Raw genomic sequence first — 72089 nt, 5'->3', positions numbered from 1 at the left:
GTGTCACGATAAACAAATGTTGTTTTAAGCTGCTAAGTTTGTGGTAGTTTTTCGTGGCAGCAATGGAAAACCAATACACCAGATATTAATTGTGTTAAAAGCAGTAGAACATTTTTTTCAAGTGAAATATTTGGATCACTGGAGATCTCCACTGCACATTCCTCCCAGGCAGACCCTAAAAGCACTTGCACAGATTCAGATATAGACGTCCCACCAGCGAAGCTTGCTGCCCATCACAACACTTACTACAATGCACGTGTGTGCTCTGCTTTATGCCTCCAGTGCTCCCACTGGGTTCAATGAGGGCAGAAACTATTTCTTCTTCATTTTTGCCCCCCCACCCAGAGCGAAACCTGGTGTTGGCACACTGTAGGCACTTGATAAATACTTTTTTTTTTTTTTGCGGTATGCGGGCCTCTCACTGTTGTGGCCTCTCCCGTTGCGGAGCACAGCCTCCGGACGCGCAGGCTCAGCGGCCATGGCTCACGGGCCCAGCCGCTCCGCGGCATGTGGAATCTTCCTGGACCGGGGCACGAACCCATGTCCCCTGCATCAGCAGGTGGACTCTCAACCACTGTGCCACCAGGGAGGCCCGATAAATACTTTTTTGATTGAACGCTAAGTGTGTTTGACAACTAATGTCTCTGGAGAACAATATTGGATATGGATAGAGGCAGAGTAAGGGGCCAGAGACACCATAGAAGACAAATTGGGGAAAGAAACAATTTGCAAGGACAAAGGAATGTAGCATTTAATACTTGTATAATTACCATTGGTTTAGAAAAATTTCCTTGATATATCTCTCCTACCCGCACAGCCAGCAGGATAAGTTTCGGGAAGTAGGCTGACCATTGCATAAGTGGCTTGTGAAATATCACTTAGTAGCTCACATTCCCAACAAGTTGAATAAATATGTTTGTGTGTAGTTTACCCCCCAAGGATGCTTCTCCTGGCTCCCCCGCAGCTGGACCAGAATTGCTGTTTAGTAATCAAGTGGCGACGGGCTCCTCTGGGAATGGAATGCCCCATCCCTGATGCTCTCCCCGAGGAGAGGGGCTGGAAAACAGACTGGGTGCAGCCTGACAGAGTGTGGTCACTTTAGACAGTGCAAGGACCCCGGTGCAAACTCCAAGAACCTTGAGGTGGCTTGTGAGGACCTGGCAGAAGGCCTATAGCTAATTGCACCCCAAAAGCAAGCCACAGGCATGGGATTTGAAGATGTCATCTAGGAAAGCAAGTCCCAGGGAGCATAAAGCAACTGGAAGAAATCATTAAAAAGAAAAATATTTTTTAAAATGAAGACTGACACTGTCTTGAAAACGAGTTAAATAAATGCCAGCCCATTCTCTATTCCCAGCACAGTAGTTGCTATTTTGGTGAGTGTAATTGAAAATAAAAATAATCTCTGCCATGTTTGAAAAACAGCCACCAGCTACTCTATTTTAAATGATGTAAAAAAACATGAAGTGAATGTGAAAACTGGCCTTCTAGGGATGGCAACGGGCTCTGTCCCGTTTCGTTGGTGGTTCTGCACCATTTGTGATTTCTTATTCATAAAGTAGATCACCACATGTTTTCAGGGTTTTTGGTGCCCCTATTACTGGGGCAGAGAACAGTACCCAATTATCAGGAGTGTATTTTATAACTTCAATTCAGGTTGTAAATTTGCGTCAGCCATTGCACTGTTCAAGGTCTCACCCTCTTGCTCTAAAAAAGCAGAACAAGCTGAATGGGAGATGAGAAGTGTGGGAAGTTGGAAGTTGTTACTTTTTTTTGCGGTACGCGGGCCTCTCACCGCTGCAGCCTCTCCCGCTGTGGAGCACAGGCTCCGGACGTGCAGGCCCAGCTCACGAGCCCAGCCGCTCTGCGACACGTGGGATCTTCCCGGACCGGGGCACGAACCCATGTCCCCTGCATCGGCAGGCGGACTCTCAACCACTGCACCACCAGGGAAGCCCTGGAAGTGGTTGCTTTTTAAACGAGCTTCTGGACTTTTCTTGATCACTTGATGATTTTGTCTACTTTTCATGAACTCTGAATTTTATTAGTGGGTTTGTCAAGAAATACATCCTCTGTACAACACAAATCGAGATTTTGTGAATTTTGGGTTTAAACGATCTTGAGGATCCTCTTTAAGGAAAGGAATATAAAAATATCAACTTTGGCAAATTTTACCAAAAGATGTGATCATGTGAACACAGCCTCTCATCCCAAGACCCAAGAAGGGCCCTGTGCAGGTAAGTGGCCCTGAATCTAAAGCTTCATTACTTCCTGGGAAATCCACCTTTGCATCTAAGGGTCGGTGGAAGTCACGTTGCTTCTCTGAGGAGAAAGGAACATGGCAGAAACCACAAAATGGGGGAGTCCAAAAGATCCTTAAAATCAATCCAGTTATTTTACAGATGAAGAGCTGGGGAAACTAAGGCTCAGAGAGGTTAAGTGATGCCAAGTGTTGCACATAAAACCAGCATTTGAATCTGCTTTTCTTACTTCATTTTTCAGACTGGTGTTTCTGTGCTATTTCTCAAGATATCTTGTGAACCCAGAGAAAACAATAGAGATAAGCATGCCGCAGTCTATATCTTACCCTTGCAGAGGCATGGAGAATGCCAACTAGGGCCATGTAACCAGGTGACTGCATGACCCAATAGGGTCTCTGAGAGGGGAGAATGGGGGATTCTACATGATCCCACCCCCTCACTTGGTCCTATTTGCGGAGGATTACAAGATGTGACTGCACACCTTTCTAAAAAAATTCAAATACAAAAGGACATTCATATCCAAATAAATATTGTCCTCTTGTCCCCTTCCAAGTTGGTTCTTATCCCAAATTGCTGCCACTGCTGAAGCCGTTTTTAGAAAGTCCTTCCTGGACTAATATTTTATCAGTTGAGTTGCCCAAGAAAGTCAGGTGCTCAGGGCATTTTTTTTGTCTCCCTCTTTCCTTCCCTTCCCCCCAACCCTCACTTCCTTCCTGTTTTCCTTCAATCTGTTTTTTTTTTTTTTTTTTTTTTTGTGGTACGCCGGCCTCTCACTGTTGTGGCCTCTCCCGTTGCGGAGCACGGGCTCCGGACACGCAGGCTCAGCGGCCATGGCTCACGGGCCCAGCCGCTCCGCGGCATGTGGGATCTTCCCGGACCGGGGCACGAACCCGTGTCCCCTGCATCAGCAGGCGGACTCTCAACCACTGCGCCACCAGGGAAGCCCTGTATTTTTAAACAAAAAAAAAATTATCATTTATCTACCAGGTTTTGTGTCGAATGATTTTGGGATGTTTCTCCAAATCAAAACCATGATTAAAAGTTTAAGATTTGGAATCATGAAAATATGAAAAATAATTTGATATGGATTCTGAAGAGGACTCTAGTTTTTGCCTAAACCCTATGGGAGGTGGTTAAATAATTAGTCATAATTTAAAGCCAAGGTAGGGAGAATTGATATCTTCTTATGAAAATGCCCTACACAAGATGAAGGAGCATAAATGTCCCGCATGCCAGGTGTTGTATGAGATGGTTTCATGTACATTTCCACATTTACTTCTCCAACTTTAGGAAGCTGGCACAATATGCCCATGTTACAATTAGGGAAACCAAGGAACTGCTGAGTTCAATTTTCAGTGTTAGAGCTGAGATTGGAACTAGGTCTACTGGTCCCCAGACCAATGCTCTTTCCCCTGGCCATCACCTTTCCCCCAACATGGTCATTCCCATAAACGTCTGTGCTGAATTCATGGAGGCTCTGCTGGTACCTACGTGCTCCCAGCCTAGGTTACAGAGGCGGAGGGGGATCAGGCAAATGAGGTCATGAATTCAACCCCAGGAAGTACAGGCCAAGGTCACCAGCCACCCTCAGAGAGAACAGAGAATCAGCAGCTCCCCAGTGAAACCTCTGGAGAAAGAGATAAACCCAATCCCACTACTGGGCATATAACCAGAGAAAACCATAATTCAAAAAGACACATGCACCCCAATGTTCATTGCAGCACTGTTTACAATAGCCAGGTCATGGAAGCAACCTAAGCGTCCATCAACAGACAAATGGATAAAGAAGATGTGGTACATATATATACAATGGAATATTACTCAGCCATAAAAAGGAAAGAAATTGGGTCATTTGTAGAGACATGGATGGACCTAGAGACTGTTATACAGAGTGAAGTAAGTCAGAAAGAGAAAAACAAATACCGTATGTTAACGCATATATGTGGAATCTAGAAAAATGGTACAGATGAATCGGTTTGCAAGGCAGAGAGAGAGACAGAGATGTAGAGAACAAACGTATGGACACCAAGGGGGGAAAGTGGCAGGGAGGGTGGTGTGATGAATTGGGAGATGGGATTGGCATATATACACTAATATGTATAAAATAGATAACTAATAAGAACCTGCTGTATAGCACAGGGAACTCTACTTCACTTGGCTGTACAGTAGAAACTAACACAACATTGTAAAACAACTATACCCCAATAAAAAATAAAGAAAAAAATAAAGATATTAAAGAAAAAGAGATAAACCCTTGCTGGTGTTTCCTCCTGTGACGGAGTTGTTGGAAGCCTGTTTCTGTCTCTGATCTGTTTCTCCGTCTCTTCTCCAACTCCCCCTCAAGTTTATTCTTTCCTCAATTGTCCACCTCCTCCCGACCCTCGCCAACCTCATCCTCTAGAAAAATGTTGTACTGACGCCCCTAGACGTGGCTTTTCATTCATTTCAACATTTGCTTGTCTCTCATTTCTACCTTCCTCACTCCTACTGTTCTTTATTTCATCAGAATAAACAACATGAGCAATTACCTGTAGCAAATATACTCAGAGCTCTCCTTCAACACCTGAGTCTTTCCTCATCCTACCCTGAAGTGTGGTGACAGTGAAATTGAGAGAAAGACATTCAGGGATCATCATACTATATTATTCACAGAAATGAGACCCCAGACATTTAGATCAGTTTTTATTTTAAGGACGGGTCATTGTGCTTTCTGTACATATTTTTTGATTTTTCACCCACATTATTTATATTGGAGTTACCCATGTATTTACACAAAGGTCTTTGGGAGGATAGTATCTCTTCAGTTCCCACCAAGGGTCAGCAGGAAGGAGCACATGGGCTTTATGTTCCGGTAGACCTGGGTTTGAAGAAGCTGGGTGCATCTCTGACTGGCTGTGAGACACAGAGCAAATTACTTAATTTCTCTGATCTCAGTTTCCTTATCTGAAAAATGGGACCATACAGTTATCTTAAAGGGCTATGTTAAGAGCACAGAATTTGGAGTTAGATCAAAGTCTGACTCCTACTCTGCCACTGACTAGCTGCGTGGTACTAAGTTGACTCCCCAACTCTTGCTTTCCGGCTGGAAAAAGGAGAGAGAATAATACTTACATAGTATTTTAGGAAACTATAGGATTATTTATATGCTTATTAGGAGGATTCAACTAAGTAATATATTTCAAACTCTTACTCCAGGATATGATACAAAGCAAGCACTTACTAAACAGTAGCTATTCCTAGGATGAATGAGATGGTGCATATGAAGATCTTAGTACGATGGCTAGCCCGTGGTTGAGTTTCAGTAAATGTTCGTCCTCTTTCTTTCCTCCAAGGCAAAAGCAGTAAATTAGATACTGATTATCTCTCCCTTCAGCTTAATGTGCATAAGATTAACTCTCCCCAGTTTCCCCCACTTTGCATCTAGTGACACTTCCTACAATGACATATCTTCTTTGTAAGGACTGGCCTGCCCTAAGGAAGAAGAAAGAACTGCTTACCTCCTATAATTTCAGAGGTGCTGAGAGCTTTATTTGCCTCAAACACCTACCCTCCAGCAGTCTTCTTAGAGTTAGAAAATCGCTTCTTTTTAGAGGTTTTCCTTTGGGTTCCAACATTAGCTCCAGAAGGCTTTTGTTAAGATGCAGCTCTCTTTACTGAGTAGGATAATAGGTCCCTTTTCATTCCCACATTAGCATGAATTGGTCAGGTCAAGGCTGCAGGGTGAGACTATGGGAACACTAAATTCTAAGAAGGGAGAACAGTAAAATCTTGTGCTGTCCAGAGGCGCACTGATGGATTTAAGCAGTCAGGAGTCACCCTAGTGGACCCAGGATCGACTTTGTCTATTTTCCCAGTTTGCTCTGGGACCTCTTTCGTGTGAAGGAGCAGTGCCAGAGCAGGCCCAGCCAGCATCTCCCTGGGGGCCTCTAAGAACCCAGTGGGCAGTGGTTTCCCGCAGTGTGGAGGCCACTCACTCACCCCAAGGCGGGAGCAGATGATATGGCTCCGCCATGTTGTCTAATCAGATGCGAGGTGGAGATTTGTATGACGTCTGTCCCAGAAAGAATAGAGAGCATGATAGAAACAGGAGGAGAACTTAGGTAGGACCAAGTGCTTAAGTAACTAATAACCCACAGAGTTTGGAGTCCAAATGGGCTGACTGCCAAATGGGGTGACGGAAGAAACACAGATAGCCATGTCTGAGGATTGGTTGGTAGCAAATAAACAATAAATGGAAATAGGAATAGTTGTTTAAAAAAAAAAACTTAAACACAGGGTTTGAGAAATAGCAAACTATGCAAACAGAGCCCTTTTTAAATTTAAATACTACAGTAGCAAAACCAGCATTATGTTAATAAGCGAGGTGCCTACACTACAGTACTTCTTCTGAAGGCTTTTTACTCACTAGAGCTTAATTACTGTTATCTCAATCTTTCCAAAGTTGTTGTATAAACAGGGATATTGCAAATGATTTGTAATGCCCAGGTCACAAATCGGATAATGAAGGCACAGCTAGAACATAACTTGTGTAATCGATGTACACATTTCTTGTATGTCTGTAAGTCTGAAACCCAGTTTACTGTTCAGATGGCGAATACAACGTGCATATCCTTAAGATTAACCTTCCACAGAAGGAGCCTGGTGAGGCTGCAAAATGTTTTCTTTAATTATAACTGTTGGGGAGGGATATTGCGATACATGACAAATACATATAGAGTAACTGATGTCTACAAAGCAGAGAAGTTGGAGGTCTTTTAGGAACTGCACAGCCCAGAAATGGATCCTTTCCTGCCAAAAGCTAGGAGAAGATTTAACACTCTTTCTCCTACCACAGTGAGACCTTTTAGAGCTGTCATTCTGTGGATTCTGTGTTTGCAGCATTTGTATAGAGAATACCAACCAATAACACTTACAGCGTAATTACCGTGTGCCATGCTGACTGCTCTACATAGCTTATCTCACTATACAATTGGAATCTATAAGGTGGCGAATAAAAACAGACACAGTTAGAGCCAAGGAAATAGGGTGGTTAAAACCAAGGAAGTAACAAATAAAAATAGACGTGGTTAGAACCAAGGAAATAAAGATTCTGTGCTTAAAAAAAAAAATCAACCTTTGAGTAATTGCAGAGAGGCTAGGAATTCTCTGAAATTTATAGGTAAATCCTGATACCATCTAATGATGTTCATTGTGGTTTGTAGGCACAGATGGAGTACAACAGGGACCAACAGATGACCTCAGAAGTAGGTCAACAAAAAATCAGAACCAGGGCAGAGAACCGGCTCTTGGCTTTATCTCTTAACTGGGGAGATCTTGCTAGTTAAGAAGACAGTTACCTCTTTATTAAATGAGTATTCCGGTTGTGGGCTGTTTAATATAAATTCATACTTAAGTTCATCTGATAGTAAACTGTACTTAATTCATGATGTAATTCTACATCCTTTCATGGTTTTTACAGAGTCCCAACTTAAAAGAACTTTGAGGACTGCTAGCTAGCAGACGCAGCTATTGACGAGGGTTCAGATTTGGGCTCAGTGTTGTAGCTCATGTTCACAGACTTGGAGAAGTATTTACAAAGTACTGTGAGTGACTTAAGCAGTATGTAAAATACCATGTGTGACAGGATTCTATTTTGTAAAACAAAACAGAGGGACAAAACCCTAAACCGTTGTTTATTAGTATTGAAAAATAGGAAACAGGGGCTTCCCTGGTGGTGCAGGGGTTGAGAGTCCGCCTGCTGATGCAGGGGACACGGGTTCGTGCCCCGGTCCGGGAGGATCCCACACGCCGCGGAGCGGCTGGGCCCGTGAGCCATGGCCACTGAGCCTGCGCATCCGGAGCCCGTGCTCCGCAATGGGAGAGGCCACAACAGTGAGAGGCCTGCGTACCGCAAAAAAAAAAAAAAAAAAAAAAAAAGGGAAACAGTTAAATGTCTAACCGAGAGACACTAGTTAAATAAATTCGGGCCTAAGGACCTACATGTGCAGCCACTAAAATTATGGCTGTAGAAAAATACTTCTTGACACTGACAATGTTCATAATTTATTGTTAAGAACAGTAAAACATAATCCAAAATAGTTTCATCCCATTTTTTATAAAAGGAAATTTATGCATAGGCGAAACATTTGTAAATATAGATGTTACTATATTAACATGTTTACTCTGGGTGGTGAAATTACAATGGATTTTTTTGTACAAAATTTAAAGACTTTAGTTTTAGACCAGTTTCAGAGCTGCAGAAACTTGAGAAGATAGTACAGAGTTGCCATATACCTCACATTCACTTCCCTCCATTATTACCATCTTACACGAGTATACGTGAGCTATTATTACCGCTTACATTTGTTACAGTTAATGAACAAATATTGAAGCATTATTATTAACTATAGTCCATATTTTGTTCATATGTCTTTAGTTTTTATCTAATGTTATTCTTCTGTTCCAGGATCCTATTCAGGAGACCGCATTACATGTAGTCATGATGTCTTCCTAGGTTCCTCTTGGCTGCAACAGTTTCTCAGACATTTATGGTTTTCATTGACTTTGTCAGTTTGGAGGAGTCCTGGCAGATATTTTGTAGGACACCCTATTGTTGGAATTTCTCATAATTAGACTGGAATTACGGTTTTGGGGAGGAACAGTTGATTTTTATCTTCTTTTAATTTATTTATATCTTTCAAATTTTCTAAAATGAACATGTATTATTTTTGTACCAAAACAGTTATTATAATAAACATGATATATACATATGAGTGTATGTATCCATTGTTACCAGCCATCAGATTCAAAGATGGCTGCCCTAGTCAGTGAACTTGTGGTTGGCAGTTTTTCTTCAGTGTGTTTCAACCTCTCTTTTCATCACCCTCTCACTCTCTCCTATCACTCCATTTCAAAGCCTCAAACAGTTGGTAAAGGTTTAAGGTACAGCTTCTCTATAAGGGCACTTGCATTTTAATAGAAGAGTCTTAAAATCTGAAACATTTTCAAGACCCAAAGGAATGAGACTCTAATGGTGGAACTGCAGGGACCTGGTGGGGATGTTTGCCATGGGTAGAGGAGGGACCGTGCTCCCTATTTCTATGCCTAATTCTGCAGAGTGGTTATTCTCTGTATGAGATGCCCAGAGACTTATCAGAGACATGTCACTTAAAACATGTCAAAGGAATAAACTCAGTTATCTGCCAGAAACTGAATTCTTACCTCAGAATGATTTTCTTCCTGACCCTAGAATCTGTTGTTTCTGCTTTCAAAATATGGTTTCTTCCTTCCTTAGATAACAGTAGCCTGATTTTCCTTTCCTTCTCCCAGTGTCCCCCTGTATTCCAGCAGTGGCTCTCTGACGAGGTTCAGAGTCAGACAAGTCCCTCCTGTCCTACAGTGTTCGTGGATCTGGGATAGACATGTGACTCTGTCTAGGTGAGCCAAGGGGAGCCTGTCCTGAGATCTTTGCAGAAGTCTTCAGAAGAACTTTACTTCTGTTATGGTTACTAAACTGATGGGATGGAATGGCTAAGGATCACGTGGACTGCTACAGAGAAACAACCTGGCTGAGAAGGAAGTCAATACGAAGGAAAGCAGACCTGGGAAGTGAAGGGAAACAGATTCCTGAGGATAATGTGTGAACCTTCTCATTCTGACGAGCCAGACTTACCTCCTCAACTTTTCAGTTACGTGAGCTGGTAAAGCCGTTTTTTAAGTGAAGTCAGCTCAGTTTGTATTTCTATTACTGCAACTGGAAGACTCTTGATTAAAATGCTCTCTCAAGATCTTATTTCCCTAAATAAATTAGCTATCTTTGGACCCAAGTGAACTTCAGCATCCTTTTCCTGTATCTCAATGTTATTTAATTTACCTTTGGATTCTTCTATCTTGTTTCTGACCCAAAAAGTAAAGCCCATCAGTTAAAAATTTAGTCACACTGATTATTTAGTTTCACGTAACCTATATATTTATCTCCACCAGTGATTTAATCAAATTCAAAATACATTAAAACATCAAACATGTTGAAAATAGTCTCTGTGATTAGGATGCAGCTTCAACTTTGTGACTTTAAAATATCTTGCTTCAGTTAAGCAAGCCTGCCCACGTTTGGGAACCTCTTTCTCACCCCAGCAGCTTCTTAACTACCAGCAAATTCTCCTGGTCAGTTGCCATGGCAGCAGCACTAACTCAACTTTCCAAATTTAAAAGTGTCGTTTGTCGAATGAGCAACTGGCCTCTTTTCTACCACATCCCAATCTCTGGGCCAAAGTGAGACAAATTAAAGAGAGTTACATAGTATTTTTTGTACCAGAAGACATGCGAGGGTGGTTAAAGTGCTACCAAGAGGTCACATAGGGTAGGGATGCAATGTTTGGACATCTCACAGCCACTTCAAATTGGGTCTCAATCCCCAAATCTGCCATATACTTACTGTCAGGCTGCAGAATGCTTATTAAAATCTCTGTGACTCCATCATCTGGGAAACGAGACTAATAATCAAATCATAACTGAATGTAACATATAATACAATAATATACAAAATATTTGGGCTGGAATGAGATTAAAAGATCTGGTCTGTAAAGCGCTGAGTGTAATGGCTGACACAGAGGAAGCCCTCAGCCAACACCAGGTGGCTATTGAGATATACAGCTGTGATGACATCTGGAGATCACTATATGCTTAAAATTAAAATACCTTATAGGAAGCCTGTGGATTAGAGGCATCTCAAAGTGGGAAGAATGTAGTATCAAGCTGATCGGTCTTTCGAGAATAATAGATGTGTGGAGAAAATGCAATAAAGAACTAATTTGGGTAAATTATTTACTGTCTTACTTGTTATGGAATTAGGCCTAGAAATGTTAATAAAAGAATTAAACTATAAATGACCCTCCACCACCACCTCTGTTGAAATGACTCACTGAACACTTTTGTGTGTTGCATGGTGCATGGCCATTCATTTTTCTATTGTACTTGAGTTAAAATGTAAAACAGGTATTAGCAAAATCATTTTCCTTTTGAATCTATATCAGAAAATCATTTTCCAAACAAATGCTACCACATGTGGCTTTTCTGAACATAGGGGCTAGAAGTCTAATCAGCATTAGAACTACAGTAGCAGTTCTCGTATTTTATTCTGAAAAGACAACAAATGATTTCAGGATGGTGTCAACCTCCTATTCCAAATGTTCTCTGTAGTTTCAAGATCAGAAAGCGTGTGAGACTTCAAATGTTATGTTGTATGGACCCTTTAAGGATTACTTCCATCTGGGCGATGGGGTGGTTACATGAGGGGAACTGGGCCTTTAAACCTTGAAGCTGTTGCTTTGATTCACTTCTTTTAAGTAGGAATGTGAGACTAATGACACTTTAGGATAAATGCTGACTGTGGTTTGTTAGCAGCAAAAGTGGTAAGGTAAAGCCACGTGCAAGTTGTGACCGTAGTTACTTTACAGACTGTTGAACTGCCTAAATTGCTGAGTAACTTTCTTCAGGTTCAAATACTATACCAGGGAAGAGACTATTTACAAATAGTGTTTCTTGTACAGCTGGGTAGCATTTAGGGTCATTCATTTATGTTCAGCATTTCCAAAGGTTAACAATGTGAATCATTGCAACTGAGACTGGCATCACATGGCTTCAGAATGTCACCACATCAAACACTGAGCTGGCGTCAGGGAAGGAGGCCTGATGTCATTGTATGTTTGGCCTATATGTTTTTTTAACCCAACAGCTAGCTTCCTGTGAAACTCACTAGCTCGGAATGGAATGTCTCCGTCAACCACATGCAGATTTTTCAGGATACTTCTACCATCTTAGTGATGCTACTGAGATTTATACAGCTGCATGCCCATTAGGAAAATGAATTCTAAAGTATACAGATGAAAGAACAAGGGGAAAAGATGTGCTGAATGGCATAATATAGAGATCATGCCAATGATACTGAACTGGGAATGATTAAAATAAAAGTTACACTGACCAAGCTAAATCCCATTTTAGGCTTCCATCACAATGACACAGTCCAGTGTGAGGGTTTCACTTGCAGCAACCAACCTTACAGGTTACAACCAGCCTCGGGCTTACGATCCAGATTTGGCTCCTTAAGTCAGAGGTGCTGTTTGCAAATGGTACTCTTCCTTTGAGGAGCTTTACAATGGTTAATTACCCAATGAGTAAAACCCTGCTGTTGTATTGTGATGGCTAACCCTTTTTTTTTTTTTTTTGCGCTACGCGGGCCTCTCACTGTTGTGGCCTCTCCCGTTGCGGAGCACAGGCTCCGGACGCGCAGGCTCAGCGGCCATGGCTCACGGGCCCAGCCGCTCCGCGGCATGTGGGATCCTCCCGGACCGGGGCACGAACCCGTGTCCCCTGCATCGGCAGGCGGACTCTCAACCACTGCGCCACCAGGGAAGCCCTAACCCTTTTAATCTCCAAGAATTTCTAGCCAGACTTAGGGTGAGTGATTAAACGTAGAAAACCAGCTAAAGATATGTGTTAGTTACCACAATGTTCTCACTGAGTTCTCTAAGGCGAGGGCTGGGTTTTCTCGAAGGCCCGAGTGGTCGTGGGGTCTGCCCTACCACCTCTACATGTCACCACACTAGAGCTTCTAGACCTCCCCTACCTGCAGAGCTCATCAATTTGATGGATGAAGATCTCCAGCTAGACTGTTTTCTGAGAGGAAGTGTTGGCTTTTATTCAGCATGATCGCCCTGGTACCCCGCATGGTGCCTGCTTATGCACTGATGTTTGTGTTTTCCCCAGATTCATATGTTGAAACCTAATCCCCAATGAGACGGTATTCAGAGGCGGGGCTTTTGGGAGGTGCTGAGGTCGTGAGGGTGGAGCCCTCATGGACGGGATTAGTGCTCTTATAAAAGAGACCACAGAGCACTTCCTTGCCCCTTCTGCTATTTGAGAACACAGCCAAAGGAGACACAGCCAGAAGACGGCCGTCTATGAACCAGGAAGTGGGTTCCCACCAGACATCGAATCTGCTGGTGCCTTGATCTTGGACTTCTCAACCTCCAGAACTGTGAGAAATGAATTTTTGTAGTTCATAAACCACCCAGTCTGTGGTATTCTGTTATAGCAGTGCAAACAGACTAAGACAATGCCTCATATATTTTGGAAACAAGTTGGTCATATTGCTTTTATCCTCCAAATGATCACGTTATTCCCACAGATCATAATTGAGGCATGGGTATCATGAGAAATAGGAATAAATTCTGATTAAGAAAAATAAAACAGTGCACCAAATGGCAAAGTAGCTTGGGTGGTCACTAGTGAGGAATATGATTCTGATCTTTAGGTTCCTGCCAGGAAGGTGAGCTAATTAGTCTTAGCTGATACCTACCCCATCTGACTTTGTTATAACAGAGGAGTTTCTAACTCAGCAGAAAGACCAAGGCCATTCCGTGCATGCATCAGGGGGCTGGTGGAGATGACCTTTATGGACTCTTGTGTCCCTGAAGTGTTCTAAGTCCATAAAAACCAACAAAAGAAAACAAAATAGGAAATTTTGCACTCAGAACCAGTATTTTCTATGGAAAAAATTCATCAAGCTGTTACTTGGTGTCTTGTTGAAAAGACAACATTAAAAGAAATTATGATGGACTTTTTGTTTACTTTTCCACCAGTTGCTTGGCTGTCATTTAGAAGTGATTCAAACCTGGCGTTTTCCATCTTAGCCTGAGTCAGGAGGGGATATGCCTCTGCCCCCAACCCTTGTCTGCCTGCAGATGCTGACAGGGAGGCTTTTGCATCTGTTGTCATGTTGGCTGACCTTTGGGCTTGGGTTCTGGAGCTTGCAGTGCCCCTCACAGGGACAGGACACATCCTGGAAACGTCCTGGCAGTTGGCTCCCTGGCTTTCTCTGTGGGTGAACTCAGGCAACCAACAACTCGGTGACTCCGACAGATGTTTTTGTCTCTAACCCTCGGGCACCTTGCCTTGTTGTCTCACATACAGAGGGTGATGCCTGGCGTCCTGCCCGATGCCACCAGGAATAAGCATGGCCTGAGGGAGTACTGCCAACTCATGTCGGCCAGCTGCTTTCTGGGAGCCAAGTGGCCGCCAGATAAACGCGCTGGTCTGCTTGCTCAGAGTGCTGTCAGGGGGACACACTTGCCTAGTATCTCACTGCTTTCTGTGGCTGTCAGTGCTACAGCTCCGTTCTGTGTTTTGAGCCATTTTGTTTACACATTACTTTTGCTTCATTGTGCAACCACGGTGACTGGAGGGGCTCATTGGACAGAAGCCATAGATTTTATGGCTGTGTCTGTGGCGAAATATTAGTGGGAAAAAATGCTGCTCCCAGTGTACTATAGTTCAACCCTTAAGATTGAAGTCACCTAAACAATAAATAAGAAATAAATTCTCTGCCAGTCAACACAGATGACATATTCCCACTTTTGGTAAGAGTCTGGGGCAGTGGAAAAGCACTGAGCTTATATTCAGAAAGCCTGGCTGCAGGTCCTGGCTCATCACTTATAAGTTGAATCCTTTACATGTTTTCAATTTGTTTTTAATTCTCTCTTATTCGTATTTTAGCAGATTTCATTTGTATGCAAGTATTTCTCATATTAAAAGGAAAATGAGTCAATGTGTGTGCAGCTTAATTAAGTTAGCTAATCTCTTTGAGCCTTGATTTCCTCACCTGCATAATAGAGTTCATTTATTCACTCAACAAACATGAATTGCATATTCTCCTTCTGCTGGACAAGGGCCTGGATCCTGGGGGTGCAATGGGGAAGAAGAAGGAGTCCTGCCCTAGGAGAACTCCTGGTCCATTTGGACAGAGTCGTTGCTCAGGGATAAATCCCAAAGCGAAGAGCTAAGTGCCCTTACAGAGGTAACAATCCAGAACTGTGGGAATATGGAAGCCAGAGAAATTTATTCTGCTGGGACAGTCATGTTCCATCTGGAGATGAATTTTTTTTTTTTTTTTTTTTTTTTTTTGCGGTACGCGGGCCTCTCACTGTTGTGGCCTCTCCCATTGCAGAGCACAGGCTCCAGACGTGCAGGCTCAGTGGCCATGGCTCACGGGCCCAGCCGCTCTGCAGAATGTGGGATCTTCCCAGACCGGGGCACGAACCTGTGTCCCCTGCATCGGCAGGCGGACTCTCAACCACTGCGCCACCAGGGAAGCCCTGGAGATGATGTTTTTGAGCTGAGTGTGGAAAGATGGGCTGGGATTGTGTCAGGCAATGATGAGACTCGAGCAGGAGCAGCGGGAGTGCATTCTGAACAAAAGGGGAAACAAGGTTTGTGGCACCAAAGGGCAATGAAAGGACATCTGGAAACAGGAGACACTGTTTCTGGAGGAAAGTAGTGCATTTGTAAAATTCTGTAGTATCTGCTAAATTTTTCTACCCATAGGTTAAAACAATTTACACTCCTTCCAGCAAAGGGAGGAGGGAACTGCCCCTCTCTGTTCTCATTAATGCTGTGTTATCAGACATGGGATTCTGTAAGTGAAAACTGGTATCTCTGTGTAGTTTTAATTTCCTTTTTTTCATGGAGGGAGGAAACACATGCTTCTAGGTTTATAAGTCATTCATATTTCCATCTTTGTATACTCTAATTCGTATACTTTGTCTAGTTTTATACCATGTTGAATATATTAATCAGTTAAAGCTAAACCCTTTCCTGGGTCTATAAGGTCCTATGATCTGGTACCCAGGCACAGGAGAATTTAATGTGGATTAGAAAATACAGGGGAGGGACTTTCCCGGTGGCACAGTGGTTAAGAATCCGCCTGCCAATGCAGGGGACATGGGTTCGAGCCCTGGTCCGGGAAGATCCCACATGCCTCGTAGCAACTAAGCCCGTGCGCCACAACTACTGAGCCTATGCTCTACAGCCTGCGCGCCACAACTACTGAGCCTGTGCGCCACAACTACTGAAGCCCGTGCACCCTAGAACCCGTGCTCTGCAGCAAAGGGAAGCCACCACAATGAGAAGTCCATTCACTGCAAGGAAGAGTAGCTCCCACTCACTGCAACTAGAGAAAGCCTGCGTGCAGGAACGAAGACCAAACGCAGCCAAAAATAAACAAATAAAAAGAAATTTAAAATAAATAAATAAAAAGAAATCACATATCCATTTATTAAAAAAGAAAATACAGGGGAAAATTTATGAAAGAGATGATAAAAATGGTAAAATGATGCCAAAGCATTCAAGAAGCTACGGTCAGGCAATACCTTTTCGTTTGAAGGCTTCCAGATATCGGGAGTATCTCCTTGGGAAATTATTTTGATTGGGAAATTAGGAAGAAATATTTACATTATGAAAACCTGTATGTTATCTTCCACTTTGATAGAAATAAACTGCCCCCCCCCCCGCCCCCTACAAAGTAATACAAATTGTGTTATGGACTCATATCAGCAAAGGCAAAAGGAGCATTGAAGCAATTTTCTGGATTTCTCTGGCTGCCAACTAACTACCTCATCTGATACATGCATATGATCGAGTTAATTTTTTTATAGTTTAAAATGACTTTAGCAGTCACAGCACCTTAGCCTGTATCCCAAGTGCAATGTAATAAGCTTTCCCCAAACATATGGCTTAAAACAATAATCATTCTTTAGCTTATATTACTATGGTTTTGTCAATTTGGGCTGCGCTCAGCTGGGAAGTCCTTTAACAAGTTTGCCTGGGTTCACTCACATGACCACAATGAGCTGGTGGGTTCTCTAGGGGATAATTGACTCTGGATGGCCTTACTCATGTGACTGGTGGTTGGCTGGGACAATGGGTGCAGCTGGGCCACGGGATTCTAGCAGTTAGCCGGAAGGCTAGGCTTCTTTGCATGGTTCTTGGGATTCCAAATGCAGCAAGAGATAGCAAGCCCCAGTGAGCACTCACTTTTCATACCTCTTGTGTCATAGTGGGTAATATCATGTTGGATAAAGCAAATCACATGGTCAAACCCAAATTAAGTGAGGGAGGGGACTGATCAAGACAGTACGTTTTCAGCAGAATTTGTGGACAGTGCTAATGGCATTTGGTCCTGGATAATTCTTTGTGGTGGAGGCTGCCCTATGCATTGTAGGATGTTCACCAGCACCCTTGGCTCCTACCTACCAGATGCCAGTAAAAACCGCCTCCACACCCCCAAGTCATGACAACCAAACGTGTCTATGGACATTGCCAATGACCTCGAGGTGGCGAAATTGCCTTTGGTTGAGGATCACTGGTTTACAGGGATATATGAACCCGGTGTAAATCATTGAGTGTTATTAATGCAACAGTTTCCACATACAACAACTCACATAGTGCTTCAGTGTATATTCTTTGCTACTTTGGTAACCTTATATTCTGAGGCTGTGCTGATTATCTCTACTCACATACATGTTTTTGAAAAGCTGTTCTTTGGCTCAGGGATTCAGCCCTTGTTTTCAGAGGTTGGTATTATTTGTGATTCTGACTTTTAGACTTTGACTTTGCTAGCATAAAATGGACCTATTTATTAGAAAGTATTAAGTATTGTGATAGATTGGATTATTGGACCCAAAGCTTTGTTCGCTCTCTGTAATAATACATGTTTTCCCATTATCATAAGACTGACCATGCCTCACAGAGGCAGATATACATCCTTGCCCCATTGTCTTTGGGCTTTGCTCTGTGACTTGTTTTGGCCAATAGAAGGTGGGCATAGAGGATAGTGTGAATCCTGAGGGGAGGTTTTATTTATTTATTTATTTATTTATTTTTTATTATTTTGCGGTACGCAGGCCTCTCACTGCTGTGGCCTCTCCTGTTGCGAAGCACAGGCTCCAGACGCACAGGCTCCGGACGCGCAGGCTCAGCGGCCATGGCTCACGGGCCCAGCCGCTCTGCGGCATGTGGGATCTTCCCGGACCAGGGCACGAACCCGTGTCCCCTGCATCGGCAGGCAGACTCTTAACCACTGCGCCGCCAGGGAAGCTCCTGAGCGGAGGTTTTAAAAGGTGTCACGTGTTTCTGTTCGTCCCTCTTGTGCTTCTTCCTTTTGCCATGAGAACATTATGTCCAAGTAGGAACTAATTCTTCTACCTGTTTTCCTGTAGGAGAAGACTAATGGACAAGACCTGAACTTGACCTGGAGTCTGGGAGAGAGCTACCACAGCTGACCTGCAGACACTGAGCAAGAAATGAAGACATATTGTTGTAACACTTGATATTTTGGAACTGATTGAAGCATTATCACAGCAAAAGCCAACTAAAACAATTTCCAGTTTTAAAATTCTATCAAGTCATTTTTATTAATAAAGTACATAACCCTTGTAGAGAAATTAGAATATTAAGAATGGAAAAATCACCTGTAATCCCACTGTGCACAGAGAAACCATTGTTAACATTTATATATATATATATATCCAGATTTTCTTCTGTGCATATTAATTAGTCACTCACTAATACTTTCATTCAACAAATAGATTTTGAACTACGTACCAAAACCTAGATTAAGTTAGATATAGCAGTGTATAAGATGGGCATGCCCCTGCTCTCCAGCAGATTATATTCAGGTGGAAAGACAAAATCAACAACTAGGCAATGAAACGTTCATTTACAATTCTGATAAGTGCTATTAAAGGAAAATACAGGATGTTAGGAGAGTGTTTGATAGGAGAGCATGATGTAATCTGAGGTCCAGAAAAGCATTACCAAAGAAATAATATGTACATGTAATGTATAATAACACATTATAAAATATAATGTCTCCTACATTATAATACATACATAATTTTATATATTATAACCATAATATTATTTCTCCTATATGTCATAATATAAATTATTAATTAATATGTTCTCTTCAGTAGACAATATGAAATGAATATCTTTCCACATTAATAAATATATTTTATAGCATCATTTTAATGGCTGCATCATATCCACTGATATGCGTACATCATGTCGTATTCAACCAATCCCCTGGTGTTGGACACTCAGGTTGCTTTTCATGTTTAGTTACTCTAAGCCATCTTGTAGGGAACATTCTGGCAAGGACTCTAATATGTTTTGAAGAGAAATAATCGTGGTGAAAATTAGCAGATTATATGCCATGAAGCAAAATTGTATAACATATCCTGTATGTATAACATATCATGTATCCCCTAAGGAAGTATAATGGAAATATTTACTTTTGAAATAAAATTTCTCATGTATTGTCAACTACACTCAGTCATTCCTGAAGATCCTTGGGGAAAACTTTGAACCATCTTTCTTGGATGAAGATTTATTGGTGGTAGATAGGAGCAGAATGTCCAGGGAAATGACATTGTATATACAAAGTCAGAAAAGCCAGAATACCACCTCTGCTTTTTCAAATCAAGATGTGATCTGTTGTCATAATACCGTATTGCTGGTTTAGCTTTTTTATTTTGTCAGTGCCGTTATTGTTACTTCATCTGCGGCCTGTTTCCAAAAACAACTGAGTGAGCCTCTGCAAGATAATCACTGTAGTATCTGATCCTTTCATGAGTAAGAGGCCAGGAGAACGTACTCAAAAACAGTTTAGCTTGAATGGGTCGCAGGAGACTGAAACTGAATGAAAACAAAATCTGATAAAATAATAGAATTCACACGATTTTTCTCACACAGGACAAATGAGTCTGACATTCTTATTTTGCTTAAGAAGTAGTAATTTAGGATCGTACATTCAGGAAAGATATGAAACGTAATTTGGGCAAGTTTAATGGTGTAAAGTGATGGTATGGCATTGGGTTTTTTTTCATATGGACAAATCCATTTACCTTGTGGTTGACTATGAGGTAACCATGTAAATATGTGTTCATATTAAACTCATCGGCTGTGAGCAAATACTTTTGGATTGTGAACCCAAAGGAAGAAAGTGGTGAAAAGGCCTCACAAATATCAGTTTACTTGGGTGACATAAACGTGGTAGAGGCACATTTGTAATTTGGGCAGCGGTAACATAAGTGGCTACATTTAATCAAATGACCATTGAAAAATGGGAGGATTTGGGAAGCAGTCCCTCTTCCTTTTGGTTAAACCTGGATTAACTCACATTTTAAAGCATTTTTATCCAGAAGAGTAATGGAATCTAACAACTCTCTACATTAAGTCAATGACTTTGAATCAGTCAGCCATATCCATAAGTAGAAAAAGTACAAGCTAGCTATTGAGAGGAAATAATTTCTTTCACTTTCTAACATACCAGAGCAAGTAGGATTCTTGCTCTCAGGTGACACAAGAAGGTACATTTCCTTTTTTTTTAAATCGAAGTATAGTTGATTTACAATGTTGTGTTAATTTCTGCTGTACAGCAAAGTGATTCACTTATTCATATACATATATTCTTTTTTATAATCTTTTCCATTGTGGTTTATCACAGGAATATTGAATATAGTTCCCTGTGCTATACAGTAGAACCTTGTTGTTTATTCATTCTGTATATACTAGTTTGCATCTGCTAATCCAAAACTCCCACTCCATGCCTCCCCCACTCCCTTCCCCCTTGGTAACCACAAGTCTGTTCTCTATGTCTGTGAGTCTGTTTCTGTTTCATAGATAAGTTCATTTATGTCATATTTTAGATTCCACATATAAATGATATCATATGGTATTTGTCTTTCTCCTTCTGAGCTACTTCACTTAGTATGATAACCTCTAGGTCCATCTATGTTGCTGCAAATGTCATTATTTCATTCTTTTTTATGGGTGAGTAGTATTCCATTGCATATATGTACCACATCTTCTTTATCTATTCGTCTGTCAATGGACATTTCAGTTGTTTCCATGTCTTGGCTACTGTGAATAGTGTTGCTATGAATATAGGGGTGCATATATCTTTTTGAATTAAGTTTTGTCTGGATATATGTCCCAGGTATGGGATTGCTGGATCATATGGCAACTCTATTTTTATTTTTTTTTAGGAACTTCCATACTGTTTTCCATAGTGGCTGTACCAGCTTACATTCCCATCAACAGCGTAGGAGGGTTCCCTTTGCTCCACACCCTCTCCAACATTTGTTATTTATAGACTTTGTAATGATGGCCATTCTGACTGGTGTGAGTTGATATCTAATTGTAGTTTTGATTTAAATTTCTCTAATAATTAGTAATGTTGAGCATCTTTTCATGTGCCTGTTGGCCATCTGTATGTCAAGAAGCTATGTTTCTTATCTCCCTATTTCTTTTGGGAAGGATTAGATCAAAAGAGGAGAAAAAACAAGTTCAGGGTCCTCAGAAATTCTATTTGCTTTTAACCATGAAATTATAGCTACAATACTTTATTCTGTGTTTAGCACAAGTTTAACCTTCTAAATGCTGATTTGGTGACATCCCAATCTACAGCAATGTCCAGGGCTCAGAAAGGTGACTGACCACTTTGTCCTCTAAAAGAGAGCCCTTGCTACACAGCAGTGCTGTCCTCTCAGAAAATTATCAACTAAGCTCAGTTTATTCTTTCAAGAAATATATAGTGAGGGCCACCCCCAACTCCCCCACCCAATGTCTTCTGGGTCTCTGATTTTTGTAGCTTAAAGTCTGGTGCAGGAGACACATAATATACAGGTCAACAAAATGAAGAATTAAGGTAAATCTATGAATGCAGTAAAGCAGAGTAAAGGGTTGGAGACTGGGGGGTGGGGAGGAGAAGGAGGACCAATTTAGAGAAAGGCCTCTCAGCTAAAAGTCAGAAGGGATTCAGCATGAGTGTTTGTTAACTGCTATATCTCCAGTGGCTATAACAGAGCCCAGCACATAGTAGGATCTCAATAAGTATGTGCAGAATAAATAATTGGATGGATGTGTGAGTAAAAAGCATTTGGGGAAGAGGGACCAGCCTGGAGAGCAAAAAAGAGGTCAACGTGGTTGAAGCACTATGGACGAGGAAAGGATACTGAGAGATGAAGTTTTGAATCCTCCTGGTAAGGAGTTTAGATTTTACACATCATGGGAAGTCATGTGAAGGTTGTAAGATGGGAGTAATCTGAATTTTGGTTTAAAAGTTTGCCTGCTATTACCCCAACTAGACAAAAAAATCTTGAAAAAGAACAAAGCTGGAGGTCTCACACTTCCTGATTTCAAAACTTATTACAAAGCTCCCATAAACAAAACAGTGTGATACTGGCAAAAAGACATACATGTAGCCCATTGCAATAGATAGAAAGCCCATAAATAAACTCTGGCATATATAGTCAAGAATTTTTGATAATGGTGCCATGACTGTTCAAAGGGGGAGAGGACAGTCTTTTCAACAAATGGTGTTGAAAAAACTGGATATCCACATGCAAAAAATGAAGTTGGGCCTTTACATTATACCGTATATAAAAATTAATTCAAAATTGTTTAAAGACCTAAATGTAAGACCACAAACTATAAAATTCTTAGAAGAAAACACAGGGGAAAACCTTCATTGGATTTGGCAATGATTTCTTGGATGTGATACCAGAAATACAGACAACAAAAGTAAAAATAGATAAATTAGACTGCATAAAAATTTTAACCTTCTGTGTATCAAAGGACCTAATCAACAGAGCAAAAATGCAACTTAAGGAATGGGAGAAAATGTCTGTAAATTGTAGATTTGAAAAGGGGTTAATATCCAGAATATATAGAGAACTCCTCCAACTCAACAAAAGAAACCAAGCAACCCAATTAAGAAAATGAGCAAAGGCCCTGAATAGACATTTCTCCAAAGAAGATTTACAAATGGCTAACAAGTATATGAAAAGATGCTCAACATCACTAATCGTTAAGGAAATGCAAATAAAAACCACAGTGAGATATCACCTCATATTCATTAGATGGCTACTATCAAAACCCCCGAAAATAACAAATATTGGCAAGGATGTGGAGAAACTGAAACCCTTGTGCACTGTTGGTGGGAATTGGTTCCAGGATGCCCCAAGGAGACCAAAATCTGCAGATGCTCAAGTTCCTTATATAAAATGGCATATTATTTACATATAACCTACGCTCATCCTCCCACATACTTTAAATCATCTCCAGATTACTTACAATACCTAATACGATGTAAATGCTATGTCAATAGTTGTAAATACAATGTAAATGCAGCCAATTCAAGCTTTGCTTATTGGAAATTTCTGGAAGTTTTTTCTAATATTTTTGATCCATGGTTGGTTGAATCCAAAGATGCAAAACCCATCTGGAGGGCCGACTGTAAAATGTTATAGCAGCTATGGAAAACAGTATGGTGGTTCCTCAAAAAATTAAAAATAGAATTATCATATGATCCAGCAATCCTACTTTGGGGCGTACATCCACAGTTTAAAAAAAAAGAAGCCTAATATTAATGCCCTTAGGCAGAACTCAGGTAAAATATATCCTTCTTCCCCCTGGGACCAGGCCCACGAGGCTCTCCCCAGTAGTAAACAGCTTGCCGGGTGACCATGTGTTCATGTTAGGTCTGCCTTCTTTTCTGTGCCCTGTGCCCATCCTCCTCCTGGACTGGAAACTCCCCAACAGGAACTGCTTTGCCTCCTTGAGCTGCCAGGGCAGCCAGCCAGCCTGTCCTTCATGAATGTTCACCTCTTCCTCAGTGTGAAAGGCAGTGAGATTCAAGTGTCCCGAGACTGACAGTCTCAGGGATGAAGAGTTAAAATAGAAGTGAAGACCTAGTTGCACGGACTTTGAGAACATCACCCTGGAGGCCCACTGGTGGTTTAATGATAGTGGTGCTTCTTTGCCCTGGGCTCAGGCACATTCTGATTGAATAGATCTACTTGGCATCCATTAAAAGCACGAGATGGGAACTGTCAGCAGCATGTACTAAGACGATTCCTATTTCTCTTCCATTTATTACAGTGTGACATTATTGGTTTTACTTAGAAATGTGAATCTGTATGACTAAAGGATTTACAAAATTTTCTTGCATCAGGTTTACTCTGGTAGAGGGTACACAATGGCTAAGTAGACGGAAAGTTGACCAACTGCCAGTTATTGAGGTCACCCATATATTTATTTTTTGGCATCAACTGGATTGCTTTCTCCACACACATCCTCAAACTCTTGACCTTTTATCAATGTATCTTGGCATGGCACTACTAATTCAAACAGTTTGCAAATAGGGGTTGGAGGGTTGGAGTGGGGAGAGAGGAAGAGGAGGGGGGGAGAGAGAAAATGAGGGGAAAGATAGAGAAATGGAAAATATATTCTATGAGCCTGTGTTTCTCAAACTTGCATGATTGTCAGATCATATGGAGTCTTGTTACTACACAGATGCTGGGCCCACCCTGAGTTTCTGATTCAGGTCTGGAGTGGGGTCCAAGAATTTGCATTTCTAACCTGTTGTTTGGAGATGCTGATGCTGCTGGTCCAGGACCACATCTTGAGGACCACTGCTTTCAACTGTTGTAGTGGGTCTGAAATATGGCAGAACAGTAGTTCACCCAAGGAGCTTTGAAAAATCCTGCCTTCCAGGCCACACCCTAGAGCAATTAAATCAGTCTCTGAAGACAAAACCCAGGCATTACACTGTAGTGTTTTTCTGCTTCCCAAGTATTTCCAGCAGAGCAGCTAAAGTTGAGAACCACAGCTTTGCTGCTCAAATGGAGCTGGGCAGACCAGCATCACCTGAGGATCTGTTAGAAATGTAGACTCTCAGGCACCACCCAGACTGCTGAGCCAGCCCCTGCGTCTAACAAGCAAACTTCTCAGACTTTGATGTGCGTAGGAACATCTGCAGAGAAATCGCGCACTGCGGAGCTGGTTCAGCCAGGAGAGATGCTATGATGCTGGCTAAAGGATGAGAATCAAATATCTGCAGAAACAGGACACTTGCTCCTGCTGCTGTCACGCTGGACAGAGTGTAAAGGAAGGACTTTACTAGGGACTCGACCCTCTGATTGGCCCTGTTTTCTAATACAACCAAACACAGTTGCTTGCAATGAGCCTTTCACTTAAAAAATCAAATTGAGAAAAAATACATTAGACATTTTTATCTCTCTTTTTAAAAAATGTTTTTATTGAAGTATAGTTGATTTACAATGTTGTGTTAATTTCTTCTGTACGGCAAAGTGACTCAGTTATATATATATATATATATATATATATATATATATATATATATATATATCCTTTTTCATATTCTTTTCCATTATGGTTTATCAAGGATATTGAATATAGTTATCTGTGCTATACAGTAAGACCTTATTGTTTATCCTAGATTAAACATTTTTAACCTTTATATGGACATTTTCCTTAGTGTATGGAAACAGTCACTTCTAGATTGATTGTGCTTAGAATACTAATAGCTACAATCAGTACCTAGCAGCATTGAGAATATCTGCCACCTCCATACAAGGAAAGCGACCAAGTGATTCCATCTGTGTGGCCTTTTGTTTGGTTGTTTTATGGTCAGTGGTCTCATTGGCTCACCACATCATCTTCAGAGTGGGTCACCCATTTTTCAGATGCTGTTTTGTGAACTTGAAGGGTGATTCAGAAGTGCCAGATAGGATGTTCTAATCTTCCCAAAGAAAACGGAGCAGCTCACTTGGTGGAAAACTCCTTGAAGAGGCACAGAGCATAGCAAAGAAAAGTGATTTAAAACAGGGATTCTGGAGCCCAACTGCTGGGTTCAAATCCTACTTCTGCCACTAACTCGCTGTGTGTCCTTTGCAAGTAAACTGGCTCTCTGTAATTCATTCCCTCATCTATAAAATGGGGATGATGATGATGATAACAGTCCCTACCTCACAGACTGTTGAGAGGATAAAATGAGTCAGTATTTGTCCAGCTCTTAGGTCTGGCCAATCACAACATAGCTGCTTTATGATGATTGTTAAATACACAGGAGAGGAAATATAAGAATTTATATTCTTTTGCACAGTTCAACCCCAGGAAAAACCTGAAGGATAATATCTTAATTTATAGAAAAATATCCTCTATGTTTGTGGGACCAAGTAATTTTAAATTGCTCCTATTAAGGGGACTTTTCATGGAGAGGAAATCTTTGGGTCCTGATACCAGGGCTGAGTCAATCTGGGGAACAAATTTCTCTAAATGGGATGGGACATAATTCTCAATTTGAACAACTTCTACTGCTCTCTCCCTTTTAGAACAAAATGATAAAGGGGGCATATGTTAATGAAGAGGAAGGAATATTTTCAAAAGAAGATAAAATAGACATAATAGTCAATAAGCACCTTAGAAAAAAAACCCTTCTCTGAAGAAGAGTTGGATACATTGAATTCAGAAGAGGCTTTTCTAGACCATTTCTATCTCATAGGCTTCATATCCACAAGTGATTGGGAAATTATTTTTTTAAATGCTCTCAACTGACAAAATGAAAAACAAAATGTTTTCCCCTCTGTTAAATGGAAGGAGATGCCCCTGCAGCCTTACCCAGGGGGCTTCCCTGGTCATGAGGTTCTATCTCTTGGGTCATGTGGGCCCACCTAGCCACATAATCCAAACATGCTAAAACACACACACACACACACACACACACACACACATAATCTAGGCTGCTCTCCCTACCCCCAGAGCCTCCATGAAACCACCTCGAGCCAAACACAAGGATCACATCACATCACCCCGAAACACACATTTCAAACTGTAAAGATAGCCTGGCCAATGGTCTCCCTCCTGCCAGTGGAGAAGTTACTCTCTCCTGCTTTGCAAGAAATTACCTTCCTGGTCAATCCTTCAGCTCTTTTGTTGTTTCCTTCTCCTCTCGGCTATCTTTCAAAGTTGAAGTGCCCCATCTTGACTATCTTCCCTGTCAGCACCCCTCCCTTAGAGATCTCATCCTGCCACAAAGCCTTTGCCTTTTATCGCCAGTGTAGACCTCTCTCTTGAACTCCAGGCTCATCGTAGGCAAGTATCTACACATCCTCCAGCACATCTCACAACCATCTCAAACCTACCATGTACAAAACTGAACTTCTGATCTTCCCCCAAACCTTCTCCTTCCAAATCTCATTGATAGCAACTTCAAACTTCCAACTGTCCAGGACAAATACCATGGAGCCATTCCCAAGTCTTCTCTGCCACATCCAACAGTTAATCCACCAGAAAAATCCTGATATAGAAATTATGCAGAATGTGACCACTTCTCACCAGCTCTGCTGCTACCACTCTGGTCTGAGCTACCATGGTATCTTACCAGGATTAGTGAAACAGCCTCTTAATCTGTTAAAAGCATTAGTCAGATCATATCACTCCTCTGCTCAAAACCCTGCATGGCTCCACATTTTACCCAAAGAACATTAAAGTTCTCACAGCCTTCTGTGGTCTGGTCAACTCCCTCGCTACCTCTCCGATGTCACCTTCTACTGCTCGCTCCCTCCCTTTCTGCCCTCCAGCCATACTGCCCTCTTTGAGCTTCCTCTACCTCAGGGTCTTTGCACTGGCAGTTCTGGCCACCTGGCACACTCTTGACTCAGGGAACCACATGGCTGTCTTCCTTACTCCTTAAAGTCTTTGCTCAAAAATCATCTTCTTGGGAATTTCCTGGCAGTCCAGTGGTTAGGACTCAGCACTTCCACTGCAGGGGGCACGGGTTCGATCCCTGGTCGGGGAGCTAAGATCCTGCAAGCTGCGTGTCCTGGCCAAAAAAAAAAAAAAAAAATCATCTTCTCAATGAGACTTACCCTGACCATTGTATTTAAAACTGTAGCCCACCCCCTACATTCACAATCCCCCTTACACTGCATTTTTTTGGTTTCCCTTAGTGCTTTTAATCTTCCAATATACTAAATATAATAAATAATTTACTTATAAATACTAAATAATTTACTTATTATAATCACTTATTATAATTTACTAAATAATTTACTTAGTTATTATCTGTCTCCCCTTGCTAAAATGTAAGCGCCATTAGGTCCCTAACAATAAATATTTGTTAAAGGAGTGAATTCCTGATTGGCTTGGCTGTGACTTCAGTATTCAGCCGTCCTGCTGGGGCACGGAGTCCCAGTAATCTAGGTCATCAGAAGGGTGTGTCATATTTAAAAGACAGAAAGAGTGATCTCTTCCAGTAAGGAGTACTGGGTGCTGTCTCTGTCCAGGCCCATGCCTTGTCCCTGCTGGCTTCTCCCTCCTGGCCCCCTACGGTCATTTGTCCTGCCAAGTGCCTGCTATTCTGATGCTGGTCTTATAGAATCTCATCCTTGTATTAGTCAGCTTGGTCTCTGGCACTTTCTGCCACCCGATCCAACACAAATGCACATAATCATCAGTGACACCAAGTGGCCTTGTATGCTGTGGCCAGCCCCTGGTCCAGTGCCAGGCTATAGTAAATAGAGGCATGTTTGTAGGTTTGAGGGCCTTAATTTAACATATTGTGTAATTGCACATCCCCACTGATGCCTTGGAACCAAAAGGAAGGGCCAGAGATACCAAAATGTATAGCCCAGATCCTTGGAGGGGCTGCCATTTTTCAGCCCTCCCATCTTCAGAACCATAAGCTACATACCCCTCAAAGTCTTAAGACTTGGTTGACAAAGCCATAGATTGATTTCAGAATGAATAGGATAAACCCCCCTTTTTTTCTGATTACCAGAAAAGCCATCACTCCTTGTCATCTCAGAAGTGTTGATCATCATCCCATCTTCCTCTCTGTCTCAATTTTTCTTCTTTGATTAAAAAAAAAAAAAGCTACCGGGGAAATGAAAGGAAATTGTCAAATATATCAGACTGAACAGTGAATATAAGCTAAGTATTTAAGCATACACCTGTTGGAAATTTAACTAGCATTAATTTTTTATCTTTCACTATACATATAATGATTTAAAATGTTATTTTTTTTTCTATGAAAGAATGGTAACAAATCATGTTTTAAATAGCAAAATTTGGCCTTGAGGTTTTCCAAGGGAGGCTACCTGTTCCCTGGGAAGGAAAAGCTAACAACTAATTATAGGAGCAAGATTACTTTTTTTTTTTTTTTTTTTTTTTGCGGTACGCGGGCCTCTCACTGCTGTGGCCTCACCTGTTGCGGAGCACAGGCTCCGGACGCACAGGCCCAGCGGCCATGGCTCACGGGCCCAGCCGCTCCACGGCATGTGGGATCTTCCCAGACCGGGGCAGAAAACCGTGTCCCCTGCATCGGCAGGCGGACTCTCAACCACTGCGCCACCAGGGAAGCCCAAGATTACTTTTAAGAATCTGCACAGTGCCAGCCACTTTATTTTTTTCATTCATTTTTTACTGAAATATAGTTGACTTACAATACTATGTTATTTTCGGGTGTACAATATAGTAATTAAATATTTTTATAGATTCAACTCCATACAAAGTTATTATAAAATATTGACAATATCCCCTGTGCTATACATTACATCCTTGTAACTTATTTATTTTATAGGTAGTAGTTTGTACCTCTTAATCCCCTTCACCTATTTTGCCCCTCACCCCACTTCTCTCTCCTCTAGTAACCACTAGTTTGTTCTCTGTATCTGTGAGTCTGTTTCTGTTTTGTTATATTTGTTCATTTGTTTTATTTTGGTGTGTATGCCAGCCACTTTAATATACATGTATAAACTCACTAGATCCTTACTGTGAAAATTAGTTCTTATGTCTCTTTTACAGGTATGGAAATGAGGGCTCAGAGGGCTGAGGGAACTTGCCCAAGGTCACACAGCTATTAAGTGGTAGAATCAGGTTTTGAATAGAGGATGGGTTATTGCAAGGCAGTGCTAAGTGCCTGGCTGAAACCACAGCTTTTCCCTTCTTGGGTTGTGGGCTACTGCAGTGGGAGGGATGTTTCAGACTTGAGATGGTGCATCTATTCTCTAGAACAGTGCCTGGTATGTAATAGAGACTCAATGCATGTGGTTTCTCCTATCCTCTCTTAAGATGATTTCTGACTGGCACACCAAGTCATGAAAGAAATACTCACTACATGTGACCTGAGACAAAAGAGTGCAGTATAATCATAACAATAGCAAATGTTTACATAGTACCTCCTCTTTGCTGGTGTGCTGGTCTATGTCATTTGTGTTTTAACTCATTTAACCATTTCAACAATCCTATGAAATATACTCTGTTGTCACCCCATTCAACAGACTTGCCAAGGCTTTACATATACAACTAATAAGTGAGAGAAGTGGGGCTTGAACTTGGGCAGGCTGTCTCCAGAATCCAAGCCCTTAACCACTATGATATACTGTCTGCTAGATCATGGACCTGCTATAGTGTAGGTACTGTGTGTATGTACATGTGTGTGCACTCCATGTGTATGACTGCTGTGAATTGCATTGATATGATCTTGTGGCTCCATCTGACATTGCATTAGTGCGATTCTACACTCTGAGATTTTTCTTCATCCTATAGCAATGACTTAATCAGAGACATGCTATAAGCTAGGTGGCAGAGATGCCTTCAACACCCCCCGGGGGGAGTGAGCTGAAGCTAAGGGGATCGACTTAGGACCCCACTACGTTTCAGCTCCAGGCACAGTGCTTGAAATATGCACTGAAAAGGAAAACTGACATTGCAATGTTGAATTGCAGATTATACTGACGGCATGGTTACATTGAATACTGTGCCTTTTGAAAGCCTCAAATCATTACACAGGGTTAGACATTTGAGGATTCTCTTGTAAGCTGGTAGCAGGCAAAAATCCATTTTCATAGCAGAAATCTGTTGTGGAATTCATTGCTGCCTTTTGGGAATGGAGCTGTTTAATTCTGCCTCCTAGGTATGGCCAGACACCCCATGGTCTCCACCTTCTTTGTAGATCTAAGAATAAAACTCTTTGTAATGAAGTCCCTTTTTGTGCAACAATAAAATGTTTCTGAGAAGGATATTAGAGCCACAGACTTTCTTTAAATAGTGGTATCTTGTGTTGTTTACTTTTAAAATAATCTCTAGTGCAAGAGAGGATTGTGTCCTTGAAGAACTGCCCCAGAGAGCTCATGAACAGGAAAAATGGTTTGCACCACTACTTTCTGGAAAGTGGATGGGATTTTCATGTGAACCCAGCAAGGGGTCAGACCACACTGACATATATTTTCTGGTTTCTAATCTTACCTCCACTGCCATTATGGACTGCATTACACAACCCTCTGACCCAAGGCCCAGCCATGTGAGCATTTTATCAGCTCATAGCATGGTTTCTACACAGCATGGCTCCCTCCAGGACTTAGGGACCAGTGGGCAGCCTGACCTCAAGCTCTGGGCACTGACACCCAGATCCCAAGTTCTATTCTGAAATAGAATCATGATATCACCGTGGGCCAATCAAGTCTCTTGTCTGAGTTCAGTCCTGGATGCTCCAGGATGGTGATTCCCAGAAGAATGATCCATGAAATTGTCCAGTGGCCTGAATAATATGAGAATGTTAATTAACTGAAAAATATTTCTTTCATCATGTTTCTTTAGTATTTTTTTTGTCAATGCAAAAGCTAGTTGGGGAAGGGGGATTAAATTTTTCTTTTTCTAGTTTAGCAGAGCATAAGCTAAGAAGAAAATTTCTCAGTAACTGATGCTCATCACCCACTCAATTGTTTAATCAATAATTTTAACCAGGAGTCATATGTGCCCTGTCTTTCATCACAGCCAATATCCAATCCCGTAAGTCGTATTCTCTCTACCTCCAAAACAGTTCTTTAATTTGACCATTTTCTTCATATCCACTGTTAAGACTCTCATCCTGTTTAAAGCTCTCCAGTGCTTCCCCTTTGCAACCAGATTAAAATCCAGACTCCTTACCATGGCCTGTAAGAAGCTGCGTAGTTCCTGCTCCTTCCCTTTTCTTCACCTTATCCATTCACCACCTCAACCACAGTGCTTCAGATACAGACTTGTTCTTGCGTTCAAGGCTTTTGCATTCACCTTCACTCCATCTGGAATGCTCTCCTAGATCTTCCAGTGCTGCCTCTTCCTTATCATTCAGTCTAATTCAAATGTTATCCTCTCAAGAAGGAAGAGAAATGCCTTTCATGTCAACTTGCACACTCGCTGGATTCAACCCCCTGCACCCCAGTGGCAGGGGGACTATGTCAGTGCTGCTCACTACTTCATCTGCAATGCATAGCACTGGGTGTTGCACCTAAGAGGTGCTGAGAAAACGAATGAATGGAATTCGTATATCCCAACTGGTTTGGATATTTATTGCTGGTAAAGTTCTTGCACGTACTATGCAATGGGCATTTTTACACTGCAGCCACATGGTGATAATAAAAACACACTGATTTTTAGTTGGTTTTATTATTGTTTTCAAATTTGTTACATACAATTCATCCTCTTATTGCTGCACCTGGGATGGACCATTCCCATTCCCAGTGTCCTGCTTTTGGTAGAGTTCTAGAAAAGAAATAGACCTCTTCATACCACTGATGGTAGAAGACAGAGTCAGCTGATCCAGAAAACATGAAGTGTTCCAAATAGAGGGAGTCACAAAACAGGATCACTAAAACCTATAGAGATAAATCGCTCCTAGTATATAAGTAGAGGTAGGAATTTTGCAGAGCATTTTGGAAGAAGCATCTGTTTCAGGCAGGATAGGTAAAGATATGCTGCAGTAACAAACAACACAAAATATTCAGTGGCCGAACACGAACAAAAGTGCTTTTTACATCCATGGTACATGGTCAATGTGGGATGGGAAGACCCTTCTGCTCTCTGTAGTTACTATGGGACCTGGGCTATACCTCAACATGTGAGTTTATGTTTGTTGAGGCAGGAAAAGAGAACATGGTGAAGTATGCACTAGCTCTTAAAGACTCTGCTTGAACATGACGTTCATCACTTTTACCAAAGGAAGTGACATGGGCACATCTAACTTCAAGAAGTCAGGGAAGTATAATCCTACCAGCTGACTAGAAGGAGAGCTGGTACAGTTTGGGGAACTTCCCTGATAACGATCTCACCATCCTAATAATACAATTGATTAGAAAGTTGTACTTAGGGCATTTTGAGCAACTGTAAATATATAAATACATACCCTGGATATGCACACAGGTATAGGTCATACTGACATGGCCAACCACAGATGAAATATGAGACCAGAGAAGAAGAACAGAACTGGGCATTAAAAGAAGAAAAATATGGATTTAAATCAGATCAGAAGCTATCTTGTTACTAGTCCTTCTCAACTGGAGTTTTGTAAGAGATTTAATCCTGAAAGTTCTATGCATCAACAAGAGTACTAGGGTACTAGCTGTGTTCCCTCAAGACAATTGAAAAAATAGTCTCTCAGATAACATCCTGTAGAGCTTACTTCTGTCATGGAAGCCTGGTTGGAGCAAGGCTCTTTGTCATACTTGTATAAGTGTTTTCACCATATCCTTACGTAGGAGGGCCTGGTAAGCACTGGGAAACCAAAAAATTCATGTGACTTGCTTTATTGCAGTATTTGCTCTATTGTAGTGGTCTGGAACTGAACCCACAATATCTCTGAGGTAGGTCTGTAATTGATTCTCTTTATGATTCCATATCTTTAAAAACAAATTTCAAGTGGACTAGAACAATGGGTAAGTATGGAAGATGAGGTACTGGTTAACAGTCCAGTTCATAATTGGGCCAGAATCCCCTTCCCCCAGGTATATCTGGCTATTCCTGCTCTAAAGGCATCTCATGAAAAAGGAACTAGGGGTGTTGAAACTTCTTTATTAAAATTCAACAGGAAAGTTCAACTAAAATTGGGACCAAATATACGTGATTGCATTGGGACCAAAAATACATAATTGGTTATGAAAAAGAACTTTACTTTGTACAATAACAAGCACAGCTGATGGTTTGGCCTTGGAGACATCTTCAGAGAGGTGTCTTTTGGGGGATTGGCTAATGTAGACTCAACTCAGCTGGGTGACTTTGTTGGTGCACCTCCATCCCAAATATCCAGCCTCCTCTTCCTGGTTCCAGTGGGCTAGTCTGGCGCGGTCCTCTCAAGGTGATTGGCAGAAATATTGATACATGAGGCTAGAGAAAACACAAGGTCTCTTGAAACCTTGGCTCAGAATGGGCACGGTATGACTTTGGCCTTATTCTATTGGCAAAAGCAAGTCATATGTCAAACCCAAAACCAAGAATCACAGAACTACACGCTGCCCAAATTGGATGTACATTGCACAGTTATGTGGAAAGGAGTGTAGATACAGGGAGAGGTTTAAAAAAAAAAGAGCTAATAAGACTTCCTATCACAAATTCTAGTAAATAAACATATTTCTAAAAAATATTAATTTGTACAATACATATTTACTGAAGGAAGATGGCTTCCCCTCTTAGCAAGTTTCTGACCCTGTTCTTTCAAACAAAACATATCTTCAAAAATGTGATGAGGAACATTGTTTTTTTGTTTGTTTTTCTGATCTGCCCAGAGTTTTGTGGCAGCATGATAAGCTCTGGCTACTTTCTTTGTTGTCTGGGAAGAGCACTGCTTCTCTTTAAATGGTCTTGATTCAGTCTACCTCCGAAAAAGGGCAGGGCACATAACAGGGACATGTGTAGGGTTGGGTTGAGGGGATTAAAAACATCTTTTTGCCACTAGGAGAAAAAATAAAACTGTATTTAGGTTTTAATTTCTTTCTGGGAAGACATGTCTTACCCTTTTTTGAATTCCTACACATAATAAAACTGGGGACAGCATGCTGCAGCAGAATAGACACTGACCTAGGAGTCAGACGCCTAGATTCTCAGCCTATCAGGCCACCACCACTCGTGAACTTGAACCAGTTACTTTAGCTCTAAGGCCCTCAATTTCCTGTTCTGTGAATGGGAACTAATGGTAAGGTGACCTACTTATCTCCAGAAGTGTGTGAAGAACAAATGACATTACAAATGGGAGAGGATGTTGGAAAAATGCCAAATCCTGCTCACATATAACTATGCAGTTCATGTGAATTCTGGTCTTGTTAACCAGCTTAGAACATGAGCTTAAAAAGAGCGAGGCTATGGATTTAAGCTACTTAGGTTTCACACTCAGGAAAAAGCTGTTGCAATACCCTCTTTTGTTGCTTATCCTCCTTCTGTCAAAATCGGGACTTAGGAGTTGCAGAGCAACTTGGATGCTTCTGGAAAGAGAGGTTCTGGGAAGCTCTGACCCTAAGAAATTTGTTTTAACAAGTTTTTTGAGGTTGTGGACTACATTGAATATCTAAAGAAAGCTATGTCTCCTCTTCTGAGGAGAAAAACATGCACCCATGTTTATGAACACACAATTTTGAGTATGTTCCTCTTAGAACTCTTGCTTTAGAGAAATAATTTCCCTGTACATAGTCTCAGTGCTCAGCCTGGCACTATGGGGGCTCTATCTATGTTTCCCCATGTCCCTCCCCCAAGATGACTCCATCTAGAGCTCAACTGAAAGGACTAAGCCCTCTCCCTGGGCTTCTTTCTCTCATTTTCTGCTTCTCCTCTCCACAGACAGAGACAGAAATTTAGTTCCAAGACGTTAGTGTATATTGGCCCAGGATGTTCTTTGAAGGCTGTTTTGCAAAAAGTTTTTTCATTGACCATCCTCTTCTCCTCTTCCCCTCTTCCTCCTCCCCGTTTTCTTCTTCCAATTCTTTCTCTCCACCTCCTCCTTCTCCTCTTTCTTCTCCTTCCTTAAAGACAATGCTTTTCTATCATTTTACAATGGCACATTATTCATTATGATCTACCTTAACAGACATCTTAAAAAGGCACATCACATAATTAATATAAGCTCAGTGAAATTATTTACTTTTGTAGGGAAAGAATCCAAGGTATTCATTTACATCCCTGCAGGTGAGTAAATAGTAGCACCTTAAGTAAACAAACAATCAACCACCCCTTCCCTCCAGCGTTTCATTTTGTGGCAGAATTGCTAGTTTAGCTCTCCAGTACAGGTTACCCGTTATAGGTGCACGTGCACTCAGTCATCACCCATAGCATCCCACCTTGGAGGATATTTAGAATCATAACCACCAAAGGATGAGAATCATTGGAAAAAATGAGCAAGGCATAGAAGGACTAAGTGCAGGAAAAGAAATTATGACTACAAAAATTCACAGACCATGACAATTGGAAAAAAGATGATATCAGCAAATGTGGTGATTTTTCTACAGCACTCAAATTCCTGTCTTGTATGTCAACTGAAGAGAATTTTGTCCCAGGGATATCACACAATATTCCCCCCACACCCTGAGGTTTTGAAATTTTTTAAAATAATATTTGAAAAAATTTTTAAATAGTCATATATTCCAGTTTGTCCATTACCCTTCTCTAAGATATTTCCTGATGGTTGGACAAGTGACCACTTTATTCTATAAACACTGTTTAACATCCATATCATTTTTATATTTATTGTACATTACATTGCTCAGACTTAATCTATGAGCAATTAAACCGTGGTGCTGCCCTTTTTAAATGTCTTACTATGTGTTTAAAAGTTGCCCAGGGAAAGAATAGCAAAAGGAGGACACTGCTGAGCAATGAGTTTTAAGGATCCTTCTGTGGTTATGGACCTCATTGAAGATCTAAAGAAAGTGATGGCTCCTCTCCCCACACCCACCCCGGGGAGGGGTACACCTATTCATATGGACACATAATTTCAGGATTTAGGTGGAGCGACGCTCCTCCTAGAACCTCTGCTTTAAAGAATTAATTTACTTCCCATGCACTGGTAGGAAGGTTACCATTTCTCTAGTTCATGCTTGCAATGATTGTTTTCTCCTTTTTCAGGCAATAGCTTACTGGAAGTAAACATTAAATAATCTAACCAGGTGAGCTATAATAGAAAATAGCCAATCTACTTAAAAGAAAATGAAGGTGAGCAACCACACCTTTCTGTGTGTTTTTATTTGGCTTTTATGGAAATGTTTTGGGTGTGGAAATCGGTGTTTGTGAGATTCTCTCATCCTTTGAACCTATCTATATGTACAGCGGCTGTAGAAAGAGGTGAAGGTCACAGATAGGTGCTTAATCATCCATGCCAACGCTAGTTCGCTGCATATTTTACCATAGCATTTCAAAGTGTTTAAAGTAAGTGCCTACCTATTTGAGATGGCTGGTAAACATGAAAGTGAACAAGGAAACTGCATGGACCACAATTTCCATACCATCTGCATGACTGTTAAAAGGCATTGCCATTAACAGTGATTGCTAAGAAGTGGTCTGAAGGGGCGTGGTTTGGAAGAGGTATTGTTTACTCTGAAAGAAATATTGTTTTCTACGTTCTGCAGTACTGAGAAACTTCTAGTATTAGGTAAATGTCTCATCTAATTGCTTTCGTTAGATTTTTCTCTGGAGAAACTGGCACCTGTGTCATAATGAACACAATAGATCATCTGTGTATTTTTTCTTCTATTTGTAAAGATTAAATCAATAAGCCTGGTAATACTACACTAAAATGACTTACAAATAAAAGAAACACTAGTCAGATGTCCATGATTTAGACTTTTAGCTCTCCTTCCTTTTCCCTTTTCTTGCCTACCCTTAAGGAAATGCATTTTGACTAAATGCCTTCACTAAAGAGTGACCTGGAACCTGGGAAAAAGAATAAATCTCAGTTCATCAGCTCTACTGTTGATTAAGAAAATCCAAGGGCAATAACTTGGAAGGAGATATTTCTTGTTGAGGCCACTACCACCACTGCCACCACCACCATCATCACCACCACCACCACCGCCACCACCACCATCACCACCACCACTGCCACTGCCGCCACCACCACCACCGCCACCACCACCATCACCACCACCACTGCCACTGCCGCCACCACCACCACCGCCACCACCACCATCACCACCACCACTGCCACTGCCGCCACCACCACCACTGCCACCACCACCACCACCATCACCACCACCACTACCGCCACCACTACCACTACCGCCACCACCACCATCATCACTACCACCACCACCACCACCACCACCACCACCACCACCACCACCACTACCGCCACCACCACCATCATCACCACCACCACCACCGCCACCCCCACCATCATCACCACCACCATCACCACCACCACTACCACTACCGCCACCACCACCATCATCACTACCACCACCACCACCACTGCTACCACCACCAAAACCACTGCCGCCACCACCACCATCACCACCACCACCATCACCACCACTGCCACCACCACCATCACCACCACCACCATCACCACCGCCACCACCACTACCGCCATCACCACCACCACCACCACCACCACCACCACCACTGCTACCACCACCATCACCACTGCCGCCACCACCACCACCACCACCACCATCACCAAAACCACTGCCACTGCCGCCACCACCACCACCACCACCACCACCACCACCACCACTACCACTACCGCCACCACCACCATCATCACTACCACCACCAAAACCACTGCCACCACCACCATCACCACCACCGCCACCACCAAAACCACTGCCACTGCCGCCACCACCACCACCATCACCACCACCACCATCACCACCAAAACCACTGCCGCCACCACCACCACCACCACCACCACCACCACCACCACCACCACTACCGCCATCACCACCACCACCACCACCACCACCACCACCATCACCACCACCACCATCACCACCAAAACCACTGCCACCACCACGTCCACCTCTACTACCACCCTCACCGTTACCATCACCACCCCCGTCACCGTCAGCAGCAGTAGCAGCATTACTACTGCTATCATCAACACTGTTAACATTATTAATCTTTATCGTGTACCAGGAACTGTATTAGATACTTTCTTTGATATATTTTAATAAACCTCCTCTTTCATATGAGGCGGGGCATTTGCACGGGCTAGTTCCATTGCTTTGCTGGTAATGCTCTTCCCTGCTCCTTTCTGATTAACACTGACCCATCCTTCAGACAACATTTCAGATAACACTTACCTGGAGAAGCGCCCCCCCCCCCAATTCTGTGTCCTTCTGTGCCTCTTTGCCTTTCTCCATTACTAAACTGCAGCTCTAGGAAGATGGGGACCATATCACTTTTTGCTCGCTAGGCAGCATGTAGCATACAGCACACTACCTAGGGCATGAGACTTTGTAATCATTCAATACACGCTGCATTGGGCCATGTATGCAGCCATAGAGCATGGAAGTCAGGATTCTATTCTAGTACTTTTCAACATTAGAGACTTACTCACTATTATACCTTCCCCCCTTCCTCCTCTGCCTTCTTTCTCCTCTTCCTGCTCATCACAACAGCACAGTGTAGTGGTAAAAAGGGCAGTTTCACATTTAGACTATCTGAGTTTAAATCCAGATAGTACATGCAAAGCAGTAAGCGCTCAATATTTATTATTACTTTGATTACTGTCCTTCCCACTTCTGTTCTATGGGTGGGGCTGTGTCACATCAGATGTCTGGTCATGTCATTTGAATTAGCCAGGGCACTTGCCAATGAAACCAATCATTTAAGACTGACAGTATCGGGACTTCCCTGGAGGTCCAGTGGTTAAGACACCATGCTTCCACTGCCGGGGGTGGGGAGTTCAATCCCCAGTTGGGGAACTGAGCTCCCACATGCTGCACAGCAGGGCCGAAAAAAAAAAGGACTGACAATATTGATCCAGAAAATTGGATGAACTTTAGTGAATACTTTGCTATGGCTATAGAAAAGGAAAAAGACCAAAGACTAGTTATGCAGATAATGGGGATGGGAGGAGGATTCTAGCTAGAGGGGGATTCAACAAATGAGGAAAATTGGGGGGCTGTTTGAATGGTTTTAAGTCAAGGTATAGTGAAACCTTGAATACATTTCTCTAAGAACTGAAGGGCTGAGCGTAGCAGATGAGCGAAATGAAGGGTACCTAGAAACAGTTCTGGAAGTAGATGGAGGATATTAGCAAAGACATGAAATGTGATGGGAATTCACTGCAAACAACAGAGATTGATTCAAATACTAGGTGGCAAAGATTAATTAGCTAAAATGTTGGTGAATTAAGATAAAGCATGGATTTGCTTCTTTCTTCCTTTCCTTCTCTTTCTTCTTTCTTCCTTCCTTCCTTTCTCTTCTTCTTTCTTTGTTTCTCTCTTCTTTCTTTCTTTGGTGTTTTCAAGGGTAGTTTGTACTAATACACTGAGTATGTTATCACCCTCACATTAAAAATCAACTAAAAAGGAAAGCTATAAGCAGGATCAAAAACTGTCTTAAATTTAGTAAAATTGCCATGGCATGACAAACTCTGGGTTTACAGGGTAAGCATATGAGAAACAAATGTGAAAATTTTATATATCTGTGAACATGTTGCAAAACAGAGAAAAATCAACATATCCTAGAAATTGGTGCTAAATTGCAGGTTTAATTTTACCAGTGGTTCTCTTTCTCATAGTTTCCTGTGTTGGAGTTGATGACATGGGAATGAATGACCACAGAATTAGCAATTATCCTATAATTTAAAAAGCGTGGTCAAATTTGTTTCTGTTAGCACTAAGTTTTCCACTTGCATATAAACTTACTACGCAAAAGATTTGGGGGAAATGGATCAACCTTAGGTTCCCTACTTTAGAAGCTAGTGAAGATAATGATATCGTTAAACTCACCATCTTTTTCAGAAAATGACTCATTTGTATCTTTAAATAGCTACATTCATTAAATCCCACTGTCTTGAGATTTGGAGAGAATACAATAAAAAAAATGTTTTTGAATCTTAATTTTGCACAATAAAATTAAATTATTCTGGTCATTCTACTTATTTATAGCACAGAGTGGCTTAAAATAAAAGCTGAAAGTCCCCCATATATTATTCCACCTACAGTAAGCTCATACTCCCATATTGTTATGTAACTTTCCCTTGATTCTAATTCCTCAGGAAAGGAAAATTGCAGCTATTTCTCTATACCTACAATTTTACCAGGTGCAGAGAGGGTACCCAGTGAAAATTTATTGATGAGGATGATAGATCTTTTTTTTTTTTTTTTTTTTTTGCAATACGTGGGCCTCTCACTGCTGTGGCCTCTCCCGTTTTGGAGCACAGGCTCCGGACACGCAGGCTCAGCGGCCATGGCTCATGGGCTCAGTCGCTCCGTGGCATGTGGGATCTTCCTGGACCGGGGCACGAACCCGTGTCCCTTGCATCGGTAGGCGGACTCTCAACCACTGCGCCACCAGGGAAGCCCAGGATGATAGATCTACATGTGTTGAGATTAAAGCTCTGGAACACTGACCTAATGGCTAACCACCTGGGAAGAAACATAGGTAGGGAGACCTGGATTCACCATCACAGCAAATAGTCACTGTGCTATTTTCTCACTCAAATGTGCTCTGGTTTCCTTAAATGAAGGTGGAAGTGTGCAGTGTTGGAGAAGCAAGAGAACTAGGTGCTTTTCTAGAACTCTGGCCCCCTCATCTATCTGGTCATGAGGTTCCTTGTCTGGAACATGCTGGTTCATGTCACCTTTCAATGATGGTGGTGGTAGTGGTGCCCTCATCCTTTAAGAAAAGCTCCGAGGTGGATGGTCACTGCTTTGACGGAGTGGCAGGATACAGGCTGTGTGTCTTCTTCCTGCCTGCCCGGCCCAACAAGATGGAAACCAAAGCCGTTGGGAGGGGCACATTGTATCCCATCCAAAGATGTTTCAGAAGCCAAACACCTTGAAAGACAAGGAGCCTAGTTAGAAGTTAATTGACTCTAGCTACAAAAGAGGCAGAGGTACCTACTTCTTTCATCTGTAACTGGAAGACCCAGCCCCATAAAGCACACACTTAGCCATTATGAACACAACTAGTTCTTTAGGTTATTGGGGTAGGTGACATGTTCGAACTTGAAAGTAACAATGACTCCATTTTTCCTGATTCTAAATGTAATGTACAGTGATTGCAAATATTTTGCAGAATACAGAAAAATATAAAGAAGATAAAAACCACTTGGAATCACCAACTTGAAAGTATAACATTTAACCTTTCGGAATTTGTCCTTATCCATAAAAATAAATGAATAAATACTTAAAAGCAAATGGGATCATAATGTATATATTTTTATAACCTTATTTTTCCCCTTAATATACTGTGATCAGTATCTCATATCCTTAAATGATTAAAAAAATTTTTTTATGGAAGTTTAGTTGATTTACAATGTTGTGTTAGTTTCAATTATAACCTTAAATGATTTTTAATGACTACACAGCATAGTTATATTTATCTAAACTCTACTTTTGACCATTTAGGTTGTTTACAGTTTTAGAATGAAAGGTAATGCAGCGATGAATCCCCTTGTCAATAGGTCTTTGTATAACTTTCTGAAGATTTCCTTATGGTAATTTCTCTACAGTAATCATGGTTTTTCTTAATTTATAATCAGACAAAAACAATTTTTAAAAATCTTTTTTAATTTAATTTATTTTTTATACAATAGGTTCTTATTAGTTATCTATTTTATACATATTAGTGTATATATGTCAATCACAATCTCCCAATTCATCCCACCACCACCACCCCACCCCACCCCACTTTCCCCCCTTGGTGTCCATACGTTTGTTCTCTACATCTGTGTCTCTATTTCTGTCCTGCAAACCGGTTCATCTGTACCATTTTTCTAGACTCCACATATATGCATTAATATGCGATATTTGTTTTTCTCTTTCTGACTTATTTCACTCTGTATGACAGTCTCTAGATCCATCCATGTCTCTACAAATGACCCAATTTCATTCCTTTTTATGGCTGAGTAATATTCCATCATCTTTATCCATTCGTCTGTTGATGGGCATTTAGGTTGTTTCCATGACCTGGCTATTGTAAACAGTGCTGCAGTGAACATTGGGGTGCATGTGTCTTTTTGAATTATGGTTTTCTCTGGTTGTATGCCCGGTAGTGGGATTGCTGGGTCATATGGTAATTCTATTTTTAGTTTTTTAGGGAACCTCCATACTGTTCTCCATAGTAGCTGTATCAATTTATGTTCTCACCAACAGTACAAGAGGGTTCCCTTTTCTCCACCCCCTCTCCAGCATTTGTTGTTTGTAGATTTTCTGATGATGCCCATTCTAACTGGTGTGAGGTGATACCTCATTGTAGTTTTGACTTGCATTTCTCTAATAATTAGTGATGCTGAGCAGCTTTTCATGTGTTTCCTGGCCATCTGTATGTCTTCTTTGGAGAAATGTCTATTTAGGTCTTCTGCCCATTTTTTGATTGGGTTGTTTGTTTTTTTAGTATTGAGCCACATGAGCTATTTATATATTTTGGAGATCAATCCTTCGTCCGTTGATTCATTTGCAAATATTTTCTCGCATTCTGAGGGTCGTCTTTTTGTCTTGTTTGTAGTTTCCTTTGCTTTGCAAAAGCTTTTAAGTTTCATTAGGTCCCATTTGTTTATTTTTGTTTTCATTTTCATTACTCTAGGAGGTGGATCAAAAAAGATCTTGCTGTGATTTATGTCAAAGAGTGTTCTTCCTATGTTTTCCTCTAAGGGTTTTATAGTGTAGAGTCTTACATTTAGGTCTCTAATCCATTTTGAGGTTCTTTTTGTGTATGGTGTTAGGGAGTGTTCTAATTTCATTCTTTTACATGTAGCTGTTCAGTTTTCCCAGCACCACTTATTGAAGAGACTGTCTTTTCTCCATTGTATATCCTTGCCTTCTTTGTCATAGATTAGTTGACCATAGGTGCATGGGTATATCACTGGGCTTTCTATCCTGTTCCATTGATCTATATTTCTGTTTTGGGGCCAGTACTATATTGTCTTCATTACTGTAGCTGTGTAGTATAGTCTGAAGTTAGGGAGGATAACTCCTCCAGCTCCGTTTTTTTCCCTCAAGACTACTTTGGCTATTCAGGGTCTTTTGTGTCTCCCTACAAATTTTAACATTTTTTGCTCTAGCTCTGTAAAAAATGTCACTGGTAATTTGACAGGGATTGCATTGAATCTGTAGATTGCTTTGGGTAGTACAGTGATTTTCACAATATTGATTCTTCCAATCCAGGAACATGGTATATCTCTTCATCTGTTTGTGTCATCTTTGATTTCTTTCATCAGTGTCTTATAGTTTTCTGAGTACAGGTCTTTTACCTCCTTAGGTAGGTTTATTCCTAGGTATTTTGTTTTGTTAAAATGGTGAGTGGGATTGTTTCCTTAATTTCTCTTTCCGACCTTTCACTGTTAGTGTATAGGAATGCAAGAGATTTCTGTGCATTAATTTTGTATCCTGCAACTTTACCAGATTCATTGATTAGCTCTAGTAGTTTTCTGGTGGCTTATTTAGGATTCGCTCTATATAGTATGGTGTCATCTGCAAACACTGACAGTTTTACTTCTTCTTTTCCAATTTGTATTCCTTTGATTTCTTTTTCTTCTCTGATTGCTGTGACTAAAACTTCCAAAACTATGTTGAATAACAGTGGCAAGAGTGGACATCCCTGTCTTGTTCCTGATCTTAGAGGAAATGCTTTCAGTTTTTCACCATTGAGAATGATGTTGGCTGTGGGTTTGTCATATATGGCCTTTATTATGTTGAGGTAGATTCCCTCTATGCCCACTTTCTGGGGAGTTTTTATCATAAATGGGTGTTGAATTTTGTCAAAAGCTTTTTCTGCATCTATTGAGATGATATATGATTTTTATTCTTCAGTTTGTTAATAAGGTGTATCACATTGATTTATTTCCATATATTGAAGAATCCTTGCAACCCTGGGATAAATTGCACTTGATCATGGTGTATGATCCTTTTCATGTGTTGTTGGATTCTGTTTGCTGGTATTTTGTTAAGGATTTTTGCATCTATATTCATCAGAGATATTGGTCCGTAATTTTTTTTTGTAGTATCTTTCTCTGGTTTTGGTATCATGGTGATGGTGGTCTCAGAATGAGTTTGGGAGTGTTCATCCTCTGCTGTATTTTGGACGAGTTTGAGAAGGATTGGTGTTAGCTCTTCTCTAAATGTTTGATAGAATTCACCTGTGAAGCCATCTGGTCCTGGACTTCTGTTTTTGGAAGATTTTGAATCACAGTTTCAATTTCATTACTTCTGATTGGTCTGTTCATATTTTCTATGTCTTCCTGGTTCAGTCTTGGAAGGCTATACCTTTCTAAGGATTTGTCCATTTCTTCCAGGTTGTCCATTTTATTGGCATACAGTTGCTTGTAGTAATCTCTTAGGATGCTTTGTATTTCTGTGGTGTCCATTGTAACTTCTCCTTTTTCATTTCTAGTTTTATTGATTTGAGTCCTCTCCCTCTTTTTCTTGATGTGTCTGGATAATGGTTTATCAATTTTGTTTATCTTCTCAAAGAACCAGCTTTTAGATTTATTGATCTTTGCGATTGTTTTCTTTGTTTCTATTTCATTTATTTCTGCTCTGATCTTTATGATTTCGTTTTTTCTACTAACTTTGGGTTTCGTTTCTTCTTCTTTCTCTAGTTCCTTTAGGTGCAGGGTTAGATTGTGTATTTGAGACGTTTCTTGTTTCCTAGGTAGGCCCGTCCTGTTATAAACTTCACTATTAGAACTGCTTTTGCTGCATCCCGTAGGCTTTGGATCATCGTGTTTTAGTTGTAATTTCTCTCTAGGTATTTTTTGATTTCCTCTTTGATTTCTTCAGTGATCTATTGGTTATTTAGTAACATATTGTTTAGCCTCCATGTGTTTGTGGTTTTTTACATTTTTTCCCCTTTGAAATCCCCATTGATTTCTAATGTCATAGTGTTGTGGTCAGAAAAGATGCTTGATATGATTTCAATTTTCTTAAACTTACCGAGGCTTGATTTGTGACCCAAGACGTGATCTATCCTGGAGAATGTTCCATGTGCACTTGAGAAGAAAGTGTAATCTGCTGTTTTTGGATGGAATGTCCATAAATATCAATTAAATCTATCTGATCTATTGTGTCATTTAAAGCTTGTGTTTCCTTATTAATTTTCTGTCTGGATGATCTGTCCATTGGTGTAAGTGAGCTGTAATATTCCCCCACTATTATTGTGTTACTGTCAATTTCCTCTTTTATAGCTGTTAGCAGTTGCCTGATGTATTGAGGTGCTCCTATGTTGGGTGCATATATATTTATAATTGGTATATTTTCTTCTTGGATTGATCCCTTGATTATTATGGAGTGTCCTTCCTTGTCTCTTGTAACATTATTTATTTTAAAGTCTATTTTATCTGATATGAGAATTGCTACTCCAGCTTTCTTTTGATTTCCATTTGCATGGAACATCTTTTTCCATCCCCTCACTTTCAGTCTATATGTGTCCCTAGGTCTGAAGTGGGTCTCTTGTAGACAGCATATATATGGGTATTATTTTTGTATCCTTTCAGTGAGACTGTGTCTTTTGGATGGAGCATTTAATCCATTCATGTTTAAGGTAATTATCAATAGTTATGTTCCTATTACCATTTTTGTAATTGTTATGGGTTTATTTTGGTAGGTCCTTTTCTTCTCTTATGTTTCCCACTTAGAGAAGTTCTTTTAGCATTTGTTGTAGAGCTGGTTTGGTGGTGCTGAATTCTCTTAGCTTTTGCTTGTCTGTAAAGCTTTTGATTTCTCTGTCTAATCTGAATGAGATCCTTGCCGGGTAGAGTAATCTTGGTTGTAGGTTCTTCCCTTTCATCACTTTAAATATATCATGTCACTGTCTTCTGGCTTGTAGAGTTTCTGCTGAGAAATCAGCCATTAACCTTATGGGAGTTCCCTTGTATGTTATTTGTTGTTTTTCCCTTGTTGCTTTCAATAATTTTTTTTGTCTTTAATTTTTGTGAGTTTGATTACTATGTGTCTCAGCATGTTTCTCCTTGGATTTCTCCTGTATGGGACTCTCTGCATTTCCTGGACTTGGATGGCTATTGCCTTTCCCATGCTAGGGAAGTTTTCGACTATAATCTCTTCAAATATTTTCTCGAGTCCTTCCTCTCTCTCTTCCCCTTCTGGGACCCCTATAATGTGAAAGTTGTTGTGTTTAATGTTGTCCCAGAAGTCTCTTAGGCTGTCTTCATTTCTTTTCATTCTTTTTTCTTTATTCTGTTCCATGGCAGTGAATTCCACCATCCTGTCTTCCAGGTCACTTATCTGTTCTTCTGCCTCAGTTACTCTGGTATTGATTCCTTCTTGTATATTTTTTCATTTCAGTTATTGTATTGTTCATCTCTCTTTGTTTGTTCTTTATTTCTAGGTGTTTGTTTTTTAATTCTTCTAGGTCTTTGTTAAACATTTCTTGCATCTTCTCGATCTTTGCCTCCATTCTTTTTCCGAGGTCCTGGATCATCTTCACTATCATTATTCAGAATTCTTTTTCTTGAAGTTTGCCTACCTCCACTTCATTTAGTTGTTTTTCTGAGGTTTTATCTTGTTCCTTCGTCTGGTACATAGTCCTCTGCCTTTTTATTTTGTCTGTCTTTCTGTGAATGTGGTTTTTCTTCAATAGGCTGCAGAACTGTAGTTCTTCTTGCTTCTGCTATCTGCCCTCTGATGGATGAGGTTATCTAAGAGGCTTGTGCAAGCTTCCTGAGGGGTGGGACTGGTGGTGGGTAGAGCTGGGTGTTGCTCTGTTGGGCAGAGCTCAGTAAAACTTTAATCTGCTTGTCTGCTGATGGGTGGGGCTGAGTTCCCTCCTTGTTGGTTGTTTGGTCTGAGGCGACACAACACTGGAGCTTACAGGCTCATTGGTGAGGCTATTGGAGGACTCTGGGAGGGCTCATGCCAAGGAGTACTTCTCAGAATTTTTGCTGCCAGTGTCCTTGTCCCCATGGTGAGATACAGTCACCCCCCACTTCTGCAGGAGGCCCTCCAACACTAGCAGGTATGTCTGGTTCAGTCTCCTATGGGGTCACTGCTCCATCCCCTGAGTCCTGATGCACACATTACTTTCTGTGTGCCTTCCAAGAGTGGAGTCTCTGTTTCCTCCAGTCCTGTCAAAGTCCTACAATCAAATCCTGCTAGCCTTCAAAGTCTGATTCTCTAGGAATTCCTCTCCCCTTTGCCATACCCCCAGGTTGGGAAGCCTGATATGGGGCTCAGAACCTTTACTTCAGTGGGTGGACTTCTGTGGTATAAGTGTTCTCCAATTTATGAGTCACCCACCCAGCAGTTATGGGATTTGATTTTATTGTGATTGTGCCCCTCTTACTGTCTCTCTGCATCTTATCCTTTGTCTTTGGATGTGGGGTATCTTTTTTGGTGAATTCCAGTGTCTTCCTGTCAATGATTATTCAGCAGTTAGTTGTGATTCTGGTACTCTCACAAGAGGGAATGAGTGCACGTCCTTCTACTCTGCTATATTGAACTGGTAACATCTTTTTTAAAATCTTCAAAAGATATATTAAAAAAGGCCATTGACCACATACACATACATAGACACAGGGTAGAACAGGCTCAATAAATTTAAGAATACCTCAGGCTTATCTCAAAAGCATTAGTGGCAGAATCTTCCACTTTTAACCTTTATACATAGTCACCAATAAATTTTGACTAGATAAGTCTGAGAAAGAACACCTCATTTAAAAACCATCATCTGGGGTGAGGTTAACTTGGAGAGTGATGGATTCATGATATAGTGAGAATAATGAAGTGAAGTCCAATTTGATAAAATCTCTCATCCCTTACTTCACTTTTATTGGCCTTAGGGGATGAAGGAGAAAGACAATTTCCAGAGCTGAATTACTGAGATTTTCCACAGGTAGGCATTATGCTCATTACCCTTCAGCCTGGCACTATTGGAGCCCTTCATTATTTTTTTTTAACGTTTTTATTGGAGTATAATTGCTTTACAATGGTGTGTTAGTTTCTGCTTTATAACAAAGTGAAGCAGTTATACATATACATATGTCCCCATATCTCTTCCCTCTTTCTTCTCCCTTCCTCCTAAACTCCTTATCCCACCCTTCTAGCTGGTCACAAAGCACCGAGCTGATCTCCCTGTGCTATGTGACTGCTTCCCACTACCTATCTAGTTTACATTTGGTAGTGTATATATGTCCATATATACACTACCACTCTCTCACTTTGTTCCAGCTTACCCTTCCCCCTCCCCATGTCCTCAAGTCCATTCTCTAGTAGGTCTGCGTCTTTATTCCCGTTTTGACCTTATGTTCTTTATGACCATTTTGTTTTGTTTTGTTTTGTTTAGATTCCATATATATGTGTTAGCATATGGTATTTGTTTTTCTCTTTCTGACTTACTTCACTCTGCATGACAAACTCTAGGTCCACCCACCTCACTACAAATAGTTCAATTTTGTTCCATTTTATGGCTGAGTAATATTCCATTGTATCTATGTGCCACATCTTCTTTATCCATTCATCTGTCGATGGACACTTAGGTTGCTTCCATGTCCTGGCTATTGTAACTAGAGCTGCAATGAACATTTTGGTACATGACTCTTCTTGAATTATGGTTTCTCAGGGTATATACCCAGTAGTGGGATTGCTGGGTCATATGGTAGTTCTATTTTTAGTTTTTTAAGGAACCTCCATACTGTTCTCCATAGTGGCTGCATCAATTTACATTCCCACCAACAGTGCAAGAGTGTTCCCTTTTCTCCACACCCTCTCCAGCGTTTATTATTTGTAGATTTTTTGATAATGGCCATTCTGACCGGTGTGAGATGATATCGCACTGTACTTTTTTTTTTTTTTTTTTTTTTTTTTTTTGCTGTACGCGGGCCTCTCACTGCTGTGGCCCCTCCCGCTGCGGAGCACAGGCTCCGGACGCACAGGCTCAGCGGCCATGGCTCACGGGCCCAGCCGCTCCGCGGCATATGGGATCCTCCCAGACCGGGGCACGAACCCGCATCCCCTGCATCGGCAGGCGGACTCTCAACCACTGCGCCACCAGGGAGGCCCTCGCACTGTACTTTTGATTTGCATTTCTCTAATGATTAATGACGTTGAGCATTCTTTCACGTGTTTGTTAGCAATCTGTATATCTTCTTTGGAGAAATGTCTATTTAGCTCTTCTGCCCATTTCTGGATTGGGTTTTTTGTTTTTTTGAAATTGAGCTGCATGAGCTGCTTGTAAATTATGGAGATCAATCCTTTGTCCGTTGATTCATTTTCAAATATTTTCTCCCATTGTGAGGGTTGTCTTTTCATCTTGTTTATGGTTTCCTTTGCTGTGCAAAAGCTTTTAAGTTTCATTAGGTCCCATTTGTTTATCTTTGTTTTTATTTCCATTTCTCTAGGAGGTGGGTCCAAAAGGATCATGCTGTGATTTATGTCATAGAGTGTTCCGCCTATGTTTTCCTCTAAGAGATTGATAGTGTCTGGCCTTACACTGAGGTCTTTAATCCATTTTGAGTCTATTTTTGTGTATGGTGTTAGGGAGTATACTAATTTTACTCTTTTACATGTAGCTGTCCAGTTTTCCCAGCACCACTTATTGAAGAGGCTGTCTTTTCTCCATTGTATATTCTTGCCTCCTTTATCAAAGATAAAGTGACCATATGTGCATGTGTTTATCTCTGGGCTTTCTATCCTGTTCCATTGACTTATATTTCTGTTTTTGTGCCAGTACCATACTGTCTTGATTACTGTAGCTTTGTTGTATACTTTGAGGTATAGGAGCCTGATTCCTGCAGCTCCGTTTTCCTTTCTCAAGGTTGCTTTTGCTTTTTGGGGTCTTTTGTGTTTCCATACAAATTGTGAAATTTTTTGTTCTAGTTCTTTGAAAAATTCCATTGGTAGTTTGACAGGGATTACACTGAATCTGTAGATTGCTTTGGGTAGTATAGTCATTTTCACAGTATTGATTCTTCCAATCAAAGAACAAGGTATATCTCTCCATCTATTTGTATCATCTTTAATTTCTTTCATCAGTGTCTTATAATTTTCTGCATAGAGGTCTTTTGTCTCCTTAGGTAGGTTTATTCCGAGGTATTTTATTATTTTGTTGCAATGGTAAATGGGAGTGTTTTCTTAATTTCACTTTCAGATATTTCATCATTAGTGTATGGGAATGCAAGAGATTTCTGTGCATTAATTTTGTACCCTGCTACTTTACCAAAGTCATTGATTAGCTCTAGTCATTTTCGGGTAACATCTTTAGGATTATTTATGTATAGTATCATGTCATCTGCAAACAGTGAAAGCTTTACCTCTTCTTTTCCAATTTGGATTCCTTTTATTTCTTTTTCTTCTCTGATTGCTCGGGCTAAAACTTCCAAAACTAGGTTGAATAATAGTGGTGAGAGCGGGCAACCTTGTCTTGTTCCTGAGCTTAGTGGAAATGGTTTGTTTTTTACCATTTAGGATGATGTTAGCTGTGGGTTTGTCATATATGACCTTTATTATGTTGAGGTAATTTCACTCTATGCCTACTTTCTGCAGGGTTTTTATCATAAATTGGTGTTGAATTTTGTCAAAACTTTTCTCTGCATCTATTGAGATGATCATATGGTTTTTCTCCTTCAATTTGTTAATAGGTGTATCACGTTGATTGATTTGCATATATTGAAGAATCTTTGCATTCCTGGGATAAACCCCACTTGATCATGGTGTATGATCCTTTTAATGTGCTGTTGGATTCTGTTTGCTAGTATTTTGTTGAGGATTGTTGCATCTAAGTTCATCAGTGATATTGGTCTGTAGTTTTCTTTTTTTGTGACACTTTGTCTGGTTTTGATATCAGGGTGATGGTGGTCTCATAGAATGAGTTTAGGAGTGTTCCTCCCTCTGCTGTATTTTGGAAGAGTTTGAGAAGGATAGGTATTAGCTCTTCTCTAAATGTTTGATAGAATTTGCCTGTGAAGCCTTCTGCTCCTGGACTAAAACCAGCTATTGGTTTTATTGTTCTTTGCTATTGTTTCCTTCATTTCTTTTTCATTTATTTCTGATCTGATCTTTATGATTTCTTTCCTTCTGCCAACTTTGTGGGTTTTTTGTTCTTCTTTCTCTAATTGCTTTAGTTGTAAGGTTAGGTTGTTTATTTGAGATGTTTCTTGCTTCTTGAGGTAGGCTTGTTATAGTTATAAACTTCCCTTTTAGAACTGCTTTTGCTGCATCCCATAGGTTTTGGGTCATTGTGTTTTCATTATCATCTGTTTCTAGGTATTTTTTGATTTCCTCTTTGATTTCTTCAGTGATCTCTTTGTTATTAAGTAGTGTTTTGTTTAGCCTCCATGTGTTTGTATTTTTTACAGATTTTTTTCCTGTAATTGATATCTAGTCTCATGGCATTGTGGTCAGAAAAGATACTTGATATGATTTCAATTTTCTTAAATTTACCAGGGCTTGACTTGTGAACCAAGATATGATCTATCCTGGAGAATGTTCCATGAGCAGTTGAGAAGAAAGTGTATTCTGTTGTTTTTGGATGGAATGTCCTATTCCATCAATTAAGTCCATCTTGTTTAGTGTATCATTTAAAGCTTGTGTTTCCTTATTAATTTTCATTTTGAATGATCTGTCCATTGGTGAAATTGGGGTGTTAAAGTTCCCTACTATGATTGTGTTACTGTTGATTTCCCCTTTTATGGGAGCCCTTCATTTTTAATTCCTCATCCCTGTCTTTCACTCGGGGTTGAAAAAAGATCCTCAAAACCTGTCCTTGCATTGTCTCTGAGAAGGTTTTGCAGGTTTGAAGAGAAGTGAAATGTTTAGCAAATCACCAGGTATTAAATATCACTCATGTCATTACTCACATTCATCATTGAAATAGCCTTTAAAACTAGAAGTAAGGAAGCAGATTTTATTTCTGTTACCTGTAAATCCACCACAAGCCTTGACCAAACTTCATGGGGAGAACCTGTGTCATGTGACGGCTTCCCAATCCACCTTGATGTGGCCTAGCTGGGTCAGCAGCATAGGGGCCTAGAATTGTGGGAAGAAGAAAAGACTGAAGGAACAGAGAATGAAAAGCATTAAGACTTTTGAAGAATCTCAGTGCTGGGCTGGATTAGTGAGTTCCTTGGCCCACTGTGCTCTACTAGTATCAGGTCTGTACCTAAGGCCAATATGGGGTGAAACCAAGATGCTGGTGATGTTGGTAAAATGTTGAGTCTTCAGCTGTCTTCTACGTTGATCCTACTTGGGTAGCTTTATTTTACTCACATGCTCACCATTTTTTTATACCTCAGCATTATCAACATTCTCTCTCCAGAAAGAATCTGATAGGTTTATTACCCCCACCCGCAACTTTAGCAGAATGCAAGCGTTGGTAAGCTGGTGGGGAAGGTGAGGGGACCTGGTTGTACCTCATATTCTATCAGTTGTAGAGGGCTCCCTTTCTTCTGTAAGGAGAGTAATGATGGCTCTTTCTACTTATACCATCCGTGGAGAATGTTCATTAGTAAAAATGGAAAGGGAGTAGAGTAGGTGAATATTCATTTCAAGTTATAAATCATTATACATAAAAAACAAGACTCTTGCTCCACATAAGCATTTTCTGTGTATATTTGTTTGAAGCCAAGAATACTGTTGATGTAATAACAAGGATCCCAACTAGTCAACAGATACAATTATTCTCTTTTTGCTCTCTTCTTCTTGTGTCCTTGAACTCTGATTCTTTGGACAGTGTTGCTCACCCATTTGGAATGGTGCAAACACCCACCTTGGAACTTACATTCAACTGTTGCTGTTTGTTTCTTTGATTTTCAATCCAGCTCTTACTTGAGTTATTCACAGTCACTACTACAATCGTTCTACAATGCTAACAGCTTGCACCCTCCATCAGCTAAAAAGCAATGTCCTTGAAGCATACATTAATTCATAGGGAATAGAACTGTATATTAAATTTCTTTTCTAATCAGTTTCCCTGGAGTTACAGTGAACTGTAGCTCAATAAGCAAGGAGGTTACTAAATCATAACTGATAGAGAGAACTCATTTACTCAACATCTTAAACCCTGATGTTCCAGGTTGATTGCAAGAATGATGGGAAGAAAAACTCAGGAAGAGAGGAAGCCAGAAGATCAGCATGCAGCATTGCTGTGAATCAGGTATGGGAAGCTGGTATGCCCCTGTGTGCCTGTGCAGGCATGTTCTGTGCCCATGTGCAGTGGCTCAGTGGGATGTGTGTCATGAAAACAGGATGACCCAATTGGAACCTAGAGGTAAGAATCCAATGGCTGGTCTTTCTGATGGGTTTTAGTATCATGTCCCAAGAAGGTTGGACTTTCACAAACATAATTCCTCATATTCAATGTTTCAAATAGTTTCTCTCCATGACTATGAAGAAATGAAAAGAATTAACTATGAGATAGGGACTCTGTCAGTCTTTGGGTTACTGCCATTAAACTTTCTGGGCATGTGGGAGGAATTTGTTTCTCTGGTCTGTTATAACCTGGTGTTAGCTGGATGGGGTCTATTCAGTGTTGATACCACTGGCCAGGTATGCCTTGCCTGTTTGAATATCAAGTCAGAGTCTGAAGTTCATCTTTATTGGTCATCCAATAGTGAAATTAATTATTTCTCAAATTCTGAAGTCAGGAATTCTTGCAGATTCAACTGAGACCCACCTAGACTTATTGAAGAATGGAAGGATTACTTTTTCTATAGACTGGAGAGTGATTTTCAAATATTAGTCACCAGTAGAATCATTTGGCCAAACAAAATTTTATACAAACCCTGGTATGAAAAATAAATAAAAGTGTATCTTTGCACCCAATATAGGAGCACCTCAATACATAAGGCAAATGCTAACATCCATAAAAGGGGAAATCGAGAGTAACACGATCATAGTAGGGGAATTTAACACCCCACTTTCACCAATGGACAGATCATCCAAAATGAAAATAACTATGGAAACACAAGCTTTAAATGACACATTAAACAAGATGGACTTAATTGATATTTATGTGACATTTCATCCAAAAACAACAGAATACTCTTTCTTCTCAAGTGCTCATGGAATATACACCAGGATAGATCATATCTTGGGTCACAAATCAAGCCTTGGTAAATTTAAGAAAATTGAAATCATATCAAGTATATTTTCTGACCACAACACTATGAGACTATATATCAATTACAGGAAAAAAAAACTGTAAAAAATACAAACACATGTAGGCTAAACAGTATGCTACTAAATAACCAAGAGATCACTGAAGAAATCAAAGAGGAAATCAAAAAATATCTAGAAACAAATGATAAGGAAGACAGGATGGCCCAAAACCTATGGGATGCAGCAAAATCTGTTCTAAGAGGGAAGTTTATAGCAATAGAATCCTACCTCAATAAACAAGAAAAATCTCAAATAAACAACCTAACCTTACACCTAGAACAATTAGAGAAAGAAGAACAAAAAAACTACAAAGTTAACAGAAGGAAAGGAATCATAAAGATCAGATCAGAAGTAAATGAAAAAGAAATGAAGGAAACAATAGCAAAGAACAATAAAACCAATAGCTGGTTCTTTGAGAAGATAAACAAAATTGATAAGCCACTAGCCAGACTCATCATGAAAAAAAGGGAGAAGACTCAAATCAACAGATTTAGAAATGAAAAAAGAGAAGTAACAACTGACACTGCAGAAATACAAAGCATCATGAGGGATTACTACAAGCAACTCTATGCCAATAAAATGGACAACCTGGAAGAAATGGACAAATTCTTAGAAAAGCACAACTTTCCCAGACTGAACCAGGAAGAAATAGAAAATATGAACAGACCAATCACAAGCACTGAAATTGAAACTGTGATTAAAAATCTTACAACAAACAAAAGTCCAGGAGCAGATGGCTTCACAGGTGAATTCTATCAAACATTTAGAGAAGAGCTAACACCTATCCTTCTCAAACTCTTCCAAAATACAGCAGAGGGAGGAACACTCCTAAACTCATTCTATGAGACCACCATCACCCTGATATCAAAACCAGACAAAGCTGTCACAAAAAAAGAAAACTACAGACCAATATTACTGATGAACATAGATGCAAAAATCCTCAACAAAATACTAGCAAACAGAATCCAACAGCACATTAAAAGGATCATACACCATGATCAAGTGGGGTTTATCCCAGGAATGCAAGGATTCTCCAATATACGCAAATCAATCAATGTGATACACATATTAACAAACTGAAGGATAAAAATCATATGATAATCTTAATAGATGCAGAAAAAGCTTTCGACAAAATCCAACAGCCATTTATGACAAAAACCCTCCAGAAAGCAGGCATAGAGGGAACTTACCTCAATACAGTAAAGGCTGTATATGGCAAACCCACAGCCAGCATTGTTCTCAATGGTGAAAAACTGAAACCATTTCCTCTAAGATCAGGAACAAGACAAGTATGCCCACTCTCACCACTATTATTCAACCTAGTTTTGGAAGTTTTAGCTACAGAAATCAGAGAAGAAAAAGAAATCAAAGGAATCCAAACCAGAAAAGAAGTAAATGACATGATACTATACACAGAGAATCCTAAAGATGCTACCCGAAAATGACTAGAGCTAATCAATGACTTTGGTAAAGTAGCAGGATACAAAATTAATGCACAGAAATCTCTTGCATTCCTATACACTAATGATGAAAAATCTGAAAGAGAAATTAAGGAAACACCCTCATTTACCACTGCAACAAAAATAATAAAATACCTAGGAATGAACCTATCTAAGGAGACAACAGACCTGTATTCAGAAAACTATAAGACACTGATGAAAGAAATTAAATATGATACAAATAGATGGAGAGATATACCATGTTCTTCGATTGGAAGAATCGACACTGTGAAAATGACTATACTACCCAAAGCAATCTACAGATTCAATGCAATCCCTGTCAAACTACCACTGGCATTTTTCAAAGAACTAGAACAAAAAATGTCACAATTTGTATGGAAACACAAAAGACCCAGAATAGCCAAAGCAACCTTGAGAAAGAAAAACAGAGCTGGAGGAATCAGGCTCCTGGACTTCAGACTATACTACAAAGCTACAGTAATCAAGAGTATGGTACTGGCGCAAAAACAGAAATATAGATCAATGGAACAGAATAGAAAGCCCAGAGATAAACCTATGCACATATGGTCACCTTATCTTTGATAAAGGAAGCAAGAATATACAATGGAGAAAAGGCAGCCTCTTCAATAAGTGGTGCTGGGAAAACTGGACAGCTACATGTAAAAGAATGAAATTAGAACACTTTCTAACACCATACACAAAAATAAACTCAAAATGGATTAAAGACCTAAATGTAAGGCCAGACACTATCAAACTCTTAGAGGAAAACAGGAGGAACACTCTATGACATAAATCACAGCAAGATCCTTTTTGACCCACCTCCTAGAGAAATGGAAACTAAAAGTAAAAAAAAACAATGGGACCTAATCAACATTAAAAGCTTTTTCACAGCAAAGGAAAACAGAAACAAGATGAAAATATAACCCTCAGAATGGGAGAAAATATTTGCAAATGAAACAACTGACAAAGGATTAATCTCCAAAATTTACAAGCAGCTCATGCAGCTCAATATCAAAAAAACAAACAACCCAATCCAAAGACGAGCAGAAGACCTAAAGAGACATTTCACCAAAGAAGGTATACAGATTGCCAACAACACATGAAAGGATGCTCAACGTCATTAATCATTAGAGAAATGCAAATCAAAACTTCAGTGAGGTATCACATGACACTGGTCAGAATGTCCATCATCAAAAATCTACAAACAATAAATGCTGGAGAGGGTGTGGAGAAAAGGGAACCTTATTGCACTGCTGGTGGGAGCATAAATTGATGCAGCCACTATGGAGAACAGTTGAAGGTTCCCTAAAAATCTCAAAATAGAACTACTGTATGACCCAGCAATCCCACTACTGGGCATATACCCTGAGAAAACCATAATTCAAAAAGAGTCATGCACCACAATGTTCATTGCAGTTCTATTTACAATAGCCAGGATATGGAAGCAACCTAGGTGTCCATCGACAGATGAGTGGATAAAGGAGGTGTGGCACATAGATAAAATGGAATATTACTCAGCCATACAAAGAAACAAGATTGAGTTATCTGTAGTGAGGTGGATGGACAGAGTCTGTCATATAGAGCGAAGGAAGTCAGAATGAGAAAAACAAATACTGTATGCTAACAAATATATATGGAATCTAAAAAAAGAAAAAAGAAAAAAAGGCTCTGATGAACCTAGAGGCAGGACAAGAATAAAGGCGCAGTCATAGAGAATGGCCTTGAGGACACAGGGAGTGGGAAGGGTAAACTGGGACGAAATGAGAGAGTGGCATGGATTTATATATACTACCAAATGTAAAATAGATAGGTAGGGGGAAGCAGCCACATAGTACAGGGAGATCTGCTCAGTGCTGTGTGACCACCTAGAGGGGTGGGATAGGGAGGGTGGGAGGGAGACGCAAGAGGGAGGGTATATGGGGATATATGTATACTTACAGGTGATTCACTTTGTTTTACAGCAGAAACTAACACAACATTGTAAAGCAATTATACTCCAATAAAGATGTTACAAAAAACAAAAGTATATCTTCTCTGGTACCCCTGGAGTTCAACCATGGAACTTTACTCCAAGACACAGCATGAAGTCTTCTCAGGGTGAACTATACTAACCAAAGTGGAAAATTCCTTTCCAAATTTGTATGTGAGCAGAACCTGCTTGTACTAAGTGGTAGCCCATGGAAAGAACCTGGCAACATTGAGGGATGTCATAGGAAGCAACTCTATAAAACTCATTTTTGTGTTTACTGTAGGGATGTTGTTAAGGATGTGGTCAAGCATATCCCACAGTGTTTCCTTTAGGAAGATCTGCTGAAGAAGTTTTTCTCTTCCCTCAGGACCACGATTAACCACATTTCTCCTGAGTAACTGGGTAGTTTACATATTGTAAGTACTGTGTATTGAGGCCCATCCCTGCGCATACCTATCGCACAGGGTTCTCAAACATTACTGCGCACTAGGAGTATCTGGGGGGCTTTTTAAATGCAAATGCCCCGCTGACCCCAGACCAATTGCACCAGAATCTCAGGAGGGACATCAGTATTTTTTAAGGTGTTCTGGGTGATTCTAACATGCAGCCAGGGCTAAGAACCACTGCCACGGGGCCTTATAGCATGTATTATGGGCCCTTCTTTTTCTACCCAGTTGCCCAGTTTGTTCATTCCTTATGTGTCTTTATTAGCCTCACAAATCTTTCTTTGAAAGTGAGTGGATGTGCATATATACATATATACACACATTACTTTATGATGATTAACTGTATGAGTTAGGAATAGTCACTTTTTTTTTCCTTTGGCCGTGCCATGGGGCCTGCAGGATCTTAGTTTCCCAACCAGGGATCAAATCTGTGCCCCTTGCAGTGGGAGTGCAGAGTCCTAACCACTGGACCACCAGGGAATTCTGAGGAATAGTCACTTCTTTAGATTAAATTCAGTTATTCTCACCACTTTCTCCAATAGTACATATAGTACAATAGTACATATGCTTCTTTGGGTCCTCCAAGAAGCAGATGCCAAGATGGGATTATATGTGGAAAAAAACTTATCTGGGGAAAATACTGGGGGTGCTAGGAATGGAGAAGGAGCTGGGAAGGGCTTGGGGAACCATCAGTGCTAGACGTGGGTCTGACATCAGGGAAGGAGAAAGAGAAGGAATAAAGGGTGAGTGATGCAGCTCTGGGTAAGTTTGGCAAGGCCAATAAGGAGACCTAGAGCCCAAGTCACCAGTAAGAGTAGCTCAAGGTCCCCAGTGGCAGGCCAGATTTAGCACCCATGCTCAGCCATTGGCTGGGAGCACCCAGAGGAAGGGTAGCCTCCTGCTAATGGGATGGTGGATTTCAGAGCACTGCACTGGGCCCATATGTCAATCATGCTCCCTGTAGTTGGAGATCTGAGAGGCACATTTCTATGGTAGCTGCGGTACATCACCTGAATTGCTTTCCCACTCTGACTCTTCCTATTACTTGTGTTTAGAAATAACAAAGGATTATTAGGGATGAGGATGTATGACAGGAGGATGAAAGAAAACAGCAGAGAGCTTCCCGGTGGCGCAGTGGTTGAGACTCTGCCTGCTAATGCAGGGGACGTGGGTTCGAGCCCTGGTCTGGGAGGATCCCACATGCCGCGGAGCAACTAGGCCCGTGAGCCACAGCTACTGAGCCTGCGCGTCTGGAGCCTGTGCTCCGCAACAAGAGAGGCCGCGATAGTGAGAGGCCCATGCACCGCGATGAAGAGTGGCCCCCACTCACTGCAACTAGAGAAAGCCCTCGCACAGAAACATAGACCCAACACAACCAAAATTAATAAACTCCTACCCCCAACATCTAAAAAAAAAAAAAAAGAAAGAAAACAGCAGAGCCAAGAAAATGACAAATGGGGGTGCCTGAAAGTGGCTGCAGGGGGCAGGCAGGGCATTACATGGAGCATTAGCCCTGGTTTAGCAACAGAACAAAGAGAGAGATGTGGGGTGGAGGCAGGAATGACAAGTGAGAGAAGGGTGATGCTTCTAGAATAAAACATTTGGACAGGGAGTGAGAAGGTCTGTGCTGGTTCGACCTTGACAGAAAGCCTCAGATGAAAGTCTGGATGTCATTTGCACGTAAGAAATGGAGGCATATTTCCACCTGGGGTGGCTACCTCACACCCATTGCTTCAGCAAAACACATTTGAGGCTTTAATATTAACAAACACCCTTTGGTTCTTTAGCGTCATGGTTTTCTTTCCTGGTTTCATGTGGTAATCACTTGGGGAGCTTAAATGTACTGAGGCCTGGGACCCTATCTGAATAATTAAATCAGAAGTTTTAAGGGCAAGTATGGATATCAGTATTTTTATAAAGCACCTCAGGTGGTGATAATGAGCCTCTAGGTTTAGCTGCTTCAGTAAATGGTTGCAAAAACTATCAGCAGAGCATGTGAAGGGCCCATGAATAAAATATACATTTATTCGCATAAATATCTGAGAACAGTTTGAGGGTATGAGCATTGTATAAGGTGCTTCAAAGTGCTAAGATTTAATATTTAAATAACCCGTGAAAATTGTATTTTCAGCCTGACTCTTTCTGTTTGCATCAAAGACCATCATACACACATCATCTGCTCTGCTACACCAAAATTACGGGAAAAAATCACTTCCTTCTCCCTTCTCATATTCTTCTGGGAGCAGGGTGAAAATGGGTTTCCATTTCTTAATAGGTCAAAGCAGAGAAGAAGCAAGGATGAATGCATCTACTGCATGAAGAACAAAACCAAATACCCTACTGAGAGTTCATTTCAACAATTATGTATTAAATACTTACCCTGTAACTGGTGCCATGCAGGGCACAGGAACAGAGGTGCCACAGAGTAGAACAAGGAGTAGGACTTCTAGGACACCCAGACCCAGCCCTGGTTGAGAATGGGAGGGCCCGGAAGTGTAGCTCTAAAAAGGCAGAGGCCTTCATAGTGGAAAGGAGAATGCCATTTGGACAAAGATCAACCACCCAAAAGGCAGTCCAACATTGACTAAAGTATTTTATGGTAATTTTATTTTCAATACAAATCATCAATCATTAATTAATTAAGAACATCCTATGCACCAACACTGTGTAGGATACTTCAACTGATTTTATACAGGAAGTCCTGGGAATTGGTCTTATCTGCTTTTTGGGGGTTCCCATGGAGAGAGTTGTCTCCTTTTCCCTGAAAAGTCCTTGTCATAGATTGAATAATGACCCCGCCCCAAAGATGTCCTAATCCCCAGACCTGTGACTATGTTGCATTCCATGACAAAAGGAACTTTGCTGATGGGAATAAGTTAAGGACACTGAAATGAAGATTATGCAGGTAGGTCCAACTTAATCACATTTGTCCTTAAAAGAGGAAAATTTTTCCCAGCTGTAGTCAGAGAGAGAACTGTGAGAGGCTCAGAGGGATGGCAGTGTGACTTGCCAGTGTAGGCTCTCAAATGGAGGAAGCAGCCATGAGCCAAGGAGTGCAGGCAGTCCCTAGAAGCTGACAAAGGCAAAAAAAAGAAAAAGGATTCTTCACTAGAGTTTTTGGGAAGGAAAGCAGTCCTACTGACACTTATTTTAGTGTGATGAGATCCATGTTGAATTCTGACCTACGGAACTATAAGGTAATAAATTTGTGTTGCTATGTAAACCGTTAAATTTCTGGTAGTTTGTTACAGCAGCAATAGGAAACTAATACAGTCCCAGAAGGATACCAAATCCACGTTTAGAAAGAAGAGACATGAGGCTTAATGTTTTTGGATTTCATTTTTTAAACTTTTTATTTTGAGATAATTTTAGACTTATGGAAGAATTTCCAAATACTCTTTATACAGCTTTCCTTAATGTTAACATCACACATAATAACAGTGACATGATCAGTATTAAGAAATTAATCCTGGTATAATACTATAAACTACAGATTTTATTCAGATTTTACCAGTTTTTTTCCACTAAAGTCCTTTTTATTTCTATTCCAAGGTCCCCGTTTGCATTTAGTCATCATGTCTTCTTGGTCTCCTCCGATCAGTGAAAGTTTCTCAGACTTTCCTTGTCTTTTACGATCTTCAATGTCTTCAATTTGGGTTTGTCTGATGTTTTCTCAGGAGTAGGTTGAGGCTGTATTATTGGGAAGAACACCACAGAGATGTGCTTTTCTCAGGGCATCATATCAGGGATTCATGATGTTGATTGTCTTATTACTGGTGATGTTAACCTTGATCAATTAGCTACAAGTTTTTCCACGATAAAGTTCCATATTTTGCTTTAAAACTAATACATATAGTTTTGGGGAATGATACTTTGAGACTATACAAATATCCTGTTTCTCCTTAAATATTTGCCCACTAATGCCATCCTCAATCAATGAATCTCATCTGCAACAATTACCATTGGGGTGTAGTCATGGGGATTTTCTAGTTCCTTCATTCCTTCTACATTTATTAGTGGAAGATCTGTAAGGGAGAGTTGCTTCTTCTCGGACTTTTATTTATTTATTCAGTTACTTACATCAGTATGGACTCAGGATATTTAATTTGTCCTTTGGGTTATGACCTAGCGCTATTGTTATTTATTCTGTTGATCAAATTGTTTCACATTTGGCCATTGGGGGCTCTTTCAAGTAGGCTTCTGTGCCCTTTCAATATGCCTTGATCCTTTTTTCCTTTCTTTCTTCTTCTTCTTCTTCTTTTTTTTTTTTTTTTGTAGTACTGTTCATCTTGTATTTTCCCTGCCCCAGCCCTGGAATCAACCATTTCTCCAAGGAATGCCCTGGTTTATATTATTAAAGAATAATATTTAGAAGCCAAGATCTGGACTCTAAAAAGGTTCATTGTTATTGAGATGTCACTGTTTCTAGTCTCTCATAGCAGGCAAAGCTAGGGATAAGTGTATGTACACTAATTCATGCATACACACATTTATTTATATATTCCTGTGTCTATATGTATTTTTTCATTTTTAAAAAATTTTATTAAAGTATAGTTGATTTACAATGTTGTGTTACTTTCTGATATACAGCAAAGTGACTCAGTTGTACATATATATATATATATATATATATATATATATATTCTTCTTCATATTCTTTTCCATTCTGGTTTATCACAGGATATTGAATATAGTTCCCTGTGCTATACAGTACCACCTCGTTGTCATTTATATGTATTTTAAAAATCAGACCACCTAGAGGGGTGGGATAGGGAGGGTGGGAGGGAGACGCAAGAGGGAGGAGATATGGGGATATATGTATATGTATAGCTGATTCACTTTGTTATAAAGCAGAAACTAACACACCATTGTAAAGCAGTTATACTCCAATAAAGAGGTTAAAAAATAATAAAAGAAAATTCAGCATTCCTCTTTCAAAAAAAAAATCAGTTCATACTGATTTCTCTAACTCCAATCTAACACCACAGGGTTCTTTCTTACCTCCCCTGTTTTCTTATTTAGAACATGTTTCTGCAACTGTGAGAAATCTGGATCTCCTTATCGACAGTGTATTTACCTATTTTATTTTTTATTTTTTGAAGACAAGTATATATTATTTGCAACTCTCCCAGCTCCATTGACCATACCACTGACCAGTCCAGGCTGCCGGTTGCTGGTTGGGTTCTAGGTGGAATGTTAGGGGATTCTCCTAGTTCTGTTGTGGCCGGTGGATCCACTGTTACCAGGCAGTATCCTGTGGTGGGTCAGTGTGATGGAGGGGCTTTGATCCTCTGTGGAGCTTGGCTTTGGGCTGATCCTTTGGAAGCTGGATGAGCTGGTAGTGAAGCTGCTGCCCAGTGACCTGAGTCCACGACTGACTTTCCATAGCATCCAGTGGAAGACAGGGATGTGTCCTCTTGTTATGGCCTTACTGGTGGGTCTCCTATTTATATTCAGACTTGTTCAGTCTGTCAGAAGCCGACTTTATCTATGACATGAAAGGCAGCTCTCAGAAACACTGGCTGCATGGATTAAGGAGAAATGCCAACTCTCTGACAAGCTTAGGGTGACTGAAAAGGAGTGTGCAGAGACTGAATCAGTTTTAGAGAATGTCAGGCTAGTAAAAGAGTCTTTAAATATAAGCGGCCTTACAAATACTTACAGAAAGGTGAGGAAGACCAACTTGATGTTGATGGAAAAGTTAACTTCCTTGGTTAAAGAACTGAAAGAGAAATCCAAATGCTCAAAACAAAAAGAGGAGATGCTAAAAATGCTTGAGTCCCTAAAAGAGGTCAGGAGACTCATGATATCATAAGGAGTTTCTCCAAATCTGCCAAGAGGCCAAGAGCCAAGCCCTGATGGTCCCTTCTGCAGGAGGGGGCCTAGGATTTAAAGCAGCACTGTTCCCTCCCCTCCACTTAGGAATCCTGAACTGTCACACTGTGTTCATCTACCTTGACCTCCATCTCAGGGTCATCAAGGCCAGGGGATCCAGGGGAGCCCCCTATCAGATGTAGTTCCTCCACCTTCACGTGCTGGACCCAGCAGCGAACTCCTTCATGGTCCATTCCTCCACATCTAAAGAATCTTGGACTTCCAGGAGCAAACCAAGAAATGTGGGACTTCTGCTTGACATAAAGTTTGGCTTATCTCTCATTAGTGGTGAGAAAAAATGTTGTACTTAAGAGACTAATCTTTTACTCATATTGAATCCTTATCAAACTACATTTCTCAAGACAATGGTTAATATCACTTACATATTATATCTTATAAATGAACTCTTTATATTTTATTCTCTATATAAATATTATAATTTGAAAATACATTTGGTTTATCAATAAAGGCTTAGCTGTTAACAGCAGTATTTTTTGAGTTGTATTATAAAATATGCTTACTTATTAGCTCAACCCTATTCTCCATTTCAAATAGTTTCAGAACCATGAACCCATATTCCTGTAAGGAACAAATTTACCAGCTAGACTATAGTATTTGTGTGCAGTTCTTTTTATATTTAGCCTTACAAGAACCAGTCAAAACACTGTCTTCCAAAGACACTTAGGTCAGCTGCTTTCTTCCCCACTGCTTAAGTGCTTAACCATTTTTGAAACTTGTCTATTATTTCAAAATATAAGATGACACTCACATTCATGCTCTCAACTTGAAAACATCCCTTTTGAGCAGGAATAGTGCTTTCGCATCTGTTCCAACTTTGTCTCCGAGACTGGAGATCTTAGGCTCTAATACTTTGGTACTCAACTCCTTTAGTCCTGGGAAACTGTTAATTTTGTAAAATAAGTTCAATCAATCACTATGAAGTACTCATCAATTGGACAGTTCCAGCAGCAAGTATCAATTTCCAGACTTACATGGTTATTTGCCATATGTGCATCTCACCCTTTTAGTTAGATTCCAAGCTTCCTGAAGGCATTCATTCCATGGTTACATCTTTTTAGCAGTCCACCTTGGCCACAAGAGATGCTCACATAGTTGTTGCATCTTTATCTATGATGAATTGAAGTACAAGATTATAGACACTAAGTGTGATGGATTTTGTGCTACCAAAAAAGAGGCAATTTCTTCTTTTACCTCGAACCCTCTTTCCTGTATCCCCTTCTGTCCTCCCTTTGCTTGGCTAACACGTCTGCTAGGTTTAGACTCAGCTGAAGCATTCTTGGACTTCCTTTTTCCCTCTGTTGCCATTAAGGGAGCCCAGATTCTCTTCTCTCAAACATTGTGTGCAGACACCCTGGATAAAACTTACGACACTGTGGTGTAATTGTTGGTTTTCTTGCCCACCTTCTTCACAAGGTACTGAGCCTTTTGAGTGCTGGCCTTGGGTCTTCTTCATCTTAGTATCCCCATCACATGGCTGCAGGGAATAGATGCTCAGCAGGGGTTCATTGAACAAATGGATAACACTAGTGATTAGAGGAGTGATATTGCAGGTGTCTTAACATGTGTTGTTATCTGGTCTTGGGATCAGGATAGTCTGACCTTTGGGGACAAGTGGGTACTTGCAAACAAAACCCAAGTGTGAAGCTGTCTAATTTGTAGGCATATGACTGATTGGGACCAAAAAATAATTGGGAAGAGAAATAATGTTTATCAAGCAGCTATTATGTGCCAAGAATTACCAGATACTTTACATGTTTTATCTCATTTTAACCTTCAACAACCTAAGTCAAGTGATTTTTTGTCTTCGTGCAGAAGAGAAGCATCTTGTACTGAAAGGTAGGTGGTTAATAACTTGTCTAGTTCTCACAGCCCTTAAGCGACTGCAGTCCACCTCCATCTTCCTCCAAAATCAATACACTTCCTATTGTACCATGATGTTTGGAGGGAGAGAAATGCATTAAATTAATTTGTGAAATTACTAGAAATGTAAGTCAAAGAGCTTTATTTTGTAAGAATAATTGAAAACAAATAAAAGTCCTTAAATTGAGGTCAAGCTGCATTTTGTTAGCAAGGTAGTCAGATGCAAAATTTCCCATTATTGTTGGTGGTACACTTGACGAATCCACTACATGAAAACTGAGAGACTTGAATGATTTTGTTCACATCTAATCCAGGCTTACAGGCTAAAACTTGGCAGGCACTTAGCCAATAGGCCCATCAGAAGTGGTAGCTGTTATTTTCTAGAATACATGACCTGTCACTTTTTTTCCCCCCAGAAGATTCAAACAGCTGAAAGGTCATGGTATCATTGATTTTGGTACAAGAATCCAGCTGAGCAAAGGCTTTCCTTTGATTTCTGTGGTCTCACTCATTGGATTGGAGCAGCTGGATATCATTAGAATGTCGTACAACTTTTATTGGGTCTAAATTTGGTTCCATGAGACTCGACAGGGAGTGATTAGGAGTTATTTTTAATACTCAACTTTTTTTCAGATAGATATCTCCTAGACCACAGTTTTCATTCAGCAAATTATTATGCTTTTAGAATGGGGGAAATTTGTTCCACTTCAAAAATCTCTCCAAACCTTGTGTGTCGCAACTAATTTTGCTTTCTAGCCAATTCTGTGTGCTTGGCAAGCAAGGTATCAGCAAGAGCATCTTCCAATGAAACACTGGCTTTCACTTCCCCATGGGTGATCACTCTTCCACTTCAGAAGACATTCATTGCCCCAAGTTAGACAAGCAAGAGGTCAGGCCAATACTTTCCAAGCACAGTGTTCCACTCAACAATATATAATTCTCCTGTTTCATCAAGCTGATTAAAATGTTTTATTACATCCTGTGACAAACAACTTTCTTAGAGCAAAGAACTGTGAAGGAGGAAGTGGAAAATGATTTAAATCATTTACTGGATAAGGACTATAAACAAAAAACATTAGACAGAAAAGTGGTTAGCATTTATTTGCAAGCCTTCATTATTGCAGCCAATCTAGCTTAAGAATCACGTCTGAAGCGATCAATTCAAATTTCTTTAAGGCTAGGAAAAAAAAAAACCCTCAGCTTCCTTCTCCTTTACTCATGATTGTATGGAAGCATTTTAGATGATTGACTAAATGAAAGACAGACTGAAAATCTACAAAATAATCTAAATTTAGAAGAAAATTATGGGGCTATCTTTTTGTGCCAGATATGCTCATGAAAAATCAAAACCTACCTTTTGAGCTGAGAAGTAATTTTAATAGCCTGTTTAAAGTCTTCCAGCTGTGCTTGCTAAGCTTTTTTCTATTCTTTTTTTTTTCTCATGCAAATGAAACCAAGAAAAACATAAAGCCATGCAAACCCCACCTCAGGCAAGTCTGAGAATATATTATTTTTCAGAACTCAGTTGGATTTATGGTCTAACTAATGTGGACTCTGCTCTTAGAAGATAAATATAGGAAATCATTTCAAAAGGATAACACTTTTGCTGAAAACAAACACAGTCTTCTGGTTCCTCCTTAGCGTGCCTCTAGCCCTAGACTTTATTATCCTCATTCCTAATTCTTTTTTTTCCCCTGTACTTCAGCTCTGGGCCTTAAGAGGGTGCTGGATACACAATATGTACTCAGTAAATTTTATGGGGTGAATTCATGAGTTCTGGGGGGAATAAAAACCTCCTTGTTGAATATAGGCAAAAGCTGCTTCATCATTACTCAGATTTTCTCCCAGCATTAGCCAGACCTCCACTGTAAACTGTTAGCTTTATTCAAGCCACCAGACTATCACTGTATCCCTTCAACACCAGAGCAGTAGGGCTGGAGTACCCATCAAAGACTATGATGGACACATTTAAGCCAAATGAGGTCCCAGCACAACAAACGCTGAGCTTCCCACCTTCTCCTCATTAAAGGGGTCAGGAGATTACACTAGCACGTTTAGCTGGAAAAAAAGAATTACAGGGAGCACATTTTCTCCAGACCCTCTTTCCATACTCCAATACACATCACTCACACACACCCATACCCAAACCCCACATCACATGTGAATGTCAGTTGTTTACACATATGCTATGGCGTCTACCTGTTATTTTGGCTGGATCAATATTCTTTACCTATCTTCTGATAATAGAAGCCTATCCTTCAGGAATCATCTCTCTCTCACTCCCAGACAATGCTGTTTTTGTGTGGCTAACCACACTCCCCATCCAGGGAAGGGCTAATCATCATCGTCCTCATCATTGTTATAGCAATAAATAATCTAATATATTTGGTATGTAGGATGAACCAGATTTGTTCTAAGCACTTTACAGCTATTAGCTTTTCTGATTTTGCAATACTGATATAAGGGTGAACTATTATCTCCATTATACAAATGAAGAAAATGATTTAAAGAGCATATAACTGATATACAGAGGAAGTGAGATTTGAATCCAGGCCATTTGCTTTTGGAGCTCCATGCTTTTAATCATATGTTAAAACTCCTTAGGCCAGGCCATTTACAGTATTTCCTAGTCTTGAGCAATGGCAATTGGTTGACATGTGGGCATGTGACCCAATCTTGGCTAGTGAGAGCCTTCCCTGGGACTTAGGCTGGAGATATCAGGAAAGAGATACATTCTTTTTTGCTGGAGTACTAAGCTGATCTGATGTGGGTCTGGAGCTGCTTGTGAGCTTCTTTCCCCTCCTGGAGAAGAGTGTGTCTGACAATGATGCCAACATAGATGAAAGCAGAGCTTAGAGTTAGAGAGACAGAGATTCCTAAGGACCTCACTGGAGCATCTGGAACTCCACATACTCAAAGCTAGACAGATATTGCTTATTTTGTTTAAGTTAGTATGAACTGGTTTTCTTTATTTCAGCTAGAGTTTTAACTGATACACACTAGAATCTTACCTGATATACACATATACACTCTTTCTCTACATGAAAGTCATATCCAGGGATAGGACTTGACCTAAATTAGGCCAATCAGAGCCAAGGCAATGAATATTGAAATGACTAAGTAGTTGAGAAAGTAACTCAATATTTCTGGTTGGATCTAAACCCCCAAAAGATTTAAGGGCTGAATCTGCTGCCAATATTTTAATATCATGTGTACCTTGTGTCTAAAGTCAACATAGAGGAAGACAAAATTGTGAAATTGAGGGAAAAAGAAAAACTAAATCCTAATGACATTTCTTTGGCCCTGAATCATGCTGAACCTGAAGCCATCAGGCTCTACCTAATGTCTATTGGACATTTCTTTTATGTGGCTCAGTGAATCTCATTTCTGTTTAAGCTAGTTTGTGTTGGGTCTTCTATCATTTGCAATGAGATGGGTCATTTGTTGATACAGGATTGCACGGTCTGTCTTATTGCCAAATTTTCTATCCATGTACAGCTTTTAACCAGGGTGGCTCAGGGTCCATATAAATGCCATTACTGTACATTTCTTTTCTCAAGTACATGAAGGTCATGTTCTCTGGATGAGAACAGAGGGAGAAGGCATGGGTTAACCTAGGACTAGGTTGATAGCATGATAATGAGGATGGTGAGAAAATCCTCCAAAGCCAGACACCGTCTATTAATCACAACACTTCTTAGAGATGGTCTGAAAGATGCTTCCAAATGGACGGTTCTGGTGTGGGTGGGCCCAGCAGTCCTGAAGGATGGCTCAGCATTCAAACTTGGAGTTGAGGCCATGGATATCAAAGCAGTAGTGTGACTCCTGGACAGTGGATCCCAAGGACTATGAAGGAAAAGGGGGTTGATTGAAGCCTGGAAGGGAATGTCAACCAACTGATGAGACCATTGGTTACCAGTGGTCACTGGAAACTTCTGAGCCTCCTGTGTCCCAATTATCCTTCAGACTACTGCAATTATCACCACGTGACTGGATTTTTATTGCCTAGGATGTGTGTGTGGTTTGTGAGGTATATCTCAATGAAGTCCTCTGGACTTTCCAGATTGTCTCATAACCTTGGCCTTAGTGTTTCTGACCTGGTTTTCTCCGGAGGTTGCTGGTTCAGAGCACATGAAGGATGCAACCCATTGGCAACCACGCCCAGTTAGCTGGCTCGTATGAAGACTCATTCTGTATGGAAGAAAAAGATGCCTTGTCTATAGCTCCATGAAGACTTCTGCCTGGGCTAGGAAATAAACTGAGCATTGCTGTGTCCTACTGTGTTTTACTGTTGTAGAAAGGAACCAAGGCTGGGACTTTACAACCTCAGTATGATGGTCCTGAAAGCTCTGACCATGGAGTATCAGGTGATATACCTGGTTTGTGTCCTTGGTCTTCTGCCCTGTTCCACAGTGTGGGCACTACCATTCCACCATGAAGGACTGCGGTAAAGGCAGTGTTTTAGCTGTGCAGTCAGTGAGCTGAGTCACTGTGGGCTGGAACTGAGATAAGGCAAGATGTTGACAACCACAGGGAAGCAGGAGTTGGCAGTGGAAGTGGAATGAAGGCTAGATGTTAGATGGAGGTCCCTGACAGGACGTGGAGGCTGAACTCTATACACATGGAGACTGGGATCTATAGAAATCAAGGCCAGGGAGTGGATAGCATAGACGAGGTTTGGTCAACAAGAGAAATCTGGGCTGGAGAAGCAGCAGAATTAGGAGAATGATCTGAAGCAAAACCAGGGACCAACCACAATGAGTAGACTTGTTGCTTTACTGAGACCCTGTAGACAATTGCAGAATTTTATCTCCCCTTATCCCCCTTCTGGAATTGTTCTAGGTCTTAGAAGTCTAAGGTTTTACCTTTTCTGAATCACTTTTCTTCAAGAACCTTGTGTGCTGTTCAGTATTCTCTAGGTGGACCCCTAGAGGTCGGATGTGGGAAGTCTGGTTCCTCTGGATGCCAGAGGGGAGCAGGGGCTGGTTCTTCCGAAGCCCAAAATTTCCAGTGGATTATTCCTATCTACTCCCACTTAATCTTGGAATGTGAGTTCTTGAAATACTGGTGTCTGTTTGAGCCTCAGCTGTTCCTGTCAGAGAAATCACTTAGAAAGTTTTGTTTTCTGGGATAATGGGACTTCTTCAGAAATATGAAATTTCTCAATGTCCCTAGTTATTGGATTACTTTAGGCAACAAAAAATGTATAAAATGCTACAACTGTTTAGAGTTTATATCCTTCTTACTGACAAGTAGGGGTTGGGCTAATTTGAAAAATAAGCATTCATAAACTGAGGCTACCAAAATGGAAAAAGAAAACTACAAACTACACAGAAGGAGAAAACCAAGTGGGTTAGATTTTCTGATACATCCAAGTAAACCAGTTCCTTGGGAGATACAATCATTTCCTGGTACTAAAAGGAACATATTGTATAGGTATATGTCCTAACACAAGGAACACTAAACCACTTACTGGACAACATCTTCAAGAGCAGTTTTGG

The 72089-nt window shown here is 40.6% G+C and overlaps 1 protein-coding gene across 1 annotated transcript; it reads right to left on the bottom strand.

The window, feature by feature from the left end:
- Positions 1-14171: 14171 nt before the first annotated feature.
- On the bottom strand, positions 14172-64219 carry LOC309792629 (uncharacterized protein; the record flags this gene model as incomplete). Its single annotated transcript, XM_082602358.1, has 5 exons — positions 14172-14297; positions 24501-24577; positions 37711-38780; positions 40405-40482; positions 64077-64219. The coding sequence occupies 5 exons, from the start codon at positions 64217-64219 to the stop codon at positions 14172-14174; spliced, it is 1494 nt and encodes a 497-aa protein (XP_082458484.1).
- Between the last annotated feature and the right edge of the window lie 7870 nt (positions 64220-72089).

This window comes from Mesoplodon mirus, assembly GCF_964341445.2.
Source record: "Mesoplodon mirus genome assembly, chromosome: 17".
NCBI lineage: Eukaryota > Metazoa > Chordata > Mammalia > Artiodactyla > Ziphiidae > Mesoplodon > Mesoplodon mirus.
This window is presented reverse-complemented; position numbering and strand designations above follow the sequence as displayed.